Here is a 60,948-nt window from a genome sequence, read left to right on the forward strand (position 1 = left end):
CTCTTCATGTAAATCACCATGAAGAAAGGCATTGTTGACATCTAATTGTTGAAGACACCAACCCTTGGCAGCGGCCAAAGATAATAAAACACGAACAGTGGTAAGCTTGGCAACAGGAGAAAAAGTTTCATGATAATCAATCCCTTCCATTTGCGTATATCCCTTGGCAACGAGGTGAGCTTTGTATCGTTCAATAGTGCCACTAGAATGCCGTTTTATTTTATAGACCCACTTGCAGCCAATGGCTTTTTTATGAGCAGGCAAGGCCATGAGGGTCCATGTATGATTAGCTTCCAAGGCAGCAAGTTCACTTTGCATAGCTTTACGCCATTCAGGATATTTAGTGGCTTCATCAAAAGTGTTAGGCTCAACAATGGTAGTAATAGAAGCAAGAAAACTTTGATGTTTAATTGAGAATTTGTCATAAGATAAATAATGGGATAAAGGGTACCTGGTGCCATGTTGAACCAGAGTTGAAGAAGGAAGATCAACTTGAGATTGGTAGCAGTGGTAGTCACTAAGGTAACCTGGTGGCTTTCAATGGCGAGGAGGAAGGGGAGTAGAGTCAGACGGTGTTGGGATAGATGGAGGAGAGGAGGACGGAATAGGAGGGAGAGAAGAAGTATGTGATATTGGGGAGGAATGGTTGGTAATTGGAGACGGAGAAGGTGTGGTCTCTGTAATGGGGTTAAGGGGTGGTGTAGGTGCGGAAGTAGTAGCATGGTCAGATGGCTCAAATCCTGGTATAGGAAGAGGTAAGACGCTAGGCATGGTATTTGTGTGGGATAAATTGTAAGGAAATACAGTTTCATAGAAAGTGACATCACGTGAAGTATAAACCTTTTTAGTGTGAAGATCATAAATTTTGTAAGCCTTTTGAGAAGGTGGATAACCAATAAAAATGCCTGGTGTGGCTCGTTTATCAAACTTTGAGTGAGGGGAAAGATTATGCCCATAACAAAGGCAACCAAAAATACGTAAATGTGCATAAGATGGTGACTTGCCAAAAAGAACATCATAAGGTGTTTTTCCTTGTAAAATTTTTGTGGGCAAACGATTAATTAAATATGTAGCAGTAAGAACACAATCTCCCCAAAAAGATAAAGGTAAATTCGATTGGAAACGAAGAGAACGAGCAATGTTTAAAAGATGACGATGTTTGCGCTCAACAACGCCATTTTGTTGCGGTGTTCCCACACAACTATGTTGATGAATGACACCAAGTGAAGAAAAAAAATGTTTAATGGTGTGATTAAAAAATTCAGTTCCATTATCGGTACGAACTTGGCGAATAGTGAGATTAAACTGTGTTTTAATCATAGCAAAAAAACGAGGTAGATAGGTAGTGACTTCAGATTTATGTTGCATTAAATAAAGCCAAGTACTACGAGAATAATCATCTACTATGGTTAAAAAATATTTAGCACCAGAAAGAGCAGTAATAGAATAAGGACCCCACACATCACAATGAATCAAATCAAAGCAAGCATTCGTTGAAATAGTACTTGAGGGAAAAGAAAGTCTACAATGTTTAGCCAAAGGGCAAATGGTGCAAACATGATTATTAGGAATAGAAATTGTAGAATGAAAATTTTGTAGGTGGGGAAGGATAAATTTAGATGGATGACCTAAGCGCCAGTGCCATAGATTGAAACTCGGGGAAGCAACAGCGGAATTAGCAATAGAGGGTACATCAGGAGCCAAATAATAAAGACCACCACGTTCCAATCCCTTACCAATCTCCCTCTTCGAACTCAGGTCCTGCAAAACACAATGATCAGAATAAAAGGTAATAAAACAATTAAGTAGCTTAGTGAGTTTGCTAACGGAGAGAAGATTAAAACGAAAATCAGGTACCAATAAGACATTATGTAAAGGTAAAGAGGGTAAGGGTTTGGAAGAGCCAATATGAGTAATATTAGATGTTTGTCCAGTAGGTAATTTAATAGGAGCAGTATTAAGAGTGGTCATGTTGTCTAACATATTAGAACTAGAAACCATGTGATCGGTGGCGCCGGAATCAATTATCCAAGAACTGAGATTGAATGAAGAATGAAAACATAATGGGTTACCTGCAACATTAGCCATAGAATTATTTTTACCGGATGGCAACATGGCAATCAATTGATTGTATTGTTCATGAGTTAGAGTTGGTGCAGCTGGAGTGCTAGTGGTTGCTGCGACAAAAGAACCAGTAGAGGTAGTACGTGAGGAAGAAGAATTGGTCTTGGCAGTCCCATTCTTCTTTTTGCAATGAGACTGTGTATGCCCTGCTGTATCACAAAATGTGCAAAACATATAATTTTTGCTGGCAGGATTTTTGCGACAACGAGATTCTGAGTGACCGTCGGTATCACAAAATTTGCAATGATAAAATGGTTTCTGAGACTGCAGTCGATTAGCCGCCATGGCAGATTGATCGAGAGATGTTGTGATTACAGGTTGAAGAGAACGTTGGCGTTCATCTTGTAAGAGTAAGGAGTAGGCACGATTGACAGTTGGCAAAGGATCCTGAAGAAGCATATTACTACGAACCCCAAAATAAGATTCGTTCAACCCAGCCAAAAATTGCATGAGATGCTCTTCTTGAATGTGATTCATGCTAGTTTGAGAGGCTCCACAAGTGCAAGAGGTTAACGAAATATATGAAGATAACTCATCCCAATAACCTTTCAAAATAGTATAATAAGAGGCTATGGATGAGTTACCTTGTGTATGATTGGCAATGGCGCGACGAATCTCAAAAATCCTAGGAGCATTCTTTTGAGAAAAACGTTCACGGAGATCGTCCCAAACTTCGCGTGCTGTAGCGGTATAGATAACACTATTAGATATCTCGGGAGAGAGAGCGTTAACAATCCAAGATAGAACCATGCTATTACACCTGGTCCATTGATGAAATTTGGTTGAAGCATCCTCAGGTTTGGCGATACTGCCGTCAATGAACCCAAGTTTGTTTTTGGCGTCAAGAGCCATCCTCATGGCGCGAGACCATGTAGGATAATTGTCACCAAGCAGCGGCTGTGTAACAAGAATCACACCAGGATTATCAGAATGATGTAAATAAAGGGGAGAAGAAGCCGCATATTCTGTGGACAACGGCGTGCCCTTATTGACTGATTTCTTCCCATTAGATTTGGAAGAAGCAATGGAGGCAGTGTCAGACATGGTTGAAAAAAACGTAGGAAGAATGAAAATTTTTAATGGATCAATACAGGCTCTGGTACCATGTAAAAATAATATCTCGTATATTTGTTATGTATTTGCAATACAGAAGAAGACCAATATATATAGCCAATAAGACTACCTAAGGAAGGTAATTTAAATCCTAAGTTAAAGGCACTAATTTGTACAAGCCTTAACAGAGAAGTTGACTATTCCTATACAAGGTAACAAATAATGTACAATATATTTTGTAATCTTTCCATATCTTCAATAGCTAGAGAAATCAAATTTATACGGGAGCATTTCTACTCACCAAATTAACCAAAGATTTATGTTCATCACCACCTTTAAAGGTAAAAAAAATAAAAAATAAAAAAAAGAGCCCACATGCCTCTCTTAATTGAATTCTTTGTGATATGGTCACCATGTAATGGATTAAAATTGACACATATAGCAGTAATTCAATTATTTTAACACATAAATTAAATAATAATAATAATTTGTTAGAAAGTAGCGAAGTATGGATAGAAAGTAGCCCTCTATTTGGATGGAGGAAAAGTCGGGATTTAGTTAAAAGTCAGGAATTGATGAGGAGAAATTGATATTTCTATTGTTTGGCAAAGTATGGAATTTATTAAATGATGCGTGGAAAAAATCGTGAAAATTGGGAATCGAGATTAATTTCCGCTAAAAGAGGCATCATTTCGCAATTTCCATTGAGCAGGAATTCGTTTTTCCCTGTAATTTCTATCATTTACAAAAGAGTGTTGCTAAACGAACCTTAAAATTAACTGAGTGCACCATATGAACTAAGTACACCCTAATATTTTAATCAAATGAAAAATTAACTAAGTACACCCTATTTAACTACCAAAAATACCCCTGGTATACCCTAATACACTCTATCACACAACACTCTAATACTAACCCTAAACCAGGTTTCTCTTTACACATGAATCCGTGCCCTCTTTTCAGATTTTGGGTTTGCATCAAAGTCTTTAATTTCATAAACTGCTATCGAAGTTGATTTGCTAATTCAAAGCTTGATTCTTGTAAATCTTTGTGAATTTCTTTATTTATTTCTTATTGTTTGATTGAACTTGTTGCCCTCCATTCGCAAATTTGAATAATTTCAAAAGTAACCCAATTTGCAAAAGTAAGTCTCTCTCTTGAAACGTTTGTTCTTGTATTTGAGGCCTCTTCTTTTGTTCTGATGCCTTTCCATTTTGTTCAATGCTTGTGCCTTTTGGTGGTTTTACCTTCCTCTGCAGTTGGCTTCATTCGAGAAGGTTAAGTAAGTAGATGAATTCTTCAAAGTCCATCCCAACCCCTCGATAGCGAGAACATTGAAGCAGAGCATTGAGTGGGTACCGATTAACGCCAAATGGGTTCATAGTGTAGCTAAACCATGAAAAGATTTCATTCACAGTCAAGGAAAAGCAGTTTATTAGCTGTAAAATTCAAATTAAGCATCAATTTCTGCAAACACGAAACTTGGAGATGGAGAACGAGAAGCAAAAAAAAAAAAAAAAAAAACATTCCTTACAGAGCACATTGACATGTAGGGGTCGTCAATGGGCCTTGCCGAGCTAGTCCGACCCAAATTTAATGGGTCTGGGCCAAGATTGGCCAGGCTTTAAAGAGGAGAGAGAAAATATCAGGCCAGACCGGACCGGGTTTTTTTAAAAAATTCAAAGCTCAAGCCCGACCTATGAGCCGGGCTTGAGAAAGCCCATCGGGCCGGGCCGGGCTAAGCCCAACGGGCCCTACTTCATTCGAGAAATATCATAAAGGCATTTTAATCTAAATTTGAGATTAAACTCACTTAATTCCAATATTTTCACTTCAAACCAAATTCATAAAACACCCAATAAAGTCACACAACTTATAAGATTTTTCACAAAAATAATAAAACCAAGTATTATTTTTGAGGTTATTACATAATTAGATCATAATACGTTTTAAGAAATAAGTTTAAAAAATAATAAGTATCAAAAAAATATTTTTTTAACGGATGGTATGAATAAATATGCAAATATTTGGTGATGTGTTCAAGAAAAGCATGATTATATTTGGTGGTACGATTATGTTTCGTGATATGATTATATATATATAATTGTTTAATTAATAATTGACGCAAATTAATGTGCTAATCATCCAATTATAAACTAGGAATGAGTAAAGAAAAGTAAATGAAATGAAACAAATTATATATGTGATTTAAGTGATATAATCCCAAACCTAAACTCTTATTTATACATAATTATATATGTATGCGGGCCTAACAGGCAAGGCTTTTGTGGGCGTGCTGGGCCGGGCTTTCTTGGGCTTAATCGGGCCGGGCCTATGGGCCGGGCTGGGCTTCAGACACCCAAGCCCATGTCTAGCCCAGCCCAAGGCAGGCTGGGCTTTTTTTTCGATGTGCCAGGCAGGCCCCCATCAGATGCCTTTCCTTACGCCCCCACCAGTGCTCGCTGCGTTGTTCACCGTGGCCACTAAGCAATACGAAAACTTCTCTACCATTGATTAGGGTTAATATGGTAAGTATAGTATACTGGTCAGCAGTGCGACTTTTGACTAGTATGTTATCAACATAAACCTCCATGGTGTTGCCAATCAGTGGGGCGAAGAGGCTGTCCACGAGACGTTGATAAGTAGCCCCGGCGTTTTTGAGCCCGAAGGGCATCACCTTGTAGCAGTATAGACCACGATCTGTAATGAAAGAAGTGTGGGCTTGGTCGTCAGGGTGCATGAAGATCTGGTTGTATCTAGAGTAAGCATCCATTAAGCTAAGGAGAGCATGGCCAGCTGTGGCGTCAACCAACTGGTCAATGTGGAGTAGGGGGAAGATATCCTTCGAGGCAAGCGCGATTAAGATTGGTGTAGTCCACACACATTCGCCAGCCCATCCTGGGTTTGCGGACCATCACCACATTAGCTAGCCATGTGGGATAGTCCACCTCCTTGATGAATCCGATGCTACTCAGCTTATCCACCTCCGCCCTCATGGCCTCATATCGCTCCGAGTCATAAGCACAATGCTTCTGCCGAATGTGTCGGATTGCAGTATTAATGCTTAGCCGATGAGATATAATGTCTGGTGATATGTCAGGCATGTCATTGTAAGACCGGGCGAAGACCTCAAAGTTGAGGCGGAGGAAGGCGACGAGGTCAGAGTGCAACTCTTGTGAGAGGGAGGTGCCGGTCTAGACTGGCCGATCTGGGATGTCGTTATAGAGAGTAACCAGCTCAAGGTCTTCCATAAGTTCGGCCTGTTGGGTGACAGATTCCTCCCTTGGGTCTTCAGGTCGTTCAGTGCCAGCTTGAGGAGGGGCTGGAGCCCTAATTTCGGGTGCCAAATTAGTCACTGCACACCGTGCCTGTGTCATGGGGCGTAGGGAACTTCAGCAGCAGCATATGTGTGGAAATGAAAACCTTCATTTGGGCCAAGGCAGGGCGCCTAAGGATGACATTGTAGGCCGTGGGACAATCAACAATGAGGAAAAGAGTGGTGATCGTTGCCCGCTGGGGTGCTGCTCCAATAGAGATAGGGAGATAGATGCTTCTAATGGACTGGACAGCATCACCAAAGAAGCTCACAAGGGGTGTGATGCTTCGATCGAGCAAGTGAGACCGAACCTGGAGCTCATTGAAAGCATCAGTAAACATCACACTGACTGAGCTGCCAGTGTCCACCAAGATATGCCCAACGTCGAAGTTAGAAATGTTTGCGCGGATAATGAGTAGGTCATCATGGGGGAGAATAACACCACGTTCCTCCTCTTGGTATAAAGTAATGGGGGCCCAGCCTGATTTGTGCGTCTTTGGCAGTTGTCCCTGCTCAGTGCTGAAGACCCCGCCACGGTAGGACCACCAGTGATGGTGGAGATCATGTTGATATGTCGTTGGTGAGGGTTAGATAGAGGTGGGAGGTTATGCACATATTTGTCCAGCTTCCCTTCACAGATGAATCCTTCAATGATGTTGCGCAAGGTAACACAAGATTCAGTATCGTTGGCACCGAACTGATGAAAGCGACAGAAGACACCTGTGTTTGGCACAAGCTGCTGGTCGGTCTCCTAGGGGAGGTTTGGGTATCATTGGTGCCTCGTGCACCAGGACATTCTCATTGGTGGTGTTGAGGGTGGTGAAGACCTCGAACCTAGGCTTGGGTGTGAAGGGGAGTTGAGCCCGATCACTTGTCCTGGGAAGGGTGCTTCCACTAGATTGGTGGTGGTTGCCATGTCTGTCATGCTTGCTATTACTGAAGGTATGCTGATAGCCATTTTCCCTTTTTTGTTGCGGGGTACCCTGGGTACTTGGGGCGGGAGCAGAATGCTGAGGTGGGGATAGGATAGGAACTGAAACAGGTGGAGGATCACCAAAAGTGCTATGTGCCGGGGTAGCTGGGCCATGCTTGGAATTGAAGTACTCAATCTTGGCGTGAACTGCTGCCTGCTTCATTAGCTCCTCATATGGGTTCCAAGGGTTACTATGAACCAAGTAGCGGAAGTTGGACTTACGGAGGCCACTCTTAAAGGCACCGAAGGGAGCGCGGTCATCAGTCTCTGGGCAGCATGAGTATTCATGGCTGAATCGGGCTACATACTCCTGAAGGGGCTCGTCCTCACCGTGCGAAAGCATGTACAGGTCGTCGGCGGAGTATAGGCGATCGGTCTGGATCATGAAGTGGTCCAGGAAGGTCTACTTCAGACTATCAAATAAGTTAATGGTGCAGAAGTTTAGCCTATATAACCAATTCAGGGTTACATCGCTGAGGGTGGAAGGGAAAAAAGAGGCACATGCCTTCGTCACTAAGGCCCTTACACCTAAGGACAGACTGGAAAGAATGTATGTGGGTGAGAGGATCCTCCGTACCAGTGAAGAAGGTGATGTAGAGTGGCTACATGTCTTTCTCCTAGTGGTAATTGAGGATACGTTCAGTAAAGGGCCCAGGTCGTGGCTTCGCCCAGAGGGGTTGGTGGCTGCGGTGCTGCTCGCTCTCCATGCGCCGGACCTTCTCGAAAAGAAGCCCCAAGGTCGAGTCGGCATGAAGGAGAGTCTCGGGTGCCGAAGGCCCTGGGGGCAGGCGGACAGGAACTGGGTAAGGTTCCCATTCTTCGAACACCTCAGTGTGATAAGACTCCCAGTCTTCTGAATGGTACGATTTCCAGTTATCTGAGTCCCATACATCCTTTCTAGCTAGTAGGTGCGTTGACTTCGGTGGGGGACCTAGGTGCGTCACCTTTGGGTCTCTGAGATTAACAGGGATAGGGATACGGTCTGTCTGACGGTCCAAGAGGCAGTCCCTGCAATCCCTATTGACCTTCGTTGGTTCATGGGGCCGGTTCTTCAGTGGGGAGATGTGAAAAAGTCGCGACTTAGTTGGCTCTGGGTAAAGAGAGCCTTTACCTTTGCCGAGCCTAGACTGGACTGGGGCGCTGTGGTCAGAGGGCACTGGCTGGTTCGGCTGGGTATGCTTAACATCCTAGGTAAACTCATGTTAGGAGCCATGGGCCTGGAGATTGACATCTGTTGAAGGTTTCCTTCGGAAGGTACCCTAGCGGGGGGTATGGTGCGGAGTATCGTGGCTATCCTCGGTCGACATAGCAGAATGTGGGGTAAAAAAGAGGCGACTGATGGGAGAAGGAGCCAGCTAGGCTGGTAGAGAGAAATGGGATTCAAGTTCGATTCCCACAGACGAAGCCAAACTATTAATGCTCTCTTTGGGAGGGTCAACTTAGAGAGAAGTATGTAGTCTTCAGCAGGGGAGAAGGTGTGGACCTTCAGTAAGGGAAGAGCCTGCAAAAGACAAAGTAGGAGAAGTAGTCATTAAGCTTCGAACACCGGTGTGGCGCCGGCCGAAGGCTCTCCGATACTTAAGTCAGCTAAGAGTGGCAAATTTGGCAGAGTAATAGTAAAAGTGAGAAAGTAGTTGCCCTTTTTACTTAGGTACTGTTCCCTATTTATAGGGAGGTGAAAGTGGAAGGTTTGCACAAAGTTTCGATGTGGGACTTTGTGCAAGTTGCTGTGGTGGTGACACGTGTCTTGGAGATTAGGTTCTGCAGTTGAGAGCTTCGGCAGGTGTCTGGCACCTCAGAAGAGTGTCTTCCTTCAACAAGGGAGAAGGCGTGTCTGCCTTGGTGCTAGTCATTTTGATGCTGGATATGCTCGGTTGATTATGGTGTAAACACCTTCTTTATAAGAAAGATTGAGATGATTAAGAAATGTAAACTTGCCAAGAAATTCAGGTATCTCTCCAGATAAGTTGTTGCGCAAAATATCTATTTCTTCCAAGCTTCCCAAATACAGGTGGTCCAACATAATACAACTACCAAGAGTTGTGGGGGTTTCATCTGATAACTTATTTTCCGATAAATCTAGCTCCACAAGGAATTACCAAATCACCCACTTTATATGGCGACGAACCAGTCAAAGAATTGTTCCCAAATGAAGTGAAAGGGATGAAATTCCGAGAATCTCTCCAGGTATATATGGTGCCTGTTAGACTGTTATTAGAAAGGTCAAGTGCAAATAGACTTTAGCAGTTTCCAAGACTTGGAGGTATACTTCCCTCAAACCTAGTCTCGCTTACGAACAACTTTCTTAATGAAATCAAGTTACCTTGAGAGGACGGTGTCGGCCCAAAAATTTTGTTTTCATTCAAGTACAGTTCCTGTAAGTTTTGAAGCTTCCCAATTCCATCAGGGACACTACCACTGAAGTAGTTTTTTTCCATTCCAATATGGGTCAAATTTACTAGGTTTCCAATGCTGTCAGGGATGCTTCTGTGTATCAAATTTCAGATTTTAGTTGTGTAGAAAGGTTGGCTATGAACTTGGCATTTCTCCTCCAAAATGGTTAGTGCCCATACCAAAGTCCTCTAGGCTAGTACAGTTAGCCAAAAAGCTGAGAAAGTTCAAGTCGCCAGTTGTTCCACTTCCCAGTCTATTGCGACTGGAGTTTATGGAACTAAGCTTCACAAGCTTCCAAGATTTTCAGCAGGGTCCCGGTGAGACCGTTTTCAGCTAGATTAAGCATCCGAAGTCTAGAAGAATTTGACAATGATGCAGGAATAGTTCCAGTGAATTTGTTGCCACCACAGTAAAATTCTTCGAGATTAGAAAGATTAATGCAGATATTTGGTGGTAGCTCTCCGTGCAGTTGATTCTTAGCAACACTGAAATAGTATATGGAAGAAATGTTATGGATTGAAGAAGGGACGTTACCTTTGGAACTATAGTGTGGGCTTGTAACTAAGCAGAACATTAGAGTGATTGGTGGGTTAATAGAAACCTTCTCAGGTGAGGTATAGTGGTCTTGGACTGTTCACCTTGGCATTGGTGACTGAAGTCACACAAAGCACACCCCTAACCCTCGGGGTTAGTAGGGTCCCCCAACCACGAAGGGTGGGTAGCAAAAGAAGGGACATTACCAGACAGATTATTATCTGAAAGCGAGAATTTCTCTAAGCTTGACAGACGTCCGAGCTCATTTAGTATACTTCCATGAAAATTGTTTCGGATAAGATGAAGATTAAGATTATTCAAAGAAGAACAGTTTCCTATCCAACCTGGGATTGCTCCAATGAGATTGTTAGCAGAAATGGAAACATAATTCAAATTTAACAATAAACTGAGGTGGTTTGGAATTGACCCAATAAGCTCATTGAAACTAAATTAAAAGTGAGGATTCTTAGTCGTGTACAGTGAGATATATTAGTTGGAATTTTGCCGCTAAAGGAATTTCAAGACAGGTTGATATATTGCAAGCTTCGTATAGACGACCCATTTCTTGAGGAATTTCACCATGAAAGCTGTTGGTGCCTAGGTTAATTCCATTTAGATGAGTAAGATTCCCAATTGAAGGTGGTAAGGAGCCTACAAACTAAGGTTCAAAATGAAGACTCTTTTGGTGGAATGGTTGCATGTAACGCCAATCCAACTGCATAAATCAATGGAATCATTCCATCCATGAGCTCATGACATGAAGAGGATCTTGGTTCTTTTCTTCAAGTCCAGCAGCGCCAGGCGATCAATTTCATTTCCAAAAGTATTGCTATTGGGTAGCTTTGCAGACGCCAGAGGTATGCTCATGCATAAAAGAATGAACCCATGAAGGAATGTAAACAAAACCAGCCTGACGTGAGTACTTTGTGAATGCTCCATATATCCTGTTCTAATAGAATACAGAGAAACTCAAAACCAAGTGCTGGCATCTTTCTATTTCCTACTTGTGGGCTTTCTTTTAATGAATTAATTAGACTAAACAAAAACAAAAACATTTATTTTCTATCTGCAGGGCATACCCACTGTGGTCCTACAAGTTTTCAAAGACTAATTAGGAGTGCTACAATATGAATCGAAGAATATCATCTCATGACTTTTGGCTAGTTGAGATGGTGAGCAAGGTCATATGACCAAGACAGATACTGCAACTCCCTAATGTTTTTAAAAATGCATTGCCTGAGAAAATATCAGAAATTTTGGATCAATCAACTAGTAAAGAGATCTCAATGCATGAATACTGAAAACTTGATTTGTGTTCATATTTTAATACATCAAAACATGAATTTCACCAAATTGTACATATACATACAGAACATAGAGAATTTGCTGAAATCCGGACATTGCATTTAGACCCGTTTAAAGGGAAGGGAAACCAAAAACAAAAACAAAAAACAAAAAAGAAGAATTATTTATTGTTTGTGACCACACACTCTGAACCATTCTTACATTCATATGCAGAAGGCCCAACTAAAGCTTAGGAGTTGAGAAGGATAAGAGCAGCTAGGAATTCTTTCAAGCTTAATGGAAGATAGAATTTGTAAGAAGTGGACAGAAAACTAAACCAGCAAGGCAGACAGCATGCAGTGTTCAGCAGAAGTTAAAAAATTAAAGACTGGTAGTCCACTAATAAACGTTAAAATCCATAAGATCTGCAGCAGTTTATAACTAGTTTAAAATCCATTAAAATCTCAATTGAATACTTACGCACTGCGCTAGCTTCCTACTTCCTACAGGCACACAAATTCTATTCCTTTGGGCACCCTTCTTTTAAAGTACTTCCTAGCGCGATCTCTTACAGTTTCTTGCCACTTCAGTATTTGGTCTTTCATTATTCTGTAGTTGAGGCTCTGTAGAAGCCAGGTCTGGACAGGATTAACAACAATTTTCTCCAGATTTACAGCAGTCTTTGTCAAGTAACGAACCAGCGCAAAATCACTTGTGCGACCAACATACCCTACCATTTCCACAACCTTAAGGAAATTATGGGAGAATTTCGGGGCTCTCGCAAAACTTTTCAGCGGACCTTCGTAGTGCATCTGCATCAAACCAATAACTTTTTAGTTTATGTAACAAGAACCAAGACTATAACAAATAGAAGTGAGAAATTCTCTCAGAATATGAAACAATACAGATGGGCTCAGAACAATCTAACCATATAGATATTAAAAACATTGAAACTCATAACTATTTATCTCAATGGACAGTTAAACCAACTTCTATTTGGCATTGATGTTACATCAAAATCTTCCATATCTTCAATGAAGTCAAGGTTGCTATTAGGATCCTCTTTTTTCTTCTTCAGCATTGGTAATGGAGTGAATAGAAGATAAAGATTGTATTCTCCCTAATTTAAATTTATTCTCTCAGCAAAAGTGAAGGACAGCAGGGACGGGATTCAAAAATGTCTTCATAAAATGGCAATAAGGAGTATTGAATCCATGACCAAGTAAACAACTTTACCAGAAAGTACCACTAGGGTATGCATGTCTTCGTGATAAATATTTGTGTTCATTACTTTTATTGGTCTGTGGCATCAATTCATGGTATTTGATTTTCGTCAAAATTCACGATATTTTTTTATATAGTATTTTCATGTTAGAAGATATAAGAGTCCCAGTTTAAGTTTCGTATAGGGCCCTCAAATTCTAGGAGATATAAGGTATGTACATAGCTCATTAGTGGAATATATTAGATTATTTAAATGGGAATCGAATCCTATTTAAACCTTTATCATAGAAAACCCAGCCTCTTTTAAATAAAAATATTTCCCACCAAAAGTAAAATCCATCAACTACCAAAAAAAAAAAAAAAAAAAAAAAAAAAAATTGTATATATAGTTTAATAAAGTCATAAAAGATCCAACAAACAGCATGCACTATATCGAAAGTCTAAATCCATCAGCCAATCACATAAAAAAAATTACTAAGAATAATTTCTTAATCTAAGAATATACACATACCTGCAACACAAGCTTGTGCAAGTAAGGGCATGCCTGAAGGAAGTAAGTTAGGTTAACAAGAGCGAAAGCATCATCTCCCTCAAATATTAAACCCAAATGCCTGACATTTGGCATTGTAGGAAATATACGATCGCACCTGAACAACTGAAGACAAAGAAAAGCAACATAATCCGAAAACCATATATTTTAAAAGAAAAGAAAACTAACACAAAATAATAACATAATACTAACCACATTGTAAGTCAACTTGAGAGTCTCTAGCTGAGAAAGACAGTATGAAAGTTGGGTGAAGACAACCTCAAAGAAAAGATTGTTGGGCTCACAAATTGATACGTCAACAAGACGAGGTACATTCTTGATAAGCAAGTTTATAATTGTATGTCCAGCATAAGTAAATGAAACAAGGTTTGCATCACGAATCTCAATGCTCTCCATCATGAAACATTCCCGGATCTCCAAGTACTTCAAGGCAATTGATGTACCGACAACTCTTAGACGAGACACATATCGGGAATTATAGACTGATAATCGTTCAAGAACTGGACAATTAGACAAGAAGTACTGGAGAACTTCTTCTGCAACATCAACATTTTTGAAACAAAGATCTTTGAGGGACTTAAAGCCAGTGTACATGCAAGGGTCTAGATTTGGAACCTCAAATGCAGACCCTTGTTTGAAACCAAAAACTTGGTGGGGAAACAAAGTATAGCTCTGGTGAAAACCATATTCTAGGAAGTCAATGTCAAGCATTTGAACTCCCTTTTTCATTGCAAATCGGATCCATTTATCAATGGAACTTGAAGAACGTTTATCGAGATGAAAGCTAACTCTGAATTGTTCGACTTTAGGGCCTCTGTGTTGTTCCACCACGCTATTGACCCAATTGACATACCTGAGGTTTGCCAACTCTTGGGCTTTTCCTCCTGGTGGCCTGGCCGTACGGCATAAAGTGTCCTCATCATCAAAGTTGAGATTCATAGTAGACGTCCACAGATACTGCCATTGCCTAGAAAGGATACTAGTTGATGCTGCTTCCTTTAGTGGCAAGAGAGACAATATAGTGACAAGAATTTCATGGGGTAAATAACTGATTCGGTCCACCAAGTTGTCATGAGTAGTTTTCCTTCTCTTTCTCAAGTTGTAACGACCCTTCACCAAAGAAAAAAGATATAGCAATTTTCACAAGAAAAGTTGAGCAGGACTAGGATTAAATACCAGGCAAGATAACCCATTCTCTTACCATTGGGTTTGAATGAGGAAAATAACCCATAATTTTTTTAATTTACATACACCAATTCTCCTATTTAGATTCATACACAAAGAAATTTATAAATTTCATTTGAAAAAAAAAAAAACTTAGAATTTTATCATAATAAATTTTAAATTTCAATTTCATCTAAATACTTTTCATTTCTAGAATTCTAATAGAGTGAGAGACTTGGAAAGAAAACCACCACCACCTTGTCATGGTCATCACGACCACTGCCCCAGCACTATTACTAGCGCCATCACCTCATCCCGTCAACATCACTGCCCCAACCAACTCCACCCCCTTTGTACCACCAACTTACCACTAACTAGAAACCCCACCACCAACATTAGACATGATGGCACTGTCAACAAGTACAATTAATGTATCTACCCACCACAACTACTCATTTATAGATTGAGGCCACTAAAACGATAATCATGTAAGCTCCATTATACTTTTAGATTAACCAAACAACCATCTTCACAAATTTAAGATCATTAAATTCAATCATTTTAGAATTTCTTAGTATTCCTAAATTTCCTCATCCAAACGCATAATTAAATTGTTAATTTTTATTCCCAAAATGAAGAACAATAATGTTTACAACAAAGACAAAAAAGGATATCATGTTGATGATTTTACCTCTCTCGATTCGACCATTTTGAATGAGAAATAGGTAAAGACTGATTTACGAGGAAGACGATGTGATCTAGACAAGCCTCAAACTCCTCATTCACGCCTCCGTCTAGCACTAGTTTGGTTCGCCAACAGGTTCCAAGGCCTAGACCGCGTCTTAACTTGATTCGTTTTGGCTAGGGCACTCAAATCAGCTATATATTTTATACGGGTTTTCTGTAATGGTAAATCTAATGGAAAATGCATGTATCATCATTAATGCATAAAGGCTTTTTATTACAAATAGTTCCTAAGGTTTACGAAATTCTCATGAGTCGTCCTTAAGGTTTTGTTTTGTGACATTAATACTCTTTAACGTTACCCTTTGCATATCAAAATTGTCCCTGCCGTTAGAAATTCAATTAAGTGGCTGATGTGGAAGATAAGTGGAGCTCACATGTCCAATGACATCATGACACATGAAATTAGATAAATAAATATATATTTTAAAAAGTTTAAATTGAAAATCAATTATAAAAAATTATAAAACTAAATTAAAAATTAAAAAGCCATATTTTTTTTAAAGTTGCAGGGTCCCATCCTCTCCTCCACTCCCTTCCCCCACCCCCCCCCCCCCCAAAAAAAAAAAAAAAATCTCTCTCCCCTATGTGCCCCCTCTCCACCCACTGCCCCTATCTCTCCTTCTCTGTCTATTTTTTTTTTCCTTGCCCACAACCCGACCCCATCCCCACCTGCAACCCACACCCAATGACAGGACCTGCCCCGAAATTTCCCCAAAACCGGGGCAAATCCCGTCTTTGTTCCGACATCACCCCGATGCCGGGCCCACTTACTAGAAACCGAGACTCTCTACCAAAATTTTGGCAGAGTCTCCCTTATGAATTGAACAAACCAACAAAATTCAACCTGCATAAAAATATAGAATAATCCCAACCAGCAGCATGCTTTACAGCGAATAAACAGTTTACAACAAAATGGCCTCCGGCCTCACAATTCATACCCTAACAGGGCGATAACAGAGCATGTCTAAGAACTTCAATTTCAACAAAACAGAGTACAAAGGAAATAACAGGAAGAAAGAGTCCTACGATGACTCAAGGCTCGGAAGCTCACGATCCGGCTCTGCTGCGGAGCTCAGTCACCTACTGCTGGGGGGCGCAAAACAGAAAATTGTGAGTGGACAAAAATAAATTCAGTTCGGTGCAAACCAACGTAATATAACCCCACCGTTTAGAAAACCATGCAAGAAATACCATGCATCTCAAAACCGTCATACACAAGTATATATATATATATATATATATCAAAACAAATCAATACCAAATGCCAAGTCCAAAATTCATAAAGAACACTTTACAAAACCCACCATCCAAAAACTTATAAATCCCGCAACCAATCTCTCGAAAGCGTACCCATTGGCACGACCGGCAAGGAAGTATCCACACCGAGAAACAAGAATGAATGAATAGATATATAATTATATAATATAAGAGATATATATATAATATAATTATAACCATCACCTAGTTGTACCGGGGAAACAATCCAACCGGGGGATTGTTTGACTAGTCACCCTGGCAGAGTCCTCATGATGAGTCCTCAATCCACCATGTGACTAGGGAACGAGCCGTCCAACTGGGGGACCAACTCTCAGCCAGAACGTACCGTCGATAACCTCAAAACCCGTACGTCTGTGAACAGTCCTACGCGCGCAGACTACCCAATTAAGGGTCTACAGCAACATCCCGTCAAGGATGCCCCGGGTCCCGACAATTCCAAGTATCTCAAGTCTCCGTATCCAAGTTCCACATCTGGGGAGGTACATAGGGTAGTGCTTACAACACACCAAACTGACATTCTATACTCACCACTTTCCACAATCTCATCTCAATAACCCAAGTACCTCACACATAGCCAAATATATATAGAAATCCCCAAAATCCATATATTCATACTCAAGATACTCAAATACGTCAAAACCCAAAATATATTTTCAATGCCTCATAAAAATATCACTTTCAACAATTTCATAAATAATATATTCAAAATGCCATTAAAAACATCATGCATACTATTTCCCAAAACCCATAGAAAATATACTTTCAATACCCAACTATACCAAACCCACAATATTTTACCAAAGCGCTATAAAAACATTAAGTTCAACTCATGAATATAATATATTCAATAAATCATTAAAAACATTATGCATAAATCTTTCATCAATAAAATCATGCATAAGATTTGAAAACAAAGTCCACTCACAAGTAGTCCCACGCTGCTTGACCCTGAGAGGGTCCCGCCCTGCTGTGTACGCGTAGTCGGAGTACCTAATTCAGAATACGTATACGAGATTAATACGAAGCGTTTGGAACGAGTACTTTAAATTAAATATCCTAATTTCCTAGGTCTCTAGTAAGTGTACTAGGAACGAGACGTTCTAAGGTCCAACTACTCAATTTGGACGATGGAACAACTTTGGGAGACACTCGGTCAACCGACGGTCAAACTTCCCAATTTGGGTCAACCGGGCCCACGGGACCCACGACCTCCGTTTTACAATCCGAAAGTTCCTAAAGGTTTCACAAGGTCTAAGATACCCGTCTCGCAAGTTTAGTCCGAAACGGACGGTTAGATCACTTACGATCGCACAATCGGACGGTTATTAAAAACATAAACTTTAAGTTATTGAACCGGAACATCTGGGGTTCCGATTCACGATCCACGAATTCCTATACGATCCTAGTAATACCTAGAACAACATAATTTAATTCGGAAAGGATCTAACGGTCGGAACCTATCGAACCCGGATAACGCACAATATGCGAAAATCCGTTCGATAGTCAAACGATGTCCGAATTGAGATCCGCGAATTCCTATGCGCTCGTGACAACCTAAGGATCTCATCGGGTTAAATTGCAGCCTCACCAGCCTCGCCCACGCGCCGGCAGCGCGTGGGTGTGTAGAGAAATTCCGGGAACGGAAAAACTCCACACCCGAGCTCACCCTTCCGGCTATAGATTCTACTCAACGAGTGGAACACTTTATTCAACTACACCAAAGTCCAATTCGGACGGCAAGTGGCCGGAATCGGCGTCGGAAACTCACGGTTTAACCCGGAACTTCACGGCTTCGATCCGGCAACCACCGTCGACATTGTCATCGTACAACCTAGGAAACAGCTAGAAGGGAAGGAGAGCTACTTGTTCCAAGTGACGGCGCAGCTCGCGACGGCCGGAAACGTCGCCGGCGACGTCGGCAGTTTCGGCTATTTTTCACGACGTTGCCACCGCCGTTCGCCGAGTTTTCGATCGGAGAAAAGGGGTGGGCTGGGTAGAGGAGGAAGAGAGGAAGCTTTTGCAAGAAACGGCGCCTGAAATGGAGGTCGGACGGCGAAGTTCTCGCCGTCTGAAGTTCCGGCGAAAATTCGAAACGGGCAGGGGAGCTGCTCGCGAGAGAGAGAGAGAGAGAGAGAGAGAGAGAAAGAAAAGTCAGATATTTTTAAACCCAAACTTTGAAATATTTACGATTTTGCCACTGTCGATGTTTTGCCCGTAACTTCTTCGTTACAACTCCGATTCAAGCCTACCGCGTGTCTACGAATTCGTCTCAGTACCACCTACCCAGAAATACCAGTTACTGCCCCAAACACTTTTCGGGAAAGAAAATGACCAATTTACCCCTACCCTAAGGGTAAATTCGTAAATTCACTTAAATAATTTAAAATAGGAATTAAATTTGGAGTCGGGGTGTTACACCCAACCCTACCCTCTCCCTTTTTTTTATCTCACCCTCTACTCTCCCTCTCTCCCCTATGTGCTCTCCATCTCCGTCTTTTTTTTTTTATCACCCACGACCTGACCACTCCCATCCCCACCCACAACCCATGCCCCCGCCATAGCCCCAGCAGCAACCTACCATCTCACTCTCCTAAGGGCGGAACCATGAATTTTTCAAGGGTAAACTGCCGAATATCCCCTAAACTATCACACATGGAAAATCTCCACCCTGGATTAATTTTTCAGTTAATTTAGCCATCATATTATATTTATTGGCCAATTTCGCCCCTGCTGTTAGCTTTTCACAATTCCATCCAAATGTCCATCAAAAACACCACATGAATGGCACGTGCGGCTATTGTTGAGGGTAATCTCGTCACACAAACCCATATCACCTCCTTCCAATCTCTCTCTCTCTCTCTCTCTCTCTCTCTCTCCCCACCTACATAGAGGCCAAATTCACAAAGCACAAGAACCCAGCAATAGCCTAGGTATGTGCTGAAACTCTCTCCTTTTCTCTCACTTCAATTCCTCAAGAATCTAGTGTTTCTTCCATTTCAAATCTCACACTTTTCCAATTACATAAAAAAAAGGTGTTGCTGAAATTGTGGATTCGAAACCCTAGGTTTGCTCCATAATAGAGTCTTGGCTGCTGAAAAATTAGGGTGAATGAATTTTGTATAGTTCGAGCTGTTTTCATCAGGCCATCTGCACCAAAAAAAAAAAGATTTTTTTTTTATGAGTTTCTAAAAGGATGATGATGATGGAGACAGATTAGATCAAAACAAGGAGGGTGTAGCTGTTAAGTACATGATGGGATTCTTCTGCTTTCTTTTGCTGTTTGTTTTTCACTTCCACCTACTCCTAAGTTTGGCCTCAGGAGCCAGAAATTTGTCTTCACCTCAACAACTACAACAAGAACAAAGCTAGAGTGATGATGATGAGGTGAGGCTGTTGTTGGCTTTCAAACAATCTTCTGTTCAATCTTATCGCCAAAATCTCACAGCCTACACTTTCCAACTCTCACAGCCTTGCCGATTCTCCAAAATCTCTATCTGCAAGGCAATTCATTCTCTGCTACTGATCACTCTGTCTCCAACATAACCTCATGTAGACTTGAGACTGTGGACTTATCTTCCAACAACATTGCTTTGGTTCTTCTCTACTTTAGCTTGACCTCTCCAAAATAGAGGTCTGAAGAAGTAGAGAAAAAAAAATCAATTTTTAATTCAACAATGAAGCTTGTGCCTAACATGTGACTTTTTAAACAAAGATTTGGATGGAAATTGCCAAAAGCTAATGGCATGGGCTAAATTGACCAATAAATTTAACACGATTGCTAAATTGGCTGAAAAATTAATTCATGGTGGAGATTCGACAAGCGTGATAGTTCATGGGGGTATTCGGTAGTTTACCCATTTTTCAATAGGTGGGCTAGCTAAAGTTATTAGCTTAAAATCCATGCCCCCCTTTGTTTTTTTTGTTTACATATAATTTCTATAGTCTTTTTAGAAATAAAAGTAAACATTAAATCATATAAACCATGTTAGTTCATAACTTCATTGACTAATTTCCAATAAGCATTATCATAAAACAAATACATATGAAATGTACGGATTTTTGTAGAAATGTCACCTGACACACATGGGATGGGGCTGTGACGAGGGAATGGGGAATGGATTACAAGGGGACAAGTTGGTTGGAGCTACCGGTGGCACACCAGGGATGGGGGAATCTGATTTTTTTTTTCTTTTTCAATTTTAAAAGATATACAATTTTTGTTATAATGATTTTTCCATTTTTAAAAATAGAAAGACTAAAATACCCTTAAAATAGATGGAAAATTGGATGGTATTAAAGTCAGATGACAAATCATGAATTTTGAAAAATTAAGGTGACATTTCTTTTAAATTTTTCTTTAAGATGACAAATTAAAACTAAGATATAAGTTCAGGTGAATTTCTACAAAAATTCCTTTAAAATAACCAAAAAACACATTATCAAAATGGAAATATATTCAACAGAATTGAAAGTGTACCTATTTTAATGTGCATTTTTATTGCTTGCCTGCAACTAAATTCATGAAGAATTAGACTTTTTGGGCTTTAATAAGTTAATATATACTGGGCTAATATTTAAAGCAAGTTAAATATATAGATTTAATGTTTCTTCCCTCAAAAACCACATATGTAGCCCTTAGTGTGGTTCCGCAAGTGCCCTCCCCCTTTGTTTCTCTTTCCTCCTCTACTCTCCCTCTCTCCCTCTACTCTCAGTTTCTCTCTGTTTTTAATGTTTTTTTTTATGGATTTTTAAGTTTAAAACTTTTAAAATATATGTATATCTAATGCACGTGTCAAGATGTCATTGGACATGTGTTTCCACTAATGTTCCATGTCAACCACTTAATAGAATTTCTAGCAACATGGACGACTTTGATGTGCAAAGGGTAACGTTAATGACTATTAATGTCACAAACAAACCTTAAAGATGATTTGTGACAATTTCGTAAACCTCAGATACCATTTTTTATTATATATAATAAAAAAGCCATACATAAATAAAGAAACTAATTAGTTGTAATTGAATTCCTTCTATGGCTCTACATGATAAATGTAGGAGCAAGATTTCACCCGAAAGGGACATAAATATATGCGGACAAGAACGTAGGAAAATCAAAGTACTAATCAAGGCTTTTTTCCAGGGTAGGATTCAGAAATCAAACCTCACTAGTATGTGCTTGACTTCGCATTCTAATTTACAAAACAAGGAGTTAAGCAAGGGCAGGAGATTGATGGAAAAATTGTTGGTTTTAGGATTGTTAGAATTGGCTTTCCTTGCCAAATGTACATTTTCATATAATTCCTCTTAGATCATCTTTAGAAATTAGGCATTGGGTATTTGCTACAAAGTTGAAGTACATTGAAGAGTTTATGAGGCTATAAAATCAAGGTAATTTGTGCATTTATTTATAATGGAAATCATTAGGAAAATTAGCATTTGCATTCATATACTTTGTCTAGATGACCAGTCATATAGGCCAAATCAGCATTTGCATCCATATACTTTGTCGAGATGACTAGTCGTATAGGCCAATATTTCCAACACGGGATTTTTAACCAAGGCACTTGATTTTGCTTATTATCAGTCCAATCTTTGGCTGCCAAGTGTCTTTTTGTCCTACCAAAATGGTTGAGGGTAGTCTGGACTCAAGAACTCTCTCATTTACATTTTTCAAATGGGTTTTTAGAGAGAGAGAGAGAGAGAGAGAGAGAGAGAGAGAAAAGAATTCTAGTGAGAGATGGTGCATAAATTAGGTTTTGCTTTTTGCGAGAAGAGTCCGTGGATTCTTGAATTCCTTTTGGGGCTTTCATTGAAATTTCATTTCTCAAACTTTTGTTTAGTCATACAAAGTTTTCATCTCTCGTCACTTTCATTTTCACCATTTTGGAAAACTTAGTTTTCTATTTGGTTTGTTTGAGAGTATTCCTGGCATAGAAATGGGTTTTCAAGATTTCATTTTGAAAGCTACTTCATTTTTAGAAAATCTGACCATAGCTTTGCACATCAAAGTTTTTATCTCTCATCTCTTTCATTTGCACCATTTTGAAAAACTTGGTTTTCTCTTTGGTTTGTTTGAGAGTGTTCATGGCTTTTGAAATGAGGTTTTCAAATCATTTTTGAAATCTGCTTATGTGTTTGAAATCTACTTCACTCATTGAAAATTTTTTAGAGTAAAACTTTTACTATGCATTCTCTATTTGGTGAGGTCTGAGTTTTCATTATGAGATTTTGAAAATTATTCTTTGAAATCTGATGTGCTTTTTAAATCTACACCTAGGTTCAAACACGACTAGTCATCTTCTTCAATTTGCATCTAGGTTCATTATGACTAGATCATCTTCTTTAGTCAAGATTAGATTCTTGGTTGATTTCTTCAAGAGGATGGTTTCTTGAAGGAATTGACCCCTTTTCATCTCAGAATCTATATTTCATTTGTTTTGTTCGATCTAGAGCTTAGTTGCGGTGCCATGGGGTGAAGAAGCTGATGGACTATCTGCCATTTCCATGAAGGACAAACTACTAGCTCAACTAAGTTTGGAGAAGAAGGTTGTATAGAGAGGTAGTACTCATTTCCTAAATAGACCTAGCTAGGATTGTTTGAGCTTGTGATTACATTTTCTGTAAGAATCTTCTTGACTTAGTGGATTGCCTGGTCGAAGTGATGACCCCCAGTTTTTCCCAATTGTGGGTTTCTAGATGAACATTTATGGTGTGTTGTTCTTGATTTTATGACTAGCCACACTGTATATATTATCTCTAAAATGTTGATGAATGTTTACACACCTTTCACTCTAGTTGTTGCTAACACAAGCCATGTCTAGATTGATGGATCCTTTTGAGTGCCTAGGTTGTCACATAGTTATCTTTTAGGCTTGCAGGTTCTTATATTTGATTTGTGATGAATCTGTGCTAGGCTTGTTTGTTCATAGGTCTATGACTAGTAATTGACTAGTCATATTGTTACTAGGAACAATTAATCATTGTTGCTTATATTTGTCCATTGAGGTTTTAATTTATCACATTCACCTAAATATCAATTCAAGAACCTAGCCGAAGTTAGTGTTGTGCTCAAATCTTCAAAATCCGTATACGGATACCGGGCGTTGGTTACACAAAAATCCACTTATATTCTATATCTGAAGTCCCCAGGAGTTGGTTCCTTGAAAACTCTTCCCTTGACTTCTATACGAATTGGTTAAGATTTCACTTCTTTTTCTTCGCCACCGCCATCCTCTATCAATTCCTTCATCGGGAAAGAAAACAATAAACGCTCCATTAATTAAGAAGAAGAAGAAACCAGAGAAAAAGCCAGTTGATTCTCATCTCATAGTTAATCATGGCCCATTATTAGTATCTATCTTTGCTAGGTATATAGTACTTGCTCAATAAAGTACCTATATTTGTACATGCTCAATGAAAGTACCTATATAGTTATAGCAGTCTTTTCCACACAAACAAACAAACAATTTTACCAACAATATTTCTAGAATCTACTAATATGGCCAATACTCGAGCCAATCAATCAAGAAACATTTAGGTTGGACATACCTCAAATGTTGATAATCAAAAGCAGGATCCTTAGCTACAGCAGAACCAAGATTTCCTCAAGTCCTAGTCGTACTGCCTAGCCAAAACCTAGGTGGTGGAACCTCTAGGTGGTGGAAGACCTATATTCCTTGTGGGCACGTCTACAGGTCAACCTAGAGCTGATGGTGATGATTCATAAGTACAGAAACACATATAGGAGACTCGTGAGGAGACTTGGGAGTCATGAGATCAACTCAAGCTCTAGTCATCAAGAAAGTGGAAGCCTAACAGGATGGCCACCAAAATATACCAAAGTTGGCTCTTCTCCTGGGAATACTGCACATGCAAATCCCATTATTAAAGTCATACAATAAGCAACGAACGAGGCTAATCTGTAAGGCAAGACCCTTTGCCATAGACAGAGACAAGAAGTCAGCAGCTTAAAGGAGCCTTGCAAGTACTCCCCCAAGCATATAGATGAAGAGCAATCCCTTGCCTCTTGCATAGGCAAAAAGGTCATGAATTCAAGATGTTAGATGATCGCTTCAGAGATTTGAAAGTGATAATCTTCACACAGGGATTGTTGGCGAGTCCTTACTTAGTTAGGATTTTGGTTCCTTAATATGTTAGAATTTTTGGTTATTTACCTATTTGTCTAGTCCTATTATAATTTAGGTTTATTTTCTATTGTAATTTAGATTTAGTTCCTATTTTATTTAGGGCTGTACTTCCTTATAAATACTTCTATATTGGATAAAAATACATATCTGAAAATTTGCCTAACTTTGTTTGACTTGGTATCAGAGCCATTCAAGATACAGGGTCGAAAATTTACAAAATCAGAGATTGACAAGATCACCAGCAATTCTACACTAATTAGAAAAAGGTGGATTTGGAGAAGTCTACCCTAGCAGTGTAGAAAATAATACTCAAGATGTCGTGAAAATACTGAATTTATCATCAGAACAAGGCTCATAAGAATTTCAAAATGAGGTTAAGTTATTGATGAGAGCTCATCATAGAAACTTGGTTTCTTTCATTGGCTACTATGACGAAGGTGACACTATGGCACTTGTTTACGAATACGTTAGGAATGGAAATTTGCAATAGAAAATATCATTTGCATGTGCAGATATAGGCTTGACTTGGAAGCAGAGACTTCATATTCCAGTAGATGCAGCACGAAGATTAGAATATCTACATGATGGTTGCAAACCGCCGATACTGCACAGAGATTTGAAGCTTTCCAACATCTTGTTAAATGAGACACTGCAAGCCAAGATAGCTGAGTGTGGAATTTCTAAAGCTCTTGAAACTAAACAGCTACTCGTGCATTAACAGACCTTAGAGGTATGAGTACCTGGATCCTCAATATGCACAACTGGACAACTCACTAGAAAGAGTGATGCATACAACTTTGGGATTGTCTTGCTAGAGCTTATAACTGGCAGACCAGCAATAATAAGAGATGTAGAACCTGTCCATGTTAACGTCTCTGTGGGTGAGGGCTAAGTTTGATCTGATTGGGTGAGGGCTAAGTTTGAGAGAATGGAAATTGAAAGCATAGTAGATTCAATAGTACATGGGACATACAAGTATTCTTCTGTGCAGACAGCTATAGAAACTGCTCTGGCCTGTGTATCAAAAACACCAACCGAAAGGCCATAAATAAGTTGTGTATTACAAACTGAAGGAATGCTTGAAATTGAGAAGTTTAAGCAACTTTAGTCAAATGAAATCCCAAGTTCTCTTGATACCTATGCTTGCATTCTCTTTGCAATTTAAGTGCTCTCCTCTGCTTCTCTTCAAGGGGGAAGGGGGAGTGGAAAGGATATATTTATTGACTTATCCCCCATTACCTTGACGTATGAAGATATTGTACATTTCTTGGCTATGATAACCCATTCTCTTCAGAGGAAGAGGGGGAATGAAGAGACTGAATTAGGAGGAATTCCCTTTTATTTCTTCACTTGCTTCTGGTTCTACTTCACCTACTGATTCTCCTACCCCTATTGTACTGGTTCATACTGAATCGTCCACTAACCTACTCTTGGGATTCAAATTGAATGGACCCTTCTGTCGTGCTCATATGGTTTTTGTGTTCTGTCTTACCTACTACCATGCTCACAAGGATTCTGTCTTCTGCTATGTGCCTTATTCCTTAGGGTTTGCTCTTGTGTTTATGCTACAAACTTTTATTTGGTTTGTCAGTTGTTTCACTCACGGTTTACAACAAGATCTTCTCTACAGTTGCTCAATTTGGTTAATGTCGAGTATGGCATTCTATGACTCGCTTGTTAAGTTGGGAATGGGAAACATCTTTGCGCCAACTTGAGAGGGAGTGTTGGCGAGTCCTTACTTAATTAGGATTTTGGTTCCTTACTATGTTAGGATTTTTTTTGTTACTCACCTATTTGTCTAGTCCTATTATAATTTAGATTTATTTCCTATTATATTTAAGGTTATACTTCCTTATAAATACCTCCATATTGGAGAAGAATACATATCTGAAAAATTTCCCTACTTTCTTTGATTAGGATATTGTTAACGTGAGCTCTGATTTCCTGATGTGATTCACGTTACCTAATTAGAGTAGTTATCTAGTTAGGGTAATTACCTAATTACTTTTCCTTGTAAGAAAAATCAACTTATACTTGTATATATAGCCTCTTTATGGAGAAATATAAAATATAATTCAGAACCATTCAATTTTGTGTTTTAGTTTAAGTTGGTATCAAAGCTGAAGTCTGTCAAAAAAAAAATAAAACTCACACAAAAAACCCTAGTGTATCGATAGCATCTACCGTCAATGGCAACAAAAGAACAAAAAACCCCAACTGTGGCAAAACAGGGGCCAAACCCTATTCGTCACAAACCTACTACGGCAAAAGACTTCTAAAATAGTAAATCCATCCAAACTCATTATTTGTCCTCCATGGTTTTTGAAGATACCCTCGACACCCCAACCACAACTGCCAAATTCAGTGCTTCGGAGATCCGCAAAACTCTTGCTATGCCGCAACCAACTATTACAGTTTGAAATGATAATTTCACTACCTCGTTCACTATACGGCTGAATCGAAAGAACTATTGCACTTGGTCGAATATGATGTTGCTTCATGTGTCAAGCCAAGGAAAAAGAGGTTATCAGACAGAGAAGGTGGCTCAAGTGGAGGAGGATGCTTCAGGCTTTGAATCATGGTGTATTGAGGACTCAATTATTAAAGGATGGTTGATAAAAACCATGGAAACATATATGGTAGAATTATTCCTGGGTCTACCAACCGCTAAAGATGTCTGGGAAAGTGCAGCCCATATGTATTATGATGCGTTTGATGAGTCACACATTTATCAATTAAGATGTAGAGCAACCTGTATTACTCAACGGGGTCATGATATTGCTTCATACTTTGTTGAGCTCAAGAGCGTTTGGTTGGAACTTGACCGTCGTTGTCCAATCAACATGAGGCTCCCTGATGATGTAAAGATTTGACAGGCTAAGATAAAAAAAAAATGTATTTATGATTTTATTGCAAGTCTATATGATGAGTTTGATAAAATTTGAGGAGATTTGTTGAGGTTGAGTCCATTGCCCAAATTGGAGGAGTCATTTGCTTTTGTTCATATAAAGGCCCAAAGCCAGGAGACGATGCCCAAGAAGGATGGAAAGCATGAATCCTCTCCTCTTATCATTTCCAAAGCTTATGTTGCTAATTTTTCTTTTCCCCATCCAACCCCTGAGTTAAAAAAAATCATGCATTGCACTTATTGTAATTGGAACCATCATATAGAGGCCATGTTTTTTCACAAAAATGGGTTTCCGGAATGGTTCCTTGAATGCCAGAAGTAATTAAAGGTTGCGTAAGCAAAGAAAAAGAATGGTGGGAATGGTGTAGCTGCTGTAGCCGCAACTGGCCAGCCTTTCATCTGCCCTGTCTCTGGCGCTACCTCTGGTGTCCTGACCTCGTCCACGACAACTCCTTCCCTTGATGATTCTCTTACTGTTCTCTCTCAATTATCACTTCCAAAAACTGCTGACCACAAAGGTAATGAGGGTAAAGCATTGGTGCTTTCCGACCAGTGAGATACAAGTTGGATTATCGATTATGGTGCTACTGATCATTTGACCTATGATAAATATTTTTTCCATTCTATGACTGCTCTTACCAAAACAAGTGTGGTTATTGCCAACGGTGAATCTAACTCAGTCACTGGGGCTGGTTCTATTACTCTTACTTCTACCCTCTCTATACATAAAACTTTGTTTGTTCCTGCTTTGTCCCATAATTTATTATTCTCGGGACAGGTTACCAAACAGTTAGACCAGGGGGAGCATTAGGTGTGGTATAAGAGAGGAGGGGCTTTATTATGTGGATGACATTGCATCGGGCTGTGTTCATCTGGTTCGGGGCTTTGTTAGTGAGAAGCATAAGAAGCATAAGAAGATCTGGTTCGGGGCTTTGTTCATCTGGTTCGGGGCTTTGTTAGTGAGAAGCATAAGAAGATTTGGTTATGGCTCAAGTTACATAACAGTGAGACTTGTATTCTTACACAAAGTTACCGAACTTTTTATCCACCTAGTTTGAATAAAAACACAGGTCCTTTTGATTTAATCCTTTCAGATGTTTAGGGTCCATATCTGATTACTATTGTCTTTGGTGTTTGGTGGCTTGTGATCTTCATTGATGATTGTACTCGGTTAACATGGCTTTATGTTATGAAGCATAAAGTTGGTTTTTTATTCAAGAATTTTTACTAGATGATTCAAACTCAATATTCTTGTTCAATTAAAGTTTTTTGTTCGGATAATGGAGGTGAATTTGTTAAGCACACACTCGCAAACTTTTTCACTGAAAAATGCATTCTCCATGAAACTACTTGCCTGCAGACTCCTAAACAAAATGGTATGGCTGAAAGCAAAAATCCCCATATTCTTGAGACTGCCTGAGCACTCCTTATTATGGGGCGTGTTCCCCAAACTATTTGGCTGAAGCTATGCAGTATGTCATCTACCTTCTTAACTGTTCATTCCTATCCCAATCTAACTGCTAGCATTTTTGGTTGTGTGGCATTTGTCCATCTCAATAAATCTCATAGGACCAAGTTAGATCTGTGTGCACTCTATTGTGCCTTCATGGGTTTTACATGTTAGAAATATGCGCTTAAAGCCAACTAATTATGTAATGGTTAGAGTTAAGGACATCTTTGATAAAAGACATATTATGTTATCAATGGGCAAGAAATGTTGTTTTATACATTAAATCATCCTATATTATCTTTCAATATGTAGAACAACCATAGTCCGAGGAATACATAAGTGGATATGAGAGTTATGTAATGAGATTGCATACATGGAGACTTCTCATCATCCCTAAATTTGGAATATGTTCCTGGTCATAGGAATATTGATTGGGTGTCAATATTCCGCAAAGACTAGTACACGCAGTATCGTCTCTATATGTAGAGAATGGCAAGGTCTCAAGTCATTAAGTATGGAGACACATCGATATGTGTGTAGGTGCTTGTAGAATAACAAGTACACTGAACGAAATCTAACACATGAGTTACAGCATGAAAATCTTTACTCATATGTCAAGCTGGAACTCATAAATTGCAATAATGCAAACTAATCCTTAGACCTGAGGCATCATAGATGTTGTAGGCGTCTTTTTCTTCCGGCAGCTACAAATGGGCTGGGCTGCCGTAAAAGGGAAATTGCTGAAATTGCCCCCTATGTGTGAGTTCAAAAATCAAGCCTTAAAAACGCTTTGAAATGGCAGTAGAGCCTTAGGAAGCATTCTGGTTACCTTCACCAATGAAAATAACAACTTACAGATGATTTCTTGAGGCTTACAGATAAATTTTCTAGCTTGGCATGAGAGGCTTGTGGCATGGAAGCAAAATCAGCATGAGTTTAGCACCAAAGAGGAAAATATGGCTTCCTAGGGAGAAATAGGCATGTTTAAGGTGAGGAAGAAGAGGTTTGCAGGCTGATTTGGCTGAGAAGAGAGAAAGAAAGAACAATGTTCTTCCGGGAGCTTGACAAAACTTCTAACAGATGTGAAAGTAGTCTGCCAGAAGAGGAAAATGGAGAATAAGGGTGAATAGTGCACGAAATTACTGGGTTTTTGCAGGTAAGAGAGAAAGCTTGCTCTCTGAATCTGAGTTGGTTTTGTTGGGTAGAAGAGGCCTCATTTTATAGTTGCGGGAAACTATCCTTTCCCAAGAAACCTTAATGGTTTCTTCCCAACTTGGCCAAGCCTTTCCTTCCTTTCTCTTCTCCTCCCTTGACTTTCCTATCTTAGTGAAATTGCCTCTATCTATTTGCACGAAATCAGGAATTTTGGGAGCTCAAGGCCCTCTTTTCCCTTAGCTGTTCCAGTAGGAGGCTCTATTCTTAGCTATTTTTCTTCTTTTTTCCTTCCTCCTTCCTTGGCTAGATCTGATGAAGGAAAGGAAGTGGATATACATGCTAGTTCAAAGGGTGCTTCTGGCAGCTCGCAAGCTAATATTCCTTGGTTCCTTGAATGTTTCTTGCTTGGAACTTGCTCCCTCCCATGTGTTGGAATCTCTAGCAGCTTTGTTTAATAAATCTTCAGACCTCCCCCATTGTGGCTTCTATTCTCCCAGCCAGCTGGGGTATTTGTATGGGCCAAGATGGTTCCTTTAAGTAAGTGGGCTTTTTGGTTAAGTAAATAAGCTATTTTTTGATTGGGCTATATTTATTAAACGTTGGGCTTTTTGGTAAGGTCCATAGGCTATTTTGATTGGGCTATTTCCTCCTCTTGTGCTCACCCACATGTTTGGGCCTAGGAAATGGGCTTGAGTCCCGAGGCTCCGAAGCGACTCGAGACTTCCATTTCTCGGCCCATCAATGGGCCTCATGTTGATTTATTACCGTCCATACCACAACCCACTCAAGCAGGCCCAGGGCATCTTGCGTGGCTTGAGCCCACTTAAGCTTGTAGCGTGGCGTGTTGCTTATTTGCTTGGCGTGGCTTGTGTGCAAGTGCATATGACGAACTTTCACGTGCCCAAATCGGGTTTCTTCTCGGTAAGGTATCGCATTTGTCTGAGAATTTAATTGGGCCGAACAGTGGATTTTTTGGGCCTTAACAGATGTTTTATGGCTATGTTGTTAATCTTCAAGAGCACTGTACGGTCATGTTGAATTATGCATAGCTTAAAGGTACTCATCAAGATTTTCAATAGAGTCATGAAAGCAAATGAATATACAACAAGGAATCTCTATTCTCAGTAAAGGAGAGAGAATACTCCAAGATATAATTGCTCAAAGCTCTACGCAGAGTAGTGGATAAGACTTGAAAGAAGAAGTCTTCAAATCTTATCAGGATAATCATATAAAAGGAATAATTCACATTAGGATATTGACAATCAGATTCCATGATCTAATAATGTGAATAAGGAGTATTGACATAAGAGAAGGATTCAACTGCACAGTCTTTCCAATTTGAATAGGTTCTTTCACAATGTCTCATTTAGTTCGGATAATCGTGACTTGCTGCTAGACGACAACCATGGTTTGTGGATGTCCTAAAAGGTTTCAATTAACCTTTATTACTAGGAAGAATTAAATTGTGGAATTTAATTCGTATATCATCTCTGAGGAGTTGAGTCAACCCATTACCTTGCTAAAGGGAACCTATGGATCTGCACACTCAAAGAATGTGATTAGAGGTACAAATGAGGAGAAATGAAATGAGGAGACATAAGTCAATGGTTGATAATCTAATGTCAAAGTCAACGGTCAAAAGTCAACATGTTGACCGGAGCAATTGACCAAAGTCAAATAGTTCGACCGAGTCAATTAAGTAAGACTATAATTATAATTTAATAGTTAAATTATAATTAAAGATTAATTATGGAATTAATATTGACATATAGAAATATTGGATCGGGCTTTTAAATATGATTTAAAAGGAAATGGACAAAATAGCCCAAAAAACTATTGGGCCCAAGGGATAAGTAGTATAAGATGACATGACCCATGGACCAAATGGGGCCCCAAATACCCACCCAATTGCCTTTTGTATTGTCCTATATAAGCTAAGTATTGGAGAAAACCTAGCTAGAGTTTTTGGTTTCCTACTTTTGTTGATGAGTGATCATCTTTGTATCTCATCTTCCATAAATCAAAAATTGGTCCAATCAAGAAGTAGACTAGCATCTATACTTCTTGATTGCCTTCTCTTCATCTCTAGGAGCATTTGGTGTGATGAGGTAGAGGACTCCAATCTTGGAGCCTTAAGGTGAAGGAGTCAAAATCAAGAAAAAAAAAGGTCTTTCCAACAAAGGTGTTCATTCTTGATAAATCAAAAAAAGGTCATCAAGGGTAAAAATCTATTCCCTTTTTCAGTTTTCTATTTGTGTTCAAAGAGACTAGGCTAAGATACTTGGTTTAAAATGAAAAAGGTTTACCTCAACTAGTATAAACAAAATGAATCCGCCATTTAAAATGTTTTTGTTGTATAGGTTGTGGGTAAAGTTCATTTCCTAAGCATTAGATGCATGTTTCTTTCATTACACCTCCAACAAAAGGGTTACCAATGTTACCATGGACGTTACGTTTGTGGAAAACGATATGTTTTTTCTGTCGGACGTGTCCAATCATATCCTTCGGGGGGAGAATGCAGTAACGGAAGCACATAATTGGTTTGAAGTGCAAAATCTTGAGCCGGAACATGGTCCAGCCAAGCCACTCACCTCAACTAAGCTAAGCAACCCAGTCGCTATACCAAACAATATGCTGTCGAACAGTCCAGCCCAGCCAAACTGTTCAGCCTAATAGCTAAACCGAAAAGCAGCACCCCCTCTCTCTTGAACATACCATCTTATGCTTCACTGAACATCCCTGAGGTAAGTTCTTCGGATCCTAGTACTTCTCAAAATATTGTTGATTTTGTGAAAAAATTAACTGTACAAGCAAACAGGGGAATACCACAAGACAAATTCTCACCAAAAAGCAAAGTAAAATATGCCATTGTTGATTATGTCTCTACACACAGATTGTCTCCCCAAGTTAAAGCATTTGTCAATCAGATGGAAGGAATTAAAATTCCTAATAGATTGGAAGAAGCTTTGCAAGAGCCAAAATGGGTGGAAGCAATGAATGTGGAGATGGAGGCTTTACAGAAGAATGGAACATAGGAAATTGTTCAACAACCTAAAAGAAAGAAACATGTTGGATGCCAATGGGTATACATAGTGAAGCACAAAGTTGATGGCACAATAGACAGATATAAAGAAAGACTTGTGGCAAAAAGGTATACGCAAACATATGAAGTTGATTACTAGGATACGTTTACCCCGGTGGCGAAAATGAATATGGTGCAAGTTCTATTGCCATTAGCATCTAATTTAGATTGGCATCTTAAGAAATTCAATGTAAAGAATTCCTTTCTACATGGAGATCTAGAAGAAGAGGTGTACATAAACCTGCCACCTAATCATGGGTTGTCTAATAATAGTGGGAAGGTGTGTAGGCTTCGAATTTATGGTTTGAAGTAGTCTCCGCGAGCATGATTCGGGAAGTTCACCGAAGCAATGAAGAAGTATGGATATCATCAAGGTAACTCGGATCATACCCTATTTGTCAAATTTATGGGCGGTAAGGTTACTTTGCTTATAATTTGTGTAGATTATATAGTTGGAACTAGTGATGATGCTAATGAAATCGGTAAATTACATAAGTACTTAGCCTCAGAGTTTGAGATGAAGGACTTGGTGGCTTTGAAGTATTTTCGGGGAATCGAAGTAACTCACTCTGCTACTAGTATTTGTCTCTCTCATAGGAAGTATGTTTTAGACATGTTGACAGAGACTGGTATGTTAGGGTGTGTGCACCAGTTGAAACCTCTATTGTGCAGAATCATCACCTAACAATCTATCATGATCAAGTGCCAACCAATAAGGAGAGATATCAGAGGTTAGTAGGAAGACTAATTTATATTTCACACACTAGACTAGACATCACATATGCAGTTAGTGTTGTTAGTTAGTTCATGCATTATCCTAGTGAGTATCACTTAGCAGCAGCTATGAGGATTTTGAGTTTTTTTAAGAAAGCTCCAAGCAGAGGCTTGATATTCAGAAAACTAGGACATTTGGATGTCAAGGGTTATACAAATGTAGATTGGGCAAGCAATATAACATATAGACGTTCTACATCAGGGTAAGTGAAAAGCATAATGTAGTAGCTTGATCTGCAATTGAGGTAAAATACCGGGGGTGGCATAGAGAGTTTGTGAGCTTCTTTAGCTAAGGATGCTCCTGTCTGAAATTGGTTTTCCACCTCATAAAGTTGTGAAGCTTTATTATGACAATCAAGCTGCTAGGGAGATAGCAAATAATCCAGTTCGACATGACAAAACTAAGCATGTTTAAGTGGATAGGCATTTTATGAAGGAGAAGTTGGTAGACAAGCTAATTGATATACCGTTTGTAGGGTCAAAAGAATAGTTGGCGTATGTCTTAACACATGCGGTGTCAGCAAAGGTTTTTCATGACTCACTTAACAAGTTGGGCATAGGAGATATCTACGCACCAACTTGAGGGGGAGTGTTGGTGTGAGTCCTGATTTCTTGGTGTGATTCACGTTACCTAATGAGAGTAGTTACCTAGTTAGTTGTAATTAGCTAATTACTTTTCCTTGTAGGAAAATTCAACTTATACTTGTATATGTATCCTCCTTATGGAGAAATATGAAATATAATTCACAATCATGTGTTTTAGTTTAAGTTCTTAAGATTTAAAAGGGACAGACCCATGACCCACTGCTAGCAACATCGATATTGTCCCCAACTTAAACACTTGTTTAGTAGGTGTGGGGTTTTATACAAAAGGACTCGATATTACTAGGAGTTGAACCATTTATTATATAGGACTTTCTATTTTGTTAAGTTTCCGATATGGGACTCTGTGTATTCTTCAACACTCCTCACATGGGACCACTTTTTAGTGGGCCACACGTGCAACCAATTCAACATCGGTCATCTTTTTTATAATTAAAAATTTAGGGTTTGTTTGATTTTGATTCAATTTGGGGTTTTTGTCTGATTTGGGATTAATCGGGCCGAATCAACCAGCCCGCTCTAATACTATGTTAACGTTTAGAGAGACGGCATGCGGCTCATTACTAGCAACACCGATATTGTCCACATTGGAATCAAACATTCAAGCCCAACACATAAACACCACGTGTTGGGTAAAGATAAGCATTCAAGCTCAACATGTGTTGGGTAAGGGATAAAGATAAAGGCTAAATAAATCAACCTACAGTGACAGCCATCCTCTTCACCCTTTACCCACAAGAAACAAAGGATGAAATATTCAAAGAGGTATAGGTGACTAGATTCAAAATTTTCATCCGGAATTCAGACCCCGCGGCGCACTTGGCGCAGACAATGACACACTTCTCTCCTCATCTCCCCTCCTTATTGGAAGGTTTAGCATTGGAGTGGTTCAAAGATCAGCCAACAAGCTCGATCTCTTGTTGGGAAGAGATAAAGCTGGCCTTTCTTGGGGCCTGTTCCTTTTACAAGGATATGAATAATAAGTTTGAGAGGGCAAACGTCTGAGTAGCCATAATAAGTTTATGGCTACAAAAATTCATATCAAGATCGCATCGAAAGCCTTCAAGAAGGGTTTGCTAACTTACCACCTTCTCTATGGGCACGGACCAAAACATGCATCACGTCTTACAGAGAGCAGAGAAATACGTACGATGAGCAATTTGAAAAGCCCAAGAGGAAGAAAACTCTCCCAAGAAGGCAGCAAAATGATTTGATTAACCAACTTATCATCAAGCAGCACAAAATGATCAAATGAGAACTGATTTTTTCTGTTTTTCTGAGTGCCCAGGTAGGTGATTGTTTTACACAAAAGAATAAGGCCATTATACCAAATTGGATTCACCGTCGCAAATAGTTACATAATTCTAAGGAGATGGAAAAAAATATATTAATTTACGAAAAATGGCAAAGACGCTATCCCCTTCATTCCCAAACAATTACAAACACATTCCTATTCTATTAGGAAGGAAATCGTAAACAAGCATTCCCACAAAAGAAGGTCATATATGTTTTACACCTGAAGGGAATACATTCAACCCCCTTGACATAATTGCGAGTTTCTGGTCAATGGCATTTCCTTCCCAACCTGGAAATGAACATCCAATAATCACAGATCATCAAAACACACGCCATCTTAAGATCAATAATTCAAACTACCCCCATCATTGAACCACATCCTTCGAAGTGACATGACCTCTACCTTCAGTGACATTCGTGTTACCAATGACCTCCGGTGCAATTTCCCAGCTCCCACTTCTCCTTCCCCAACTAGAGTGACGCGCATCAGATCGAATGGTGGGAGCCCGGTGATCTGAACCCAAAGCAGAGTCAACCTCTGAGGTATTATGAGGAGGTCCGTTGCTCCCTCTACTGCGTATGTCCTCATCAATTTCTTCAATGTTACGACGCTGCGAGATCTTCAACAGATCTTCACCAATATCTAAGTCATCCTCAACCTTTGAACGTGGATCCCCACCCAATTCATCTGGTTCTATTTCCCGTGCAGTGGGCAAAGGAGGAGGCCTTTGTAACTCCTCTTCAACGAAAGCCCGAAAGTTATTCCTTGAGGGTTTTAATTCTGTGCAAAATACTTCAAGAAAGTTATTTAAGCAACCCCGGTTGTAAACATTGATCCTGTTGTCAGCTCGGTACCTGAAGTTTTCATATGTAGTCTGAAAAGAGAGTAATGGTATCTGGATATTAGTATAATTAAAAGAGGGAATACATTAGACTGTAAAGCAACAAATACTTTCTTCCAAAGGAAGGGGTTAAAATGATGATTCAAATAGTAAAAGGTATAATTAAGGACTCAAGATACTTTCCACACGGGGAAAAGAAAGCCACCAGACCCAAATTAACCATATACCTAATAAGTGAAGTTAGTGCCAGGTTTCTCTGTCTGACCTCTTCTTTTTTTCCTTTTTATCAGACATTTTCTGGGGGATGAGGGGAGTAAATACCTTGACAATTACCCTACATAGTGACATTAACTAAGTACAAATCTACATTGGTGAGCGAGCCTCGTATAGAGTGACATCAATCAAGTACAGATCTACACTGGTGAGAGAAACGCCCACAGTTTTTAGTAGAAAGCTATTAGTGGCTGTCAATTGTACAGTTCCATCATAGACGAAGGGAGTCGATGTCGTACAAGTTACAAGAGATGGGGAAGCACCTCCAGCAATGACCAAACACACCATACATTTATCACTCAGTCACAGATCATCTGCTTTAAGTTCAATTCTTTAAACAAACCATCTGACACCTCAACATGAACATATTGACACAAAAGAAAACACCAATCTGAAATATTAATAACGCTCGAGTCATTTCTTTAACCCATCAGAAGGTTATATAATTAATTCAGCTTCTATCCTCACTACCGGTAAGTGACATGAGGTGCATACTTGCATTTATTTTAACTATGAGATCCTAAACACATCTGAGATGCTGTCATCGTCAACTTAACAAAGAAGCATGTTAACAACTTATGGAATTAGTACTACCACTTGGGCCATCGCCAACATACTTTATGAACCTCATTTAGAAGGACTTGGACATAAAATTCAATTTTGGTAAAACCGATTGTGAAAGTCTCAGGGTGAACCAACAAATACACCAAGAAGAAGATGACTGACCTGGTTGGTACCTATAAGGTACAAATGGAAGCCAGTTAGTCCACCAACAAACCAAAGAGAAATGAAACAATAGGCCATTAGTATCACAGATGCAGGAGATTCTTTCATTGCCTTCCAAACTGTCCCGTGATAATCGTCCATCAGAATTTTGATGTATAAAGCTGATAGTGAGAATACGTAGATGCAGAGAAGAGTTGCAGAAGAAACGAAGAGAAAGAAGTAACGATAATTGCACTGCACATAACCCAGACAATTAGATTTTCTAATACAAATGCCTCCTGAAGGAAATAAAAATCAACTACAAACAATAATACACACATCAATCTATCCAGAGCAATAGTAATGGGTAAAGTACAAATCACACAACACAATTATGTTTTGCATGTTAACATCATACCTGTCCAATGCATTGGCCCACCCAAGGGCAGTGGTGATCAAAGCGTTCCACACAATTGTTGCAAATAGAACAATGGGAGCAACGAGGTGGACGATATAGCATACAAGTGTCACAATACTTCACTCTCACAGGAAGACCATTGACCATCACTTCTTTTGTTCTAGGGAATTGAAGGCTTGGAGTCTGTCTTCCACCAGCATTAGCAGCCACTTGTCTTCCACCAACATCAATAGAAACTGACGGGTCATAACGAAATTCTTCCTCCGGTGGATGTGCATTTCGTGGAATAATCCCAGGGTCCCGTGCTGAAGTAAGAAAAAGAAGCACCAACACCTATCAAAATCAACTAAAGAATTAATTTATGCCAAAAACTAGGACAATAGAAGAGAGAGAACTGAAGCGGAAACACCATCGGAGAGACTGTTACCAATATGAATAAGAATGTTATCTAAGACAATGAAACAAGGGGGAAAAAAAAAACATTTCAGAGGGTGATGAATATCATAATCTGAATACCAGAGTTGCAAATCACTACACTTCATGGCTATGCAGTATGTCAGAAGAAGATTAACCAATGAATTATGATACATATATTCCAAAAATTAGGCGACCTTGAATCAAGGCCTTAAAATAAATGGAGAGAAAAATTCTTCTAACAGAGTTCAGGGACTATTCTTTTATGTTATACTATCTGATTGGAAAGCAGAAGTATCTAGAGTCTTGTTCTTGTCATCTGAGCTATTTTGATTTCATCTTTTCCGGTGGCTATTTTATAATCCTTAGAAATTGCTGTCAGGTCTTATAGGCCAGAGGACAACTTGCCCTCTATCCTCTATTTTGTACCCTTTGAGTTTCCTTTTATGTAAATTTGTTTCTTATCAAAAACCCCTGACAGCAGAGTAAGGCCTGTGTATAAATTTGTAGCGACACAGTTTTCCTCCATTTTTTAGTAAGCCAAACAAAGTCTGCTCTTTAATATTAATTGCTCACAATTTCCTATAAAAAATTATCTATTCTTTACAATTATAGAGAAAAGTCAATTTGAGTGAAAAGCCTCAAGACCTAAACATAAGATTTACAACAAATGAATCATGAGAGCTTGAAATGAAACTTAATCTTAATCATCATGACAACACCACCAATCACATGCCAAATGTTCAACTAACAGTGCTCATAAAATCAATTTCATGGGACTCTGGGATTCCGAGGTAAAACAGTCACTGGCAAGTTTGTAGAAGTGTCAATAGTAATATTTGCAGACCCAATGGAAGACAACACAGGGCAACCCCAGAAACAGAATAACATTATTATGCCTATTAATGGCCACATTACCCAAACCGTTCATCTGCATGCGGGCATGCCAAGCACATGACCTTCAATTAATTGATCACCATGACAATATCTCTCTCTGGTCCACCCCCACTTATCTAGCCCCACCACCCATCCAGGACCCAGCTCACAAACCCCCCGCCATCCCAACCCCTTCCCCTTATTCCATCCAGGCCCCCTCACCATTATTCACATTTACATAAAATAAAATAAAATAACTTCAATTGGACGAAGGGAACGCGTTGACTAACGTAGTCAAACACAGGGACCAAACTGACCATGCATGTAAAAGACAGGGACCCAAAAGGTATCTAACCCTAAAATAATCCTATACTAGATGAGTGCAAAATCATCAAAAACAAAAAACAAGAACCAAACAAATAAAAGGTTATGAGACTTACATAGATAGTAAATACAATTGCTACCACTAGTATTGCATATCCTGCATTATATGATGAAAACTCATGCCGGAGATGCCATGCAACAAATACACAAAAGATCACAACCGGAGCAATGATCAACAATAATGTGACAAGCAGTGACTTGGCATCTGGCCCAAATATCAACCTTCCACCGAGGATGAACTTCTGCAAAAGATGAACAGAAAGGAAGTTAAAGAACAAAATCAAAATTGAGAGTGGGGGGAGAGAGAGAGAGTGGAAGAAGAGAACAGAATTTGATCAAACTAGAGCAATTACAGTAGGCAATGGAGATTATAGCTAGGCTCGTGATATTAAAAAGTCCATAAATCATTTGTTTTTCCTCAATCATTCAAATACAAACATAGAGCAAACAGTCATATAAGAGCTACAGTTGCAGTGCTGGAGATCAGTCATTATGAAGATGTGTTATGTTCTTGCCAGAGCAAGAAACTGATCAACCTAACAATGATGAGTGCAAATAATTTCAGCTACTTCTGTATATAGACATACAGTTTACAAACAGGGCCCTCCTTAGAAGTGATTCTGTTTTTAGAGATCTCACTGTTGACCCCACCAAGATATGCATTCAAATTATCTAAACTGTTCATTTTATACCCAAACTAAAAATCATTTTTTATCTTTTTTATCATAATCAGGATCATTTCAATGTTTATTTGAAACACTGTGTTCATCTACCTATTTGATCCAATTGGATGACTAAGTGACTTCTAATTAGGCTTTTTCTGTAAGGATAACCTTTGACTAAGTGACTTTCATGTTATTATTTAATGTGTTTAGTATAACTGCATCTATTCAACTACTAAATAGCAGTTTCAGCTTTAATTCATGTTATTGTACAAATGACTTAATAAAAAGGCTTAACAAGCTCAAAATATAAGCACCTCGAAAAATTAGGACAATAAACACTTATTCAAGAAATCAGATAACAAAAAATCATGAAGAAAGAGTGCCAGGGACTCGGGATAGAATGATTATTAAAACAGGCATTAAATTGCATGCCCATGCATATACATCTTAAGGTATCAATAAAAGAGCCATGCATGGCTTCGATCACATAATCTATTCTCAATGAGAATTGCATTTTCCATTCTTTTAACCAATGTTCGCTTTCATCCAACTGTAAACCTGGATTGCAGCATTGAGATAAGGAATGGGGCCTTCGGGTGGGAAAGAAACAATGCCAGATGACTCACAAACACATAAAACCAATGTGTTACAGGCCTCTTGAGGAGCAAGTTTATTGTCCTTACATGGATAAAATAGCCAAACGACAATTAAGTCCTACAAAATTGAGGCTCGTGCCAAACAGAAATACAGCAGTTAGAAGCTAGGTTAAAGATCCTTTCAAACAGTATGTAGGAACAAACAGGATCACTAGCCAAAAAATGCAGCTTTTGACATATACCTAGGAGCTGTAGGTCCTCCTCACTATGGCAGCTTATTCACTACAAAGATAATTACTATATAAAAATGGCTTTCCCAATGCTAAGCCAACTAATGTCAGCGTTTTCAACCAAAAAAAGTTCAAAAAATAGAAAGTCAGATATGATGTGGTACTAAAAAAGTGTTCTCTCCTCATACAATGAATTGCATCTAACAGAAGGGTGAAACATGGTCACAGACATAACATCAAATGGCAGTTCCTTTTTTCCTTAACATCAACTACAAGAAGTGGGCATCAAATTCACAACCTCGTAAAATGAATAAACCAAAATTACAGATAAAAGTCCGATACACCACCACTTCACTCTCATACTTCCTCATATAATACTTATGTAAACCCCAATGCAAACCTTCATCCGTTATTCTAATAAACAGTTGTTTAACTTAGTTCGCTTGAAAAATACTCAAAATTTCCTTTCCTACTCATTTCTCCATGTTCTGAGCAACCAACAGATAGAAAGTGGGAATATAAATTTTAGGAAAATAAATAAATAAAAACCAAAACTTTCCCAAATAAGAGTCTAAGCAACAAGAAGAAAACGAAAACCAGAAGCAATAAACTAGATGCTGCATTATACTTTCATTTGTTTGCCTAGGAAAAGCAAATGAAATAGAAGAAAATGGCAACTACAAGCTCTAAATGACCTTTTATAAACAAACCCAGAAACCAATACCACTCAACTGCGTCCACCACCCGAAGCTCCTGAAGTTCATTGTTCCTTGTATTTCATCAAGCAAAAGTAAGCGTCTCCATTTTCAAAGCAACCAAACTGGAAATAAACTTAAAAAACCTAATTTGAACCAAACTTAAGACTGTAACCAAACGAACACTGAATCAATCAAAACTCACTAATTTTCGCACAAACCAAACAAATCTAAAGCATACCCAAATGATAAATCCCAGTAAAAGATCCAAATTTGAAACCCAAGAAAGAGAGCCTTACATTACTTCCTTTCCACACTTCGTACACGCGCTTTGCCATGAGAGAACTCAACTCGCTTGTCTTGACGCACTAGGCAGGAACAGAGTCGAAGATTTGGAACTTGTGGGCGTTCATCTCCTTCGCATTCACACACTCCCCAAAACCCAAATCACAATGAAACCCTGCCGCACTCTGCTTTTCGGCGATTGAAGATAAATTCGACAACGGGCTGTGGGCTTTCTGAAGGATTCAAAAACGAAATGTAATGCCAAATGTTTTGTGAGATGGCGGTTTCAATTTCAGAAATTTGGGAGTGTGATTTTTTGTGTGGAATATTTTTTTGTGGAAAATTGTGTACACTCGGATATATAGGGAAATTGGAAAAGGGCAAAAAGAAACTAACAACAATAAATCAGAGGAATTTTTTGAATTTTGATCCGATTAGCCTGTAGTTCTGTAGGTTTAGGGTTCTTTTGGTTATAAAAAAGTTTTTAAAAAAAATAAAAGAAATATATGAATTTACTTGTCTACCCCTTAACGAGTATAAACCTTTTTAATTTAGCTGCCACATTTGGAACAGATGGCGGGCCATGTTTGATGCACAGATAATATGTTTCTTTATGACTTTTTTTTTTACCTTTATTTTGGGTTTTTTATGATACCAAAGAATGCATGACCAGCCAGCCTAGGAGATTGAAGATCCTCTTTCTATGCATTTTGCATGTCTTCCATGTTTTTTTTTTTTTTTTTTTTGAGTAATTAACGGTCATGATTGTGGTTTCCAGCATCTTATTTCTTTTGAGGCTTACATATATATTTTTTTTAATCAAAGATATATTTCATTAGATAAATTTTAATAGTATAATCAAAGATATCGACATGATGTCTAGAGTACAATCCTAAGACAGCAACAAATTAACATGTTTGAAATAAAATTGACGCGCATAAAAGCCGCACTAACACTTCTAGCTCGCATCACTATAATTAACCATAAGCTCGAACAAAGTCCATAAACCTAACATAACCTAAACTCTAAGGCAACCCATGAGCCTAAATGAACCCTATCCCCACCACATCTTCGCGGTCACACCCGCCACTGCATCCATAACAGGTTTGGAGAAAATATGATTTCCAGCGGTCTACTTGCACATAAGAGCAAACAAATTAACGAAAACAACAACTTACCAAAGAACAATTGGGTGATTTGCAACAACCTATGTCAAAGACGATATATAACCAAATTTAGAGAACATAAGCGGTGTTGGAAAGTTGGTTTTAGGAGAATGATTTGATTGATAACATAGCCCAAAAAGGGTGATGGAGAACTTCAATCTGAGCATGGCTTAGAAGATTTCACCACAAGGGGCATCTTATTCAAACGCTCTAGTGGACTTATTCATTAACCCAAAGGAAAAGACGAGAAAAGAGTAGGGCAAGGAAGGGTCATGACGCTTCTTTTTCCTCCCCATCTATGGAGTTTTCCTTTGGGACTCACAGAGGAAGAGAGAGACTAACCCTTTTTTTTTTTCTTTTGAAGTTGGAACTTGAAGGTACAAAAGGCTCGTTTCACATTTCTAGAACAAATCAAGTGATGTGCAGACGAAAATGAAAATAACATCATGTTATGATGAGATTTCTATGATTAACGGTCGTGATTAAGATATTCTAAGACATAATGTACTTGAATGGAGGGTTATCACACAAAGTTACCTTTGTGACATTAATTAGAGAAGATCCATCCTCCTATTCGAAAAGAGTTTGACAGTTGATCAAATTCTGAGTATGTAGCAATGCTGGTTTTGAACTAAATGTCCAACCTTTAATTCTATTGTTCTTATTGGTTTTCCTTTTTTATTCTACTTCTAGGAGGATTTTGAATATTGTTAGATGATAAACGAGGTTCGAGTTTGCAAAGCGAATACTAGGGTGAAAATGTATTGGACCTTCTTATGATTTCTCTAAACTTATTTGAGTTATGAAGCGATAGTGTATGCATATAATAAATATACTACATATGAAAATAATCCTTGGGATTTGCTGAGGTTTTTAAGAACTATGCATACCCATCGTGTCACTAGTGAGAATGAAGTAGTGGTTGATCATTATGTTAATGAGGTGTTGTGTCCGGGCTTCCTAAGCCTTGTCCATGAGTGCCAAAATAGCGGCTGATGCGTTTGTCCATTAGGTTGCAGAGTTTTCGGTTCCCAATGAGGTCATTGAAATGACAGTTGATGATGAAGCATACTTTCGAGAAGAAACTTGTCTCTCTTTAGTCTTGTTATATCATAAGTAGAGAATCAGTAAATCTCGTAGATGTAGTAGCATGGAGAAGTTTGTATGGTTCGAGATGATACATGTGATAATACCTGTAGGATGACTAAAAATGCCTAGAGGAGGGTGAATAGGCCAATTTAAGATTATAATCAAATAAGTAAAAATAAACTTCGGTAGCAGGATTGATATGGCTTATCAATCCTGAAACGTGCTGAGCATAAAATAAAAAAACATGCAGAGAATTATTTTACGTGGTAAAACCCCACCTCTAGGGAAAATTCACGGGACTCCTCAGTCCAACTCAAATCCACTATAGAACGATGATTACAAGAAGTACTCACACACTTATCCTAAACTCATTCTAGATAATGTTTACAGACTTCTTCATAACTCAACTTCTGTCACGGGATGATCTTCGACACTCCTTATGTTGAACGCAATACTAACCACGATTACTTCAAGCTCGCCAGAGAAAAACCGCCACCACAGTCTTGGTGCCCTCAACCGTATGAGTTACCGACATGCATATGAATACAATATGAATGATTAAAGTGTTTGATAAATTACCAAGTAAACATGGAACACTTTGATGATTTATCTCAAATATATGCACAGTAACTTTCTTAAGAATTTTAGATACTTGAACAAAATATGGGAAAGCTGTGTCTGATAAAAGAGATGCACACAATGATTTATACAAAACCTATTCTTCACAATCATGTGAAGGCCCACAGCCTCAACTCAAAGTCTTGCCATGCATTCAATTTGATAGTCTTGGAATCCTATATGGTTTCGTCATGTTCTATAGTATAAAAAATGGTTTTCCAACCATCAATTGTTATCCAATGAAACAATGTATATCAACATGTAAACAACGAAGCCAAATAGAATATTAATTGAAACAAACTTTCCAAGACCAAAATGATGAAAACATAATCTTTTAACTTAAATCAAAATAGAGTTTAACTAGGAAAGTAATCTCAAGATATAAAATCTAATCCTATTAAAAATAGGATTAACATTAAAATACTTGATTGAAAATAACTCCAACTAGGAATCCTATAATGAATGCATGATTATGTCATGATTTACCTTAACTCAGTTTCTCATATCGATCACGTTATACTTCAAACATCCAAAATGAATGTGTTGCGTCAAAGCTTCTAGTAAAACATGTTCACACACTAATTCCCAACCTATGCTAGAGTCTAGGAAATTACAATACAATTTTCATACTAACAACATGGTTACTGTATAATAATTTCTAGGGAGTTAAAACCATAGATGATACAAGGTTGATTAACGGTCGTGATTAAGATATTCTAAGGGTTGCAAGGGATTTTGAATACTGTTAGGTCATAAACGAGATTAGAATTTGCCATGATAATTTAGGAGATCAGAACATTTTTATCATGCGTAAAGAATCGGTAAATGTAATAGATATTGACGGTAGAGAGAGATTTGTATGGTCGGATGAAGATTGACCAAAGATTGATTTATTTGGTGTTAAAGATTTTCTAGATGATACACTACCTCGTCACGTCACTTATTACTACTTGTAATTTACATATTTCTTTAACAAGATAATGAATGATGATTTTGATTTATGAAGTTTTTTCGGGGAAACTACTCAAGTTTCCTCTTTGTTGGATCCACACTTTCAATTGAAATGTGCTTTTGAACTTGGAGATGCGAACAGAAAGATTGATTTTAAGGGTGACGCACTGTTTTGTCTAACAGTATGCCTCTTGAAGAAAATGGGACCGTAAAAAAGGCTTATTTCACCTTTCTCGAACAACAAATCAAGTGATGTGTAGGCAAAAATGAAGATAACACCATAGTATGATGAGATTGTTGTGATTAACGATCATGATTGAGATATTCAATGGCATTATGTACTTAAATGGTGGGACATAACACCAAGTTACCTTTGTGAACACTTATTAGAGAAAATTCATCCTCTTATTCGAAAAGAGAGAGAAAGTTGGCTAAATTGCGGTTTGTAATGATGCTGGTTTTGGACTAAATGTCCAACCACAAAGTCGCATATTTTATGTTCTAACTTTTTCTAACTAATGAAAAGTTAAACTTAATCGAAATTTAAAATATCTGATCAAATACATAATTTGTTATACCACAACTGTATCAAAAAACTTCCTAACAACACACTTGATAGGGAGTTAAAATCCTAGTGGAAAAATAATATACAGTAAGTATGTATAGGAAATTAATATGATTATTGTTATTACATTATTTTTGTTCTCTAGTTTGATTTGCTCGCATTTTTAAAACTATTATCTTGCTACCTATTTAGTAGCGTTTTGAATAGATTGTTGAAGATGTCAGTGTTAATATATTTTACTTTACTCCATTTTGTGTAAAATTTTAAATAGGTTGTTGAGGATGGTAATAAGTATGAGTCTATTTCTCTACTTTTAATTCTTTTGTTCTTATTGGTTTTTCTTTTTTGTTGTACTTATAGGAGGATTTCGAATATTGTTAGATGATAAAAGAGGTTCAAGTTTGCCATAACAATTTAAGTTATTAGAACAATTATGTCATAAGTAGAGAGTCAATAAATCTCATAGATGTGGCAGGGAGAAGTTTGCATAGTCGAATGAAAAATGGCGAAAATATTGATTAATTTGGTATTAGAGATTTTCTAGATGATACATGGCCTCTTCACGTCACTTGTTACCTCATTTACTATTTCATTTTCTTTTACAAAATAATAAATGATTATTTTGATTATGACGTCTTTGTGGGGAAACTACTTAAGCTTCCTCTTCTGTTGGAGCTACAGTCTCGGTTGAAGTATGTTTATGAACTTGGAGAGGCAAATAGAAAGAAAGATTGATTAGGGTGACACTTTTTATGTTCAATATATGTGCTGCTTGAAGAAATTGGGGAGGTACAAGATGCTCAAGTCTGCAGAGCCAATACTAGGGTGAAAGTGTACTGGACCTCCTTATGATTTCTCTAAACTTATTTGAGTTATGAAGTGATAATGTATGCATATAATAAGTATACTACATATAAAAATAATCCTTGAGATTTTGTGAGGTTTTTAAGAAATAAGCATACCTACCGTGTCACCAGTGAGAATGAAGTGGCGGTTGATCATTATGTTAATGAGGTGCTGTGTCCAGGCTTCTTAAGCCTTGTCCATGAGAATGCCAATATAGCGGCTGATGCATTTGTCCATTAAGTTGCAGAGTTTTCGGTTCCCAATGGGCTCATTGAAATGAAGGTTGATGATGAAGTGACATGGAAAAGTTTGTGTGGTCGGATGAAAATTGGCGAGAGGTTGATTAATTTGGTGTTAGAGATTTTCTGAATGATACATTGCCTCGTCGCGTCACTTATTACTGCTTCTAATTTATATATTTCTTTAACAAGATAATAAATGATGATTTTGATTTATGACGCCTTTTTGAGGAAACTACTCAAGTTTCTCCTTTGTTGGATCCACAATTTCAATTGAAATGTTCTTTTGAACTTGGAAATGCGAATAGAAAAATTGATTTTAAGAGTGACGTTAAAAAAAACTTATTTCACATTTCTCGAACAACAAATCAAGCGATGTGTAGGCAAAAATGAAGATAACACCATGGTATGATGAGATTGTTGTGATTAACGGTTATGATTGAGATATTCAACAGCATTATGTACTTGAATGGCGGGATATCACACCAAGTTACCTTTATGAACACTTATTAGAGAAAATTCATTCTTCTATTCTTTCTAACTAATGAAAAGTTAAACTTAATCGAAATTTGAAATATTTGATCAAGTATATGACCTGTTATACCACAACTGTATCAAAGAACTTCCTAACAATACACTTAATAGGGAGTTAAAATCCTAGTAGAAAAATAATATACAGTAAATATGCATAGGAAATTAATATGATTATTGTTACTACAATATTTTTGTTCGCTAGTTTGATTTGCTCGCACTTTTAAAACTATTAACTTTCTACCTATTGAGTAGTGTTTTGCATAGGTTGTTGAGGATGTCAGTATGAATATGTTTTCCTTTACTCCATTTTGGGTAAGGTTTTAAATAGGTTGTTGAATATGGTAATGAGTATGAGTCTATTTCTCTACTTTTAATTCTCTTGTTCTTATTGGTTTTCCTTTTTTGTTCTACTTCTAGGAGGATTTTGAATATTGTTAGATGATAAACGAGGTTGGATTTTGCAAAGCGAATACTATGGTGAAAATGTATTAGACCTCCTTATGATTTCTCTAAACTTATTTGACTTATGAAGCGATAGTGTATGCATATAATAAGTATACTATATATGAAAATAATCATTGGGATTTGCTGAGGTTTTTAAGAAATATGCATACCCACCGTGTCACTAGTGAGAATCAATTGGCAGTTGATCATTATGTTAATGAGGTGTTGTGTCTGTGCTTTCTAAGCCTTGTCCATGAGAATGCCAATATAGCGGCTGATGCGTTTGTCCATTAGGTTGCAGAGTTTTCGGTTCCCAATGGGATTATTGAAATGACAGTTGATGATAAAGCATACTTTTGAGAAGAAACTGTTAGTTCTATTTCACATGTAATCTATAAGCACTAACCTTGAGAAGCCATTAGAGCAAGCACAGCAACAGCAGCAAATACGACACGACTGGCCTTGGTCTTGCTCTCTCTATGCACTCTAAATCTCTCCTATATGGGTAGGAATATGAGTCTGTTTTCTGTGCATGAGAGTGGGGACCCAAGCCTTAGTTTTATAGGTGAGAGCCTTGAGGTTCCTAGCCCATCAAGGAATCCTTAAAGCTTATCCTTATCACCTCCCGAATACATAACCTAATATAATAGATATTCCACAAGTGAGATAGAGCTTCAACTCTATCATACTTATCCGTGTATACCAAGCTTATCTCTCCCTTGTATCCCTAATCAGATTGGATTCTGAAATGGATGTGAACTCAAATAGAGTTCTTACATTCTCCCACTTGAGTAAAACATCCATTTAAGACTCTTCTTTAAAGATCAAGGATCAAAACCTTATGTGCACAGTTTGGAAAGACAGCTTGATAACAATATCTATATCAAACTCATTGTCAAATATTACCAACTTAAAGGACTACAGACATGATAACCATTACATGGTATCATCCACCTATAATCACAGCAAGCAGTAACATACACATAGAGTACCAACAAGCTATGTCTAACATCATATGATGAATGATCTAATCTTTGAAGTTATTCATTCACCACACGAATGGTCCCCTTTATGATCAATATATTTATACACATGATCTTACCTGTAGCTTAAATAGTTTTACAACTTGAACTGTAAACTGTAATCATATTGCAAAATCAATGAAACTGAATCAATATTCATTTAAGAATCCAAAATATCCAGAATAATTTAATTAGATGATAGAACAAAAATACCAGCTCAAACAACAAACAAAACTTAAACAAAATAGCTGAAATGAAAACAAGTCATCAACTCCCACTAGACCAAAGAATCTTCGAAACTGGACAGTAACCCTATATTGGTCACATGCTTATGAAAAGCATTGTTTGGAATTGCTTTATTTAAGGGATCTGCTATCATTTCTGTAGTGTTGATATAATCAACAGTGGTTAAGCCCTCTCGAACCTTTTCTCTTACTAGCAAATACTTCACTTTCATATGCTTGAGTCCAGCAGACCTTTTATTGTTCTTGCAAAAGAACACTGCTCCTTTATTGTCACAAAACAGCTGAATAGGTTTCTCTATAGAATCAACTACTTTTAGGTCTTGTATGAAATTCTTCAACCACATGGCATGTGAAGGAGCTTCATAACACGCCAAGTACTCAGCAAACATAGTAGATGTAGCTATAGATGGTTGTTTTGCACTTTTCCAAGCAACTGCACCTCCTCCCATCATGAACACAAAACTGGAAGTCGACTGGGAAGTATCTTTGCATCCTGCAAAAATCTGAATCTGTGTAACCAACCAACTCCAAGCTATCTGTTCTTTTGTAAACTAACATATGTCCTTTTGTTCTTTGCATATACCTCAACACTTTCTTTGCAGCCTTCTAATGTGCAATGCCCGGATCAGATTGATACCTGCCTAATATACTAATGGAAAATGCTAGATCAGGTCGTGTGCACACTTGTGCATACATGATACTGCCCACTACCGAAGCATATGATTTGTCCTTCATTTCTGTCCTTTCTACATCATTCCTTGGACAATCTTCTTTGCTTAGTTTGTCTCCCTTTGAAACAGGGACCTCAGCTCCATTACTTTGTAGCATGTTAAATCTCTTCAACACCTTCTCAATATATGCCTTTTGAGACAAACCTAGCAGCCCTTTTTCTCTATCTCTGTGGATTTCGATTCCTAATACATATGATGCTTCTCCAAGGTCCTTCATCTCAAAGCACATGGAAAGAAAACTCTTAGTCTCATGTAAAAGACTTTCATCACTACTAGCATGCAAGATGTCATCTACATAAAGAACTAGAAAAATGAATTTACTCCTACTGAATTTTAAGTATATGCACTCATCTAATCTGTTTTCGACAAAACCATTTGAAGTAATGATCTTGTCAAACTTGAGATACCATTGTTTAGAGGCTTGCTTCAAACCATAAATTGATTTGTTCAATTTACATACCAAATGCTCACTGCCTTCTTCTATAAAACCCTCAGGTTGCAGCATGAAAATTTCTTCACTCAAATCTCCATTGAGAAAAGTTGTTTTCACATCCATTTGATGTAAAAACAAATCAAAATTAGCCACAAGTGCCATTATGATCCTAAAAGCATCCTTGGTTGAAACTGGTGAGAAAGTTTCATTGTAGTCTACTCCTTCTTGTTGTCTGAAGCTCTTGGCCACTAACCTTGCTTTGTGTCTCTCAATGTTACCCTTAGAGTCTTTCTTGGTTTTGAACACCCATTTACAACCAATAGATTTAATTCCTTGTCTTGGCTCAACTAGCTCCCACACATTGTTGCTTTGCATGGATTCCAACTCAGATTGCATAGCTTCAATCCACTTCTCAAAGTATTCAGTAGCCATAGCATGTTTATAATTTGATGGATCCTCAAATTCAATACCTTCAAAATCAGCTTCATTCAATTATACAAAATCTGGCAGCACATTTGGTCTTCTATCCCTTGTAGATCTTCTCAGCTCTTGTTGTGGCAACTGTTGGTTCCCAAATGCCTCAGGTTCATTCTCTTCCCCATTCAAATCCTCCATGTCTTGGTCATGAATCACAGGTTCAGTTGATGCATTAGTTTGAGAAGACATTTGATTTAATGGTAAAGGTAACACTAGATTTGTGACAATTACAGGTTTAGCTCCTATTTCTCCTTCTTCCTCAAAGACAAAGTCTTTGTTAACTCCTTCATTGTCATCATGCTCTATAAACCTTGCCTTGCTTGTCTCCACAATTCTATTCACGTAATTAGGACAATAGAATCGAAAACCTTTTGATCTGTCAGCATATCCAATGAATCTGCAGCTCACTGTTTTTGGATCAAGTTTAGCAAGCTCAGGATTATAGACTTTGGCTTCAGCTCTACAACCCCAAACATGCAAGTGATTAAGGCTAGGTTTTCTCTTATTCCACAACTCGAAAGGAGTCTTGGGAACTTACTTGCTTGGACATCTATTTAGAATGTAGTTTGCAGTTTTGATTGCACACCCCACAAAAATTTTAGAAGATCAGTGTTGCAAATCATGCTTCTCACCATGTCCTTTAAAGTTCTATTTCTTCTCTCTGAAACTCCATTCTCTTGAGGTGTTCCAAGGTTTGTGTATTGAGCAATAATTCCACAATCCTGTAGAAATCGTGCCAATGGTGAAGGATGCCTACCTTGCTCATCATACTTGCCATAATACTCTCCACACCTATCTGACCTTAGAACTTTAATCTTTAAATCTAATTGATTTTCTACTTCAGTTTTGAAGATTTTAAAAACTTCAAAAGCACTAGACTTGTTCTAGATTAGATAGATGTAACAAAACCTAGAGAAATCATCAATGAAGGTGATGAAATACCTATGACCTTCTATGGTTGGAATTGGGAATGGGCCACAGATATCTGTATGAATAATTTCAAGAAGATTCAGACTTCGAGTAGAACCTAATTTTCTCGAGTTAGTCATTTTTCCTTTAATGCATTCATTGCACTCTTCAAAATCTGAAAAATCTAAGGGAGGAAGGATTTGTTCTTTCACAAGGTATTGCATTCTTTTCTTAGACACATGGCCTAGCCTTTTATGCCATAGCTTTGCTGAATTTTCATTGTTTTGAGATCGTTTTTAACCTATGGATTCAATGGAAAAAACATTGTTTGAATTGGAACAGTTTAGTTTAAAGAGACCATCAACTAAAATACCATTGCCAACTTCACTTTTATTAAAATTCAAAATGAATCCTACCTCAGAAAAAACAAAAATAAATTTCTCCCTAACCAATCTAGAAACTGAAATCAAATTCCTTCTCATGGAAGGTACATAAGCAACATCTTTTAAAACTAAAGAAAATCCTGAAACTAGTTGAAGTTGGACTGATCCTACAGCAAGAACTGCCACATTCTTGCCATTTCCTACGAAGACATGGTCATGATCTCTACTTAGTTTGCTCTGGCTTATAAAGTCCTACAAAGAATTGGCAATGTGGATTGATGAACCAGTATCAATCCACTAAGAATTAGAAGGTATATTGATAAAACTAGACTCGAAACAAACTGAAACAGAATTTGATTTACCCTTAGTCTTCTTTTTCTCTACCCAACGCTTATACTTATGACACTCCCTCTTAAGATGACCTGTCCTCTCACAGAAATAGCACTTAAAGACATTGGTTTTGTTAACAGCTAGAGCATTGGAACCTTTGGGTGGAGAGTTAGCCTTAGTGTTGTCCTTATTGGCAACAGCAGATGAGTTTGGCTTAGGATAGTGTCTTTTTGGAGCATTGGTTGTGAGATGGACTGTGTTCACTTCTTTCTCCTTCTTCATTCTTGCCTCTTCTTAAACACAAACTGAAATCAATTCATTAAGGCTCCATTTGTCCTTTTGAGCATTGTAGATCACCTTTAGTTGAGCAAACTGAGAAGGAAGAGAATTTAATGCAAGGTGAACTAGAAAAGGGTCAGCTATAGGGATCTCAAGGGCTTTTAGCTTGCTTGCAACTTCTGTCATGCTCAAAAGATAAACCCTCATGTCCTCAACACCATCATACTTCATGATTGCAAGTTTAGTCATCAAGGTTCCAGTTTCTGCCTTCTCGGATTCTTTAAACTTCAGTCCTATAGCCTCCAAAAATTCCTTAGCATTCTCAGATTCAGTGATGCCCCCACAAATAGTTTCTGTCATGGATTTCTTCATGACAAGTAGGCATATCCTATTTGATTTCTCCCACTTCTCAAGTTTCTGCTTCTGTTCAGCATTGCTATTAGCAGTGACCTCGGGTTTCTCTTCTCTCAATGCTAAGTCGTGATCTAGAAGACCCAGAACTATCTCTAATTCTCTCTTCCACTTCTTAAAATTGCTACCAATTAGTGATTCAATTGAATTTATAGCAGAGGGATTCACAACTGAAAACATAGAATTTTGCAATACAATTAATCTTTACCCCCAAAAACTTTATGTACATATGACACACATCTGTGAACAGTATATCAAAATGCCTTTAATTTCCTTCACAAGTCCAGCAACATGAACTGTGTGATTTTCTTTTATAAAAACAATTTACTGTCTGTGGACAGCGATGCTTGATCACTCACAACAGCTAATGAACTCTCTTGTTCTATCATGGAGTACAAACAATTGGAGTTCACACTTGTAAGCAGAGAAAATCAACTGATGTACCCTGTGACACAATTTTGCCATTAGTACTTTGAGATGATATGAAACAATCAATTAATACTCGTCTGTGGACTGAGCAATAACAAAATATTCTTTATCAAAACATGGCAACACTTTATAGGATGTTATTCTTTATGCAGAATTATAACATATTTTATTAAGGAAGATCTCTTTTATCCTAAGCATATTTCTATCAAATTTTGAAACAACAAACAGCACAACATAGTCCAGGATCTCGAAACAATATATAAGATTGATTTATCAATATGGCATGCCTGAAACAATTTTAAATCAACACAGAACAAATATGCATGCTTCTCAATTTTATCTTGTTTAGACCTATAGATGCATATGACCGCTCTGATACCACATGTTAGTTCTATTTCACATGTAATCTATAAGCACTAACCTTGAGAAGCCATTACAGCAAGCACAGCAACAACAGCAAATACCACACGAACTGGCCTTGGTCTTCCTCTCTCTATGCACTCTAAATCTCTCCTATATGGGTAGGAATATGAGTCTGTTTTCTGTGCATGAGAGTGGGGACCCAAGCCTTAGTTTTATAGGTGAGAGCCTTGAGGTTTCTAGCCCATAAAGGAATCCTTAAAGCTTATCCTTATCACCTCCCGAATACATAGCCTAATATAATAGATATTCCACAAGTGAGATAGAGCTTCAACTCTATCATACTTATCCGTGTATACCCAGCTTATCTCTCTCTTGTATCCCTGATCAGATTGGATTCCTAAATGGATGTGAACTCAAATAGAGTTCTTACAGAAACTTGTCTCTCCTAAGTGTTGTTCTATCATAAGTAGAGAATCATTAAATCTTATTGATGTAGTGGCATGGAGAAGTTTGTATGTTCGGATGAAAATTGGCGAAAGTTTGATTAATTTGGTTTTAGAGATTTTCTAGATGATACATGGCCTCTACACGTCACTTATTACCTATTGTACTTTTTTTTCTTTTACAAAATAATAAATGATTATTTTGATTATGACATCTTTGTGTGGAAACTACTCAAGCTTCCTCTTCTGTTGGAGCCACAGTCTCGGTTGAATATACTTATGAACTTGGAGAGTCAAATAGAAAGAAATTTTTTTAGGGTGACACACTTTTTATGTCCAATATATGTGTCGCTTGAAGAAATTGGGATGTACAAGAGGCTCGTTCCACCTTTGTCGAACAAATCAAATGATGTGTAGACGAAAATGAAGATAACTTTATGTTATGATGAGATTGCTGTGATTAACGGTCGTGATTAATATATTCTAAGGGTTGCAAGGGATTTTGAACATTGTTAGGTCATAAGCGAGATTGGAGTTTGCCATGACAATTTACGAGATTAGAACATTTTTATCATGCGTAGAGAATCGGTAAATGTAATAGATATTGGTGATAGAGAGAGGTTTGTATAGTCGGATGAAGATTGGCAAAAGATTGACTTATTTGGTGTTAGAGATTTTCTGGATGATACATTGCCTCGTCACGTCACTTATTACTGCTTCTAATTTATATATTTCTTTAACAAGATAATAAATGATGATTTTGATTTATGACGTCTTTTCGGGGTAACTACTCAAGTTTCCTCTTTGTTGTATCCACATTTTCGATTGAAATATGCTTTTGAACTTGGAGATGCGAACGGAAAATTGATTTTAAGGGTGACGCACTATTTTGTCATACATGTGTGCCTCTTGAAGTAAATGAGACGGAAAAAAGGCTTATTTCACATTTCTCGAACAACAAATCAAGCGATGTGTATGCAAATATGAAGATAACTGTAATGACCCAAACCTAAAATTCATATTTACTTAGTACTTTATGATGCGAAAAGACAATTTTGCCCTTGGATTAAATTATGAACTCAAAGTTGACTTTTTGACCGAAAAGGAATATGACAATTTCACATACACCGTTGCGTAGAGCACGACGACACGAGTTCATAGACACGAAGTGAGCTCGAATCGGAGTTGTAACGAAGAAAATACGATTAAGAACTCCATTCTATTGGGATGAAGTGGGTGAACACAGATTGGTCGTATATGAGGATGTTGAACTGACCAAGAAACAAGTGCAAATCATTAGAGAACGACTCAAGACAGCCCAGGACCGACAAAAGAGCTATGCGGACAATAGAAGAAAAGATCTTCAGTTTGAAGTTGGAGACTGGGTATTTTTGAAGTTATCACCTTGGAAAGGTGTAGTGAGATTTGGGAAGCGGGGGAAATTAACCGTGGTATGATGAGATTGTTGTGAAAGGTCTAGAATAACGATGGTATCAGAAATATCGGTAGTCCAAAAAAATGAAAATTTCGATAGAAATATCGGGATATTATCGTTATTGATAAAAATTGAATAAAAACCATGGATATTGCAAGAAAAACTTGGAAATTTTTATCAAAACTTTGGAGGATGTTTATTTAGTCAATTATCAATTAGTTTATCACAACAACAACAAAAAAAGAGGAAGGAAATGTGTTGCATGATGGGTTTAACTTATTTAAGTTGATTATATAGCAAGCTGACAAATACTGTGAGTGTAGAAAATATGTAGTAATTAAGGAAAGAAGATTAAACACACCATAATCATTTATATATAATGATTTACTACTATATTTTACATTTTATATATTGCATGGTAAGATACATGAGTGACTTAGTACCACATAGAGTTCTTATGAGATTCAAATTTTTCACTATCTTCATCATCTTTATGTGTAGAGTAAGTGTATTATGAGGAGTAGTCATCAAATGATAAATCTCCAAAATAGTTTTGCATGTAATTGTTAACATGTCACCTGTATGGATCTCAGATTGGTTGACATTGTCTATAAGGAAAATCATTTGAAGATTAGGCCTCAGATCCTTTCCATAAGTCGCTCGATTCTATCTCAAAAGGTAAGGTCAAAGACTCACATTCTCATGTGAAAATCTAATTCTTGCATGGAAACAAAACAATATAAATGTGCATATTTTAGAATATTATCACAAAAAAATAAGAACATGGTGGTTAAGGCGTTGGAAGAGTGAAATGCTAGGGGTTTGAATCCCCTTTGTGTGTGTGCTTTGTGTTTTTTTCCTTTCTTTTTTTTATTACATTGATATTTTCGATATTTTCGATATTACAGCGATATTTTGACAAAAAATTGCTGAAGTGTGACCGAAATTATCGACATCTATATTTTTTGATATTATCGATATTTAGAGGATATGTGTATAGATACGTTCCGAAATATTCGTAACTAGAAAAAACGATAATATCCTCAATATTTTGTCGATATTATCGATATTTTAGACTAAGGTTGTGATTAACGGTCATGATTGAGATATTCAATGGCAATATGTACTTGAATGGCGGGACATCATACCAAGTTACCTTTGTGAACACTTATTAAAGAAGATTCATCCTCCTATATTGAAAGAGCGAGAAAGTTGGTCAAATTGCAGGTGTGTAACGATGCTGGTTTTGGACTAAACGTCCAACAACAAAGTCACATATTTTATGTTCTGACTTTTTCTAACTAATGAAAAGTATTTGAAACATCTAATCAAGTATTTTAAATAGGTTGTTGAGGATGATAATAAGTATGAGTCTATTTTTCTAGTTTTAATTCTCTTGTTCTTATTGGTTTTCCTTTTTTGTTCTACTTCTAGGAGGATTTTGAATATTGTTATATGATAAATGAGATTCGAGTTTGCAGAGCGCACACTAGGGTGAAAGTGAATTGGACTTTCTTATGATTTCTCTAAACTTATTTGAGTAATGAAGCGATAGTGTATGCATATATAAGTATACTACATATGAAAATAATCCTTGGGATTTGCGGAGGGTTTTAAGAAATATGCATACCCACCGTGTCACTAGTGAGAATGAAGTGGCGGTTGATCATTATGTTAATGAGGTGCTGTGTCCGTGCTTTCTAAGCCTTGTCCATGAGAATGCCAAGATAGCGGCTGATGTGTTTGTCCATTATGTTGCAAAGTTTTCGGTTCCAAATGGGGTCATTGAAATGACGGTTGATGATGAAGCATACTTTCGAGAAGAAACTTGTCTCTCTTTAGTGTTGTTATATTATAAGTAGAGAATTAGCAAATCTTGTAGATATAGTGGCATGGAGAAGTTTGCACTGTCGGATGAAGATTGGCGAAAAGTTGATTAATTTGGTTTTAGAGATTTTCCAGATGATATATGGTCTCTTCACGTCACTTGTTACCTCATGTACTTTTTTTTTTCTTTTACAAAATAATAAATGATTATTTTGATTATGACGTCTTTGTAGAGAAACTGCTCAAGCTTCCTCTTCTGTTAGAGCCACAGTCTCGGTTAAAGTATGCTTATGAACTTGGAGAGGCAAATAGAAAGAAAGATTGATAGGGTGACACTTTTTATGCTTAACATAAGTGCCGCTTGAAGAAATTGGGGAGGTACAAGAGGCTCGTTCCACCTTTCTCGAATAACTCAAGTGATGTGTAGACGAAAATGAAAATAATTTTATGTTATGATGAGATTGTGGTGATTAACGGTCGTGATTAAGATATTCTTAAGGTTACATGGGATTTTGAATACTGTTAGGTCATAAACGAGATTAGAGTTTGCCATGACAATTTAGGAGATGAGAACCTTTTTATCATAGGTAGAGAATCGGTAAATGAAATAGATATTGGTGGCAGAGAGGGGTTTATATGGTCGAATGAAGATTGGCCAAAGATTGACTTATTTGGTGTTAGAGATTTTCTAGATGATAAATTGCCTCGTCATGTCACTTATTATTGTTTATAATTTATATATTTCTTTAACAAGATAACAAATGATGATTTTGATTTATGACATTTTTGTGGGGAAACTACTCAAGTTTCCTCTTTTGTTGGATCTACACTTTCACTTGAAATATGTTTTTGAACTTGTAGATGCGAACATAAAGATTAATTTTAAGGGTGACACACTGTTTTGTCTAACATGTGTGTCTTTTAAAGAAAATGGGACGGTAAAAAGGCTTGTTTCATTTTTATCGAACAATAAATCAACCGATGTATAGGCAAAAATGAAGATAACACCATGGTATGATGGGATTGTTGTGATTAACGGTCGTGATTGAGATATTCTATGGTATTATGTACTTGAATGGAGGGACATCACACCAAGTTACCATTGTGAACACTTATTATTAAAGATCTATCAACCTATTCGAAAAGAGCAAGAAAGTTGGCCAAATTGCGGGTGTGTAACGATGCTGGTTTTGGACTAAATGTCCAACCACAAAGTTGCATATTTTATATTCTGACTCTTTCTAGCTAATGAAAAGTTAAACTTAATCGAAATTTGAAATATTTGATCAGGTACATGACTTGTTATACCACAACAGTATCAAAGAACGTCCTAACAACACACTTAATAGGGAGTTAAAACCCTAGTGGAAAAATATTATACAGTAAGTATGCATAGGAAATTAATATGATTATGGTTACTATATTATTTTTGTTTGCTAGTTTGATTTGCTCGCACTTTTAAAACTATTATCTTGCTACTTATTATGTAATGTTTTGCACAGATTGTTGAGGATGTCAGTGTGAATATGTTTTACTTTACTCCATTTTGAGTAATATGTTTTAAATAGTTTTTTAAGGATGATAATGAGTATGAGTCTATTTCTCAACTTTTAATTCTCTTGTTCTTATTGGTTTTCCTTTTTGTTCTACTTTTAGGAGGATTTTGAATAGCGTTATATGATAAACAAGGTTCGAGTTTGCCATAACCATTTAGGAGATTAGAATAGCTATATCATAAGTAGAGAATAAATAAATCTCGTAGATGTAGTGGTATGGAGAAGTTTGTATAGTCAGATGAAGATTGGTGAAAGGTTGATTAATTTGGTGTCAGAGATTTTCTAGATGATACATGGCCTATTCAGTCACTTATTACCTCATCTACTTAAAATTGAGAGTGCAGGAGCAAACGTGCCCTAAGGGTAAAAGTTCAGGATACTAAATTGAAATTAACCATAATCTAAAAGAGAGAACGGCTTTTCTCCCTCCCACTCCCTCTCTTCTCCCTTAGCAGCCCGCCGCCCCACCACTCCCTCCCTTTTTTCTCTCTTACCCCCAACCTAACACCCACAATCACCGAATTTCCTTTCTTTTCTCTCAGCATCCCACCCTCCCCACATGCACCATTTCTCTCTCTCTCTCTCTCTCTCTCTCTCGGCAACACCGTCCCATAAGAGAATATCACAACCATTGCAACCCTTGGAAAACCCATAAACGATCGTGGAATTTGCTAAACACATAAACAAAAATACCCAAAATTGAGATTTTGTGTGCTGCATTATGAACCAAGAATGTGGTTATTAAAAATTAAAAAAAAATCAAACAAGCACATGAGAAAATTCC

At 37.9% G+C, this 60,948-nt stretch overlaps 3 protein-coding genes across 3 annotated transcripts; all 3 read right to left on the bottom strand.

Annotated features, from left to right (window-relative positions):
* On the bottom strand, positions 12,135-14,391 carry LOC109950783 (FBD-associated F-box protein At5g38590-like). Its single transcript, XM_020570901.1, has 3 exons — positions 13,645-14,391; positions 13,414-13,557; positions 12,135-12,490 (listed from the first exon to the last, which is right to left on the bottom strand). Exons 1-3 carry the CDS (start codon positions 14,389-14,391, stop codon positions 12,182-12,184), a joined length of 1,200 nt encoding a protein of 399 aa, XP_020426490.1. The 3' UTR covers positions 12,135-12,181.
* On the bottom strand, positions 36,013-42,918 carry LOC18766460 (protein S-acyltransferase 8). The gene is made up of 5 exons (XM_020570480.1): positions 42,454-42,918; positions 40,025-40,210; positions 38,295-38,627; positions 37,898-38,131; positions 36,013-36,931 (listed from the first exon to the last, which is right to left on the bottom strand). Exons 1-5 carry the CDS (start codon positions 42,490-42,492, stop codon positions 36,422-36,424), a joined length of 1,302 nt encoding a protein of 433 aa, XP_020426069.1. The 5' UTR covers positions 42,493-42,918; the 3' UTR covers positions 36,013-36,421.
* On the bottom strand, positions 53,716-54,500 carry LOC109950784. The gene is made up of 2 exons (XM_020570902.1): positions 54,440-54,500; positions 53,716-54,281 (listed from the first exon to the last, which is right to left on the bottom strand). The coding sequence occupies exons 1-2, from the start codon at positions 54,498-54,500 to the stop codon at positions 53,716-53,718; spliced, it is 627 nt and encodes a 208-aa protein (XP_020426491.1).

The sequence above is a fragment of the Prunus persica genome, chromosome G8 (assembly GCF_000346465.2).
Source record: "Prunus persica cultivar Lovell chromosome G8, Prunus_persica_NCBIv2, whole genome shotgun sequence".
NCBI classification, from domain to species: Eukaryota; Viridiplantae; Streptophyta; class Magnoliopsida; order Rosales; family Rosaceae; genus Prunus; species Prunus persica.

Coding starts and splice junctions, on each gene's coding strand:
- LOC18766460 (XM_020570480.1), bottom strand. CDS start 42,492: ATGGCAAAGCGCGTGTACGAAGTGTGGAAAGGAAGTAAT. Junction 40,211..42,453: donor AAGTGTGGAAAGGAAGTAAT/GTAAGGCTCTCT, acceptor CATCTTTTGCAG/AAGTTCATCCTCGGTGGAAG. Junction 38,132..38,294: donor TGGGCCAATGCATTGGACAG/GTATGATGTTAA, acceptor GGTTATGTGCAG/TGCAATTATCGTTACTTCTT.
- LOC109950783 (XM_020570901.1), bottom strand. CDS start 14,391: ATGAATCTCAACTTTGATGATGAGGACACTTTATGCCGTACGGCCAGG. Junction 13,558..13,644: donor TCAAGTTGACTTACAATGTG/GTTAGTATTATG, acceptor CTTTGTCTTCAG/TTGTTCAGGTGCGATCGTAT. Junction 12,491..13,413: donor TGCACAAGCTTGTGTTGCAG/GTATGTGTATAT, acceptor GGTTTGATGCAG/ATGCACTACGAAGGTCCGCT.
- LOC109950784 (XM_020570902.1), bottom strand. CDS start 54,500: ATGATAGAACAAGAGAGTTCATTAGCTGTTGTGAGTGATCAAGCATCG. Junction 54,282..54,439: donor AGCATCGCTGTCCACAGACA/GTAAATTGTTTT, acceptor CTATGTTTTCAG/TTGTGAATCCCTCTGCTATA.